Below are 54,944 nucleotides of genomic sequence, written 5' to 3'. Positions count from 1 at the left end.
AGCTTGCCGTGAGCAACGACTGGCCCCTGGGTTAAAGTTTGGAGACACCTGAATTAGAGCACAGAAGGATAATCGACTTGACATCGCATGGCAGTGGTGTACAAAGGCCCACAGCACTGTATGCCATTTGGCACCCAGGCCCATAAATTTTTGGCATTCTCTCCATGACAAAAATTTTCAGTAAGAGTCATGATATGAAATGAATAATAATAACAGCCAGAGAACAAGCACAGACAGTGAACATTTCCTTTTACTGAACTTGTATATAACACATTTCACATATGCAGTGAATATGAGAGATCATAACCCAAATCAGAACAGGGAAGGAACACCCATCAGGATAATATGCAGTGGGCTTGTGGTCTATCATACGTACAAAAGCAGTTGTGTTATAGAAGAAAGGAAAACATACGTACACTTATGAAGAATACTTTTGGTTTTCTGGAATGCTTGCAACAAGCTACGTATTCCAGTGGTAATCTCAGTGTAATCCACTTTTGTTACAGAACACACCTTTTGTTACATAAATCCCAGTGCAACCCACTTTTTGTTACATAAGGCAGTTGTGTTTTCCTTTTCCTGCTCTTTGGCTATAATATTTGATAGAATAGAGATATTTCCACACGGTTTGTTTCATTGCATTCTGCATGAAATTGCGCATGGAATGATACGCCATGATGGTATTACTTGACAATACCAAGATTTTAAGAAGTGGGAGGTGGCCTCTGTCACTCCTCTGCAGCTTGACATAAAGGGCCTACGGACCCCATTTGTACAGCACTGCAGCATGGAACGTTATCTTCTGATTTTTTTTACTGTTTGGGGCACATTGACTGCTGGTGTCTCATCTTTGCATCCTATTCAAGGCCAGATATAAAATACTGAAAATATTTCCTTTCACCTAGACCTTAGTTTCTAGTTTTGTTATCAAATAAGGTCTAGTTCAAACAAAATATTTTCAAATTTAACTTTTGACAAACTGAAGGAAGGAGGTTCCAGGGCTACTGAGGATTCTTTTGGCAAGGAACGAGACACTGTTGTAGAAGAGCTGGAAAGAATCACCAAAGGCATCTGCCAGGAGGGTCTTCTGGAGCAAAGTGGGACAAGTTGGATTTCCACAGGTAAGGTAGTGCCACCAGTAGTGGTCTAGACGTGGCAGGACCAGGAGCGTGGCCTCACTATCCCCCAGAAAGTCCTCTGAAAGAAAGGGGGGAGGGTGAAATGAAGCCTGAGAGAATCAGGAAGGGGAAAAATTCCTGTGGGAAAAAGAATGTAGGAAGTCACGACTATCCACTATACCTAGGGTTAGTGATAACTGTAGGACTAAGTGCGGAGAACAGTTAGGCAGTAGACCCCCAAAGACAGTGAAGGACCCACCTCCTCAAAAGCACCACTATTCTCACTCTATACAGAGGAGTCCTGGAGGTGAAACAAAATTTTTCACACCCTAAGAGAGCCTGCTATGAGTTCGTGACCTCAAAAGAGCTTTCAAAATCAGGGGGCTGGAAAACAAGACTAATGAGGAAAGGTTCCAAGAACTTGGTATGTTTAGCCTGGAGAAGAAAATACTGAGGAGAGACATGATAGCGCCCTTCAAATACCTGCAGGACTGTCTTGTGGAAGATTTGTTCTCTGCTGCCCCAGAGAGCAACTAGACCTAACAGTCTTAGGCTGCAGGATGGAAGATATCATGGATATTATGAACAAATTCTGAATGATAAGAGCTGTTCAACAATGCAACTGATTACCAAGGGAAATGGTGGGTTCTCCCTTGCTGGAGGTCTTCAGGTAGAGGCTTCAGGCACTTTCTGGAGCTGCTCTAGAGAGGATTTTCCTACGCCTAGCAGGGGGTTGGGCCAGATGGCTTTGAAGTCCCTGTCAACTGTATTATTTTGTGATTCTCACCTCCTGGAGTGGACAGTGGATTCGAGCAAACCACTCCTGGCTGTACAAGCAAACCTGGAATCCTTGGCCCACAAGGATGAGGGCCCAAAAGAGCACATTCCAGGCAGGGCTTGTTCTCTTATCATGGATGATAAAACCAAGGATCACTGGGGGGAGAAATGGAAAATAGGAGGAGGTTAGCTGTGTATGGTCCAGACCAGGAGTGCTCACACTTTTTTGGCTCGAGAGCTACTTTGAAACCCAGCAAGGCCCGGAGATCTACCAGAGTTTTTTTACAATGTTCACGCCATCATAACATATAACATTTATGTATAGAATGTATGTTGGTGTACCTTGCATAACCGCATGAGCCAATATTGCACAACACAACATAATTAACTATAAACATTTTTTGTAATTACTTGAGTTTACTTTGATGACTTGCACTGAAGTGAATCAGCCAAGGATGCATAGTCTGGACAGTAGCTGCTGACAGCCAGCCTCAAGCACACTTCCAAATGTTCATCAGTCATGGTGGAACTGATTAAGTACTTGGACTTAATGATCTTCATGTAGGAAAAGGCTGACTCACATAAATAAGTGGAGCCCTTCCTGCCTCAGGTGCTCTTATATCCCTGAGGGCCCTATTGCCTTCAAGTGGCTGCAGCTATGCAGCACACTCTGCTGGATGCCCAGGCCTTACCCTTAAAGGGGCCACTGCTGACACCACATCTACCTCCTCACCAGATCTTCCTCGAGTCCAATACAAGTGGTGGTGGGGGGGGGGAGCAGATCTCTATACAGACCAGTGCAAAAACAGGGGAAAGGTGTGGGAGAGGGAAGATCTCTATATAGACATCACAGCAAGACCAGTGCAAAACCCCTTGCACAAAGAACCAACAGATGGAAGTTGGGGGGGGGGCAGATCTCCATACATACCAGTGCAAAAACAGGGGAAAGGTAAGTCAGCCCCAGTAGAGTCAACGGGGCTCACTCCCAGGGATGCGTGGACAGGAGAGAAGCCTGCCAGTGGCTCCTCTCCAGGTCTACTCACGAGTCAGCCCCAGTAGAGTCAACGGCGCTCACTCCCAGGATGCGTGGACAGGAGAGAAGCCTGCCAGCAGCTCCTCTCCCAGAGACGAGCCTGCCAGGGGCTCACTCCCTGGGCTCACTCCCTGGGCTCCCAAGCCTGCCAGGGGCTCACTCCCAGGGATGTGTGGACAGGAGAGAAGCCTTGAAGATTTGGGGGGGGGTGTCTCAGGAGGAGTGGAACAAAAACTGTTGGATATGTGTTGGGGGGCTGCTAAGTGCAGGAGCCTAAATATGACCAAAATCAGAAGGCTTGCTGAAATAGAAATGTTCTTAGAGCTCACTGGAGACTTCTACCACCACTACTCTTACTTCTGTAAGAGACCACAAATCTAAAAGGCATAGCTAATTTAGAGCCCAATCCTGTGCCTGTCTACTCAGAAGTAAATCCCATTATAGTCAATGGAGCTTACTCCCAGGAAAGTGTATATACAAATTGAGAGGTGCAGGGGACTGGAGACAATCATAAGAGCCTGCAGCTTACGTTTAGGAACTGGAATAGAAAAGGGATCCATGAATTACAAATAAATGATGAGATGATGATTACTACTACAAGGCCAGGCCAGGCCTGTACTGCTCAGTACTGCTCGCCTCACATGCCTTGCCTTGCCTTATGTGCTCCCCTCTTCAGCTTCCTGCCCAGGGAACCCATCACAGCCAGCCAGCCAACTGAGAGCCCAAGCCTATGCCTGTCTACTCAGAAGTAAATCCCATTATAGTCAATAGGGCTTACTCCAGGAAAGTGTGCATAGGAATGCAGCCTTGGAGCCCAATCCTATGTGTGCCTACTTGGAAGTAAGTCCCATTATAGTTAATAGAGCTTACTCCCAGGTAAGTCTGGATAGGACTGCAGCCTTGGAGCCCAATCCTGTGCCTACCTACTCAGAAGTATGTCCCATTAGAGTCAATAGGGCTTACTCCCAGGTAAGTGTGGAAAGGCTTGTAACCCCAGTGAGCAACTTAGATTCAGCTGCAGTTGTAGGCACACAAACTGTTGCCCCCTTCCCCAGCGGATTTGTGTGTCTATCCCAGCACTGTGTATGGTTTGCTAGCTTGTCTCTGACAATGTTTGGAGGGGAGGATCTTGGCGCACAAGCCCACCAAGGCAAGAGCGCAGCCAGGAAGGCAGGGAGGAGGGAAGGTGAGGGAGCAACATGCAGTTCCATCTCAGTTGCAAACTGGGGGGGATGGGGTGACATAGCCACACACCTGCAAGCAAACCTCAGGACAATCCTATCCACGCTTGCCTGGGAGTAAACTCCATTGACTATAATGGGACTAACTTCTGAGTAGACACGCATAGGGCTGGGCTTGTACGTCTCTCCTCTGTCCTGTGTGCCTCCTTCCTGTGCGTGCCTCTGGAGGAGCTAAACTGTTTTGGGGAGGCTGCATTCATTGGATAGGGACCATTCTGGTGTCATTGGATTCCTCTCCACCTGCCCTTTCTGACTGACTAAGGCAAGTCCACCTATTCGGGAGTAAACGCGCGCTATGGCTCGGTTTCACTTTCCATAGAGCTTCGTGCATTTTTGTTGTTCCGGTTTTTTGGCCATAACTTTTGATGAAAAGGAGATTTCCTTCGAGTTTGTCGCATTGCGTTCTGCTGGAAATTATGCACCCAATGGTATATGGCATGATGGGGTTACTTGTAACCTCTGCGAAGTTAGCGATGTTTATGTCATTTGTGGTGTCACCCCTCCCAAAGCTGGTACCTGAGATGGACTGCCCCCCCACCCCTCCCTAGCTATGCCACTGCCTAGGTCCTGTCTCCTGCTTCTTCTCCAGGTGAAAGAACATGGAAAAACAAACTTTCACTGCTGGGAGAAGTGAGAGTTCTCACGGGCATGCTGTAGTAGATGGAGGGCACACCACAAATGCCAACTATTGTTTTGAGGTTTAAATGTTACAGTTGCTGCTGGGTGCAGTGGGGCATTTCTAAGTACTTTCAGTGGTATCTGCAATGTAGCCTTAATGCTTGAAGTGCCTTCCTAGTCTGGTGGTTCTGATGACTCTTAGGTAGGGTGACCAGATGCAAAGGGAGACAGAGTGACTCGACCTTTAACAATTGTATTGAAGAGGGAATGATGGCAAGTGCAGCTTGTGTCTCTGCACAAAGTCCCTTCCAAGCAATTCTAAAATTCCAGTTGTGATCAGTGGTAGTCCCATTTCACAGATTTTCTTTCATTTTCATGAGTCCTGGTAGCAAGCAAATCCAACTAAAGGTAGTTTGAAATGCCAACTTCAACCTGTGTGCTCTTTTCTCTCTTGTTCTAGTTGGATATCTTGCATTTTATTTATCATGCAATATTTCACACCCACAACATAAAAACTTTGCAGGCTTTCAGGAGAATGTCTTGGAAGTGTTTGAACTTTGGAATATGGTATCCAGTTCTTGGCTCCACAGTTTAAGAAGGCTATTAATTAAATGGAGTGGGTCTAGAGGAGAATTAGGGTTGGGGGTGTTAGACTCAAATCCCCACTCATCCACAAAGCTCCCCAGGTGGCCTTAATCACATGAAACACATTTAAAAATAAATATACAAATGAGATCAGAAGCCTTTTTACTGGGATTGACAGAGGAATGTGTGGAGAAAAAAATTGAAATTTTATTTCTATATGTAGTGTTTATGTGGAGGCGCTAGCCTTAGCCTTAGTATGTTGGCAATAAAGCAAAGCACACTTTGCACTTGCACAGAGCAAACTTGCGCGACCTTGATGACATGCTGAGTCTGAAACTCTGTAGCCTGTCAACAAGAAGATGTTATAGAGAATCATATCTAGGAATGTGGATTGCGGTTAAGCTAGAGAGCCAGCTAGTTATAGCCAGTGTGAATCTCAGCATCCTTTTGTAATTTCCCTATTACACAGACCTCTGACTCATAGTTTAGTATTGTAAACAAGATCAGAGAATGGAAAACCCCAGCCTGTTGTGTATTGTTTGAGAGGGAATAAAAGTCAGAGAAGGCTGAATCCCAGAAACTTTTCTTCTGTATCAAGCCTTCCTTCTGCATTTCGCTTCTATACATGTCTGTTGTTGTTTTCATTGCTCTAACTCTTTGCTCCTCAAGTTCTAACTTTCAAACCCTCAGAGTGCTTCTGCTTTAACACTCTCCTTCAGGCAACAAGATACAGTCTTGTGTGTCTCCCACCAAGCACCAAGGCCCCCTAAAGCCTTGAGTGCTCCCCAAAGCAGCATCTTGCGCTGCTACACTATATATGACAAGTGCAGTGAGAATACTTTCTGCACAGTGATGGAAGACAACAGAAGCACCATCGGTGGAAGAATGTTGGATCAAATTTTGGACATGGCAGAAATGGGCAAACGGACGACCTTGCTCAAAGAAAAATCAGTAACTCAATTGGAAACCACTCATTGACTTTCTGTAAACGAAGCGGGGGAAAACCTGAGACAATGATTTGTGGATTTGATGAAAAAGAGTAGCAGAAATAAACTCAGTTATAGAAAAAAAGTTTAGACATAATCACAAATGCAACTCACTCTGATAAAGATTTGCATTATGTAATCAGAAGTACATAGAGTAGGGATATAATATACTGCTTCATTCTTGCTATACTTAACCTTTAGATGAGTGGTTCTCAGACTGGCTGGTTGCAATTCACCAGCTTGTGTCAAGTTTCCCCATCCCTTTAAGGGGCGGGGAAAGGCGGGAGGTAGCAACACAGAACGTGTCAGTAATGGGGGTGAAAGGGGTCTATTTTTACTTACTGAGGGCTGCTGGCAGCTGCAGGAGTTGCGGGGAGCCCCGAGCAGCCCCCCGCAGGGCTCCCCAATGCTTAGAATGTTCACTTAGAATGTTAGAACATTGAGAAAAACTGGTCGCCAAGCAACCCGGAAGTGCTTAGTGTCCGATTTTTCTCAACATTCTAAGTCAACATTCTAAGAATTAGGGAGGTGTAGAATTCAGACAGTCTGACACGGAGGCTCAGGATCTGGTAGAGTGAAGCTCTCTACTGCCCCACCCCCTCCCCAATGTGCCCCTGTCCTCTCCCCGCCCTCCCTCACTTCCCCGCAGAATGCCACCTCCCTACCTCCCCCTACCTGCCTGGTGGTCCGTGTGACTCCAGTACTCCACTGGCACTAAGGCCAGCCATTTTCAACCACTGTGCCATGGCACATTGGTGTGCTGCGAGTGGTCCACAGGTGTGCCACAGAAATTTGTGGGAAGGTCATTTATTAGTAGGGCCAATGGGGGATGTGAGCCCCCCTCTGGTAACATGGTGTACCTTCTAAATGGTCAAAAATCTGATGGGTGTGGCTTGACAATTTTAATGCCATGAGATGAAAAAGGATGAAAATCACTGTATTAGAGGAACAAAACAAGTTCCCAGCCATTCTAGTGTCAGCTTTATATACATCAGTATTTGTTTATACAAATATTGATATGAACATAAACTAGAAGATAACCACAAATATTTAATCATGTAGATGAATAAATAATCATGTCTGATCATGTTTCTATATCAAATCAGAAGCTTTAAACCTCCCTGCTAGCCAAGCAGAAGGGAAGAGGGAGCCTCTGAGTCCAAGGTTTGCATCTAATCAAGCATATAACCATGTTTTAGCATTGTGCGTTCTATTTATGGGCTTCTGTGTTGCATCCAAATCTGTGTCACATTTTGTAATGCGAAGCCCTGCTATTAATTTGTCAGAAGGCACAGTCAAATCACATGTAATCAACATGTGTGTCATGGCATGGGAGACAAGTTCAGGCGAGGGGAAGTTATTGCTTTGTTTCATATTTATGCTCTCATTAGATACGGAGAGATACAAAGAGAATAGTGAGCCACAGGTGAACTTCAGCAAATACTTAGTTCAAGTCAGTTTGGGATTGCTTTCCAAAAAAAGATAGAAATAATTAAAAATACAATGACAGATATTTATTTAAAAGATTTAGATACCACTGTTCTCGTACTCAACATCAAAGTAAAACATGTAGAAGATAAAACATCTGAATAAAAATATTTAACAATTAAACACTTAACATTAAAAATATAAGAGTAGATTCAAATATAAAACAGCTATTTCATAATATAAAAGCAGCAACAGAAATTTGAAAAGAGGAACTCTAGATACAAGGAAACTAGTAGGCAGAGATTTAATCAGTAGGTGGAAATTAACATTTTGTGAGGAAACAAAGAACCCACACTGTAATCTTAAGTACAGGGTGGCCAACCCGCAGCACAAGATGTGCCACTTTTTATGTAGAAAATCTTGAACATGTCACTCCACTTTAATGTCTTTTTTAGTGATTATCAAGCTAACTAAATAGAGCCTCCAAGTTCAAGAGCAGTATGTCTCCAAGTACCAGATGGTACAGAGCAAAAAACATGAGAATGCTGTTGCTTATTTGGGGCTTTCCAAAGACACCTGGCTGACTGCTGATGAGGCCAGAAAGACAGCTTGCATGGACCTTTAGTCTGGCCTTGTGGAACCCATTCCGAAGTCTATATAACATGTGTTCACTCCCCTTCTGCACAGCCCAGCCCCCCTCTGCTTGCTCACTTTCTTGTTATCAAAGATGATAACTTAGCCAGGACCTCTTTGTGACTGATTTTCTCAAAGATAGTATCTCCACACAGCTGGGCCATCTGGCCTTTGCTGATCTCATTGGTCATCTCTGCGCTGTCCTGCTTGTCCCCTGCTGCCTTCCACAGCCCACCCCAAGACTTCTTGGGTAAGCAAGTGACATGCCTGTTAGTGAAATGCAGCTCTCTAGCATTTGCCCTATTGACTTTCTCTCCTATTCAAAATTCTTTTCTTACCTTACTGCCTGTTTTTCAGTCAAAGCAAGTCAAGCACAGTAGGTGTGGCCACCCTTAGTGTGCACACTGCAGCATTAGAAACTTGAAGGTTTGTTGTGTAAGAAGTAGCAAAGAAAGCAAGCAAACTGTAAACTGCAGTTTTCTTTCTTTGCTATTTTTTGTAATAATTCTTTGTTATCATTTAAAAGTTTTTCAAAAATATATGGCAACTTCATGCATGCCAATCAGAAAGAGTCAGTGTGCCACTAGTAGCATTTGTGCTGCAGGTTGGCCACCCTTGCTTTAGAACATTATTTTTTCCCACCTGGGGGTCAAATTCTAACCTGTAACTACTGCCACAATTTCCATTAGTTTCAAAGCTGAAGAAAACATCATGCATACTAAAATAATATTTATAAGGTTGAGACTACCACAATATCTGCCCCTTACAAGTAATAATAAAATATTCAGGTAAACCTGATCAACATACATTGCAATTATTTCATTTGCCTGGATAAATCTGAAGTGTTGTGATGATGGGAGGAGGGGCCACAGCTCAGCAGTACAGTACAAGGTTCATCCCTGTCCATACCAGTCAGGACTGAGAACCCTGAGGACTGAAACCCTAGAAAGCCAAAGCAAGCCACAGTGGACAATACTGGACTAATGGTCTGACTGAGTATAAGACAGTTTAATATGTTGGATGGGGACACATTATTTATTAGCTGCTGCTATTACTTTACAACACCTTGCCATTTAGTATTTTAACAGAATATTACACACCCATTTTCCAGTTATACTTAATGCTGCTTTGAACTTCAGAGCTGTCTTCACCTGTCAGTGAATAAGATGATGTAATCATGAGAGCACCTTTATGGTTAGATTTCAGTTGGGTCATGGCAATTGATGACATTTAGAAGGTGTTCCACATTCTGTGGTTTACTTTCAGACATAGGTTTCGTAACGTTTTGAAAGCGTCCTTCTTTGGAATAGCCTACAGAAAAAAAAAAAACACAAATAAGTATTTTTTTGATTTTTACATTTCAGGCAACACACTCACGTATGCACTCAAGCACAATAATTTACCTCTCCTTCAGGTTCTCTAGGTACATGTGGTTCTTCCATTGCAAATTGGTAAACCAGGTTCAAAGGTGGAAACCGTAACACGTCATCCTCCTCCTCCTCCTCATAACGCCTACATTTTTGCTTCTTCTACATAGGTGCCTGTGGTAGGCTTTGAGAATCAGTGGGACTGTCTGGGGTCTCCGGCTCATCGCAGCTCTCCATCTTGAACAGCTTGCGAATGTAGTTTTGAGAATCCGCGGGGTCTGACCGGGGTCTCCCCCCCCCTCAGAAGGCGGCACGTTCTCCTACTCTTCTTCGGTGGTCTCCATCTTGGTCAATTCCCTAGCAGGGGATTCGCACTCCAACTGGGGAGTCTTGGTCCCAGAAGGCAAAGCGGGTGAGCTTTTCAGAGGGGAGGCCATGGCTGCATCAGGCTGATCGGCTTTCTCCCTCCCCCCGAAGGCCAGGGCCTTAAAATACAGAGGGCATGCCCAGGCCTGTTCCCATTTCCTATTGGTCCTGTTCCCATTTCCTATTGGAACGAGATGTTTGAGGGGTCACATGAATCCCTTTCCAACACTTTATTGGGGGGCTCCTTTTCCCACAAAACCAAATGTCGGGGTGCTACAAAACCCCTCTCCAGTGGTCGGTGGTAATGTGGCGAGTTGTTTGAGGGGTCACATGAACCCCTTTCCAAAACTTTATTGGGGGGCTCCCGTTCCCACCATACCAAATGTCGGGGTGCTACAAAACCCTTCCCTAGTGGTCGGTGGTAATGGGTTGAGTTGTTTGAGGGGTCACATGAAACCCCTTTCCCACATTTCATTGTGGGGCTCCTTTTCCCACCAAACCAAACGTCGGGGTGCTACAAAACCCCTCTCTAGTGGTCGAGGGGAATGGGAGAGGTTGATTGAGGGGTCACATGAACCCCTTTCCAACACTTTTTGGGGGGCTCCTTTTCGCACCAAACCAAACGTCGGGGTGCTACAAAACCCCTCCCTAGTGGTCGACGGTCTTGGGGAGAGTTGTTTGAGGGGTCACTTGAACCCCCTTAGGGCGTGGGATTTCCAGTAAAAAGGGGCGGGACCAGCTGTCAAAGATAGTTTTGACATAAGGTATGTACTTCCTACTACTACTGTTGGGATCAAGGACTTGATGGCTCTGTGGATCCTGAACATAGACTGCAGCAACCTGAGATCCTTTGCTTTTGTAATATTAAAATAACACAACTTTTACAAATATTTTAATTTTTTATATTAAAAAATCTAGCTCTTGTTATGGTTACAAAGGCAGATTTGGGTGTACCTGAAAGGGCCTGGCATGCTTGAAACCAGAAAGGAACTAAGTCGGATTTTCAGGAGTCAGTGCCTAGGCTCTAATGTCTCTCAACTTGACAATCAGTGGAAGACCAAATTGGTAAAATGAGCAAATGTAAACAAACACACAGAATTAACATACATCATGCAGGTTGCAGACTTACACTTTTCTTGGTGCAGAATTTGGGTTACTCTGACAGGAAGTTTTATTTTGTTTTTGAAGCATAATACACAGCCATGACTAGACTCCTCAATTAAGAGTGTGAGCATGCGCTATGCAAATTTCAGAGAAGGGAATCAAATATCAAGGAATAAGTATTGTCTTCTTGCTTTGTGGAGGACAGCTAATTGGCCTCTGCTGAAAACTGTTGAACTAGAGCAGGTGTCTCCAAATGTTTTGGACAGAGGGCCACATCCAATATCTGACACCGTGTCAAGGGTTGGAAAAATTAATAAAGTTTAAATATAAAATTTAAATAAATAGATTAGAGATGGAACTTAGATGAATGAATAAGTGAAAGAATGGACTCCGTTCCAGGATTTCTCCAAGCACCACCAAAGAAATAAAGCACTCACTCAAATAGACTCCCCAGCCCACAAGCAGGTTACTTACATGTACAGGAGTAAATACCTCAGAATCAGCACATCACAGAAAACATCTAAAGCTCTTCTGAGGGCCGGGGAGGCCTCCCCAAACCTCAGAAAGCCTTCTAAGGCCTCCAGAGGGACCAAAAGCACCGGAAAAGCTTTTTCAGAATAGCCAGGAAGAGATATTTTTATGCATTCTGAGTGCTGGACAGGCTGCACACATCCTCCCCAGCCCACAGAACACCCCTGATTGCATTCCTTTGAGAAGACCAGAGGCCCACAGGAGACAAGAGTCTTGCTACGGCCGGAGAGAAGATTGCCGTGTGCAGCGTCTGGCCCCTGGGCTACAGTTTGGAGACACCTGAACACAGGTGGATAATTTGGATAACACAGGAGGATAATTGACACCGCATGGCAGTGGTGAACAAAGACTCACATACACCATTTGGCACCCGGGGCCCATAAATTTTTGGCAATCTCCCCATGACAAAATTATTTTTCGTAAGAGTCATGATATGAAATGAATAATAATAACAGCCAGAGAACAAGCACAGACAGTGAACACTTCCTTTTATTGAACTCATATATAACACATTTACATATGCAATGAATATGAGAGATCATAACCCAAATCAGAACAGGGAAGGAACACCCATCAGGATAATATGCAGTGGGCTTGTGGTCTATCATACGTACAAAAGCAGTTGTGTTATAGAAGAAAGGAAAACATACGTACATTTATGAAGAATACTTTTTGTTTTCTGGAATGCTTGTAACAAGCTACGTATTCTAGTGGTAATCTCAGTGTAATCCACTTTTGTTACAGAACACACCTATTGTTACATAAATCCCAGTGCAACCCACTTTTTGTTACATAAGGCAGTCAGTCAACAGTCAACAAAACCTTTATTACGCATAACCATTTGATAGGTGAGGACTCTGTACAGAAATCGTAGAGAGTATAAATCAAAGTAGTACACAAATATATGCATATGTGCACATCTATGTGTACACACAGATACAACGTACATTACATTTTACAAACAAACATGAATTATTTAAAAGACAGAAACAATCAGTTACTCTGCGGATCTTGCCAGAACGTAGCCTACTCAGTGATTACAGAAAGCTTGGCTCGATTCAGAATACTCAAATTTAGGAACTGTGTGACTGAGAGGGTTGTATGTTCTACATCACCTGCAAGAAGAAATTGAATTATATCTTTCTCAGAATGCCCTGTTTTAGAATGGAGCAAAGGAGAGAGAAATTGCTGCCTTAGTACTTGATATTTGGGACAGTGCAACATGATGTGTGTGTATGACTCTACTTCGCCTAAATTGCAGCTACATAAACGATCTTCCCTGGCATACATAAGGCAGTTGTGTTTTATCTTTCCTGCTTTTTGGCTGTAACATTTGATAGAATAGAGATATTTCCACACGGTTTGTTTCATTGCATTCTGCATGAAATTGCGCATGGAATGATATACTACGATGGTATCAAAAATACCAAGATTTTAAGAAGTGGGAGGTGGCCTCTGTCACCCCTCTGCAGCTTGGCTCCCAGGGCCTACGGCCTCCCATTTGTACACCACTGCAACATGGAACGTTATCTTCTGATTTTTTTTACTCTTTCAGGCACACTGACTGCCTGTTTCTCATCTTTGCATCCTATTCAAGGCCAGATATAAAAACTGAAAATATTTCCTTTCAGCTAGTTTCTGGTTTGTTATAAAATAAGGTCTAGCTCAAAGAAAATATTTTCAAGTGTGGCTTTTGACAAACTGAAGGGAGGAGGTTCCAGGGCCACTGAGGATTCTTTTGACAAGGAATGAGACACTGTTGTAGAAGAGCTGGAAAGAATCACCAAAGGCATCTGCTAAGAAGGTCCTTTGGAGCAAAGTGGGACTAGTTGGATTTCCAAAGGTAATTAGTGCCAGCAGTGGTGGTCTAGGTGTGGCAGGACCAGAATTGTGGGGTCACTATCCCCCAGAAAGTCCTCTGAAAGAAAAGGGGAAGCGGGTTAAATGAAACCAGAGAGAATCAGTGAGGGGAAAAATTCCTGTGGGTCAAGGGCTGTAGGAAGTCATGCTTATCCAATGTCCCTTGGGTTAGAGATAACCTAAGAATTGGGTCCAGAGAACAGCTAGGCAGTAGGCCCCCCAAAACAGTGAAGGGCCCACCTCCTCAAAAGCACCACCATCCTCACCCTATACAGAGAGGAGTCCTGAAGGTCAAACACAATGCGAGTGAATTTCGGTTTGCACACCCAGCCTCAGTCAGGTTAAGAGAGCCTGCTGTGAGTGTCTGACCGCAAAAGGGCTTTCAAAACCAGGGGGCTGGAAAACAAGTCCAATGAGTAAACGTTGAGAGAACTTGGTGTGTTTAGCCTGGAAATGAAAATACTGAAGGGGGACATGCCTTTAAATACCTGCAGGGCTGTCAGGTGGAAGAGGGCAAAAATTTGTTCTGTTGTCCCAGAGAGCAGCTTGACCTAATAGGCTTAGGCTGAAGGGGAGATTTAAGTTGAATATCATGAACAAATCCTGAATGGTAAGAGCAGTTCAGCAATGCAACTTCTTACCAAGGGAACTGGTGGGTTTTCCTTTGCTGGAAGTCTTCAGGTGGAGGCTTGACAGGCACTTTTTGGAGTTGCTCTACAGGGAATTTTCCTGCACCTGGCAGGGGGTTAGCCCCTTCCCATCCCAATTGCTTGGACCCCTCCCCAAGAGCAGGCACAAACCTTGCAAGCTGCAGCCCAGGCAGCCAGCAGAGCCAGGGCCACTGCCTTCCAATGTGGGGTGTGCAGCATCTCACTTGCAGCCAACAGGCACACCCCTCCTTTGAGCCGCCTGCATGTGGCAAGAAGGGAGGGAGAGCCTGGTCTGCCAGCAGGCACTGTTGGGTAACCAAGCCATTGCTTCACTCAGGCGACTGCTGGGTAGCCCCACACTCAGTGCAGGAGGGAACAGCCCGTGGCCACCTGCAGAGGAAGAGCAGCAGCAACATTACCTGCCTTTTGAAGACACACCCAGGCCCATCCTAGGTCTGTCTACTCAGAAGTAAGTTCCATCAGAGTCAATGAAACTTACTCCCAGGAAAGTGAGGGTGGGATTGCAGCCTTAGGGTCCAATCCTATCCCTCTTTTCAACAGCGATGTAGCCATGCTAATGGGATATGTGCTGCATCCTGTGGTGGGGGAGCAGTCACAGAGGCCTCCTCAAGGTAAGGGAGCATGTATTCTCTTACCTTGCGGCTGCATTGTGGTTGTATTGATGCTGAAAAATTGGATAGGATTGGACCCTTAATCCCTTACTCTTTTGTCCTAGTGATCAGCCAGTTAAGCACACTGTGTTCCCTGGTTGTATTCTGGATGTGCCATGGAAAAGCAGGTATCATGCAAGCAGTGATACCGCCTTGGGGGAGTTCTGTCCCTCATATGAGGGCAAATTCACTGTGTTAGGATGTCTGCCGTGTTCATGCAGTGTTTCTGAATGAAAGTACTGTGGACTGATGGCACAACTCCAGGCTTTCAGCCAAAAACACATGCCAGGGAGCTGCAGCCAGTTGCCACTGCCTGGAGTGTTCCTGCTGTTTATCAGTGAGCAAGTGAAGATGCGTGACTCCTTGTAGCACTTCATGTTTTTTCTGCAGGAAACACCTGTGTATATGCTGCCAAGACAACTGCGTCCATAAAATGGGAATCAGCCGTTAGGGTCCAGATGCTGGAACTATTAAGTAAAGTGTGTCTATGTGGGTGGGGAGGAGCATGCAAATTAGGAGCATGCAAATTAGCCCTCAGGCTTGATAAACACCTACCATACTTGCATATATAAAAATGTGTGAGCCTCTCTGCTGACTGAGGGCCAAACTGGGCCTGACATAGGAAGTCCATGATTGGATCTTCCAACATCTTTTCATTTTGTGATCTGGGATGTGGGGTGTGTGTGAGTGGAGCGGTGTCTAGCCCATTCACTCTGTTCTGTAGTGGCTTTATGCACTGTAAACAGTGACAATTCTAATTATGCTCTGCCTGGTTTCCGTAGAGTTACTTGAGGGTGCTGTAAGTCTTCCACACAGGAACTGAACCAGTGATGGTAACGCCAGGAAATGGCATCTTCATGAGTCCTGGTAGCAAGCAAATCCAACTAAGGTAGTTTGAAATGCCAGCTTCAACCTGTGTGTGCTTGTTTCTCGCTTACGTTTTAGAGATTATCTGGCTTCGTGAGGTCTTGCATTTTATTCATCATGCAATATCTCACACCCACAACATGAAGACTTTGCAGGCTTTCAGGAGAATGTCTTGGACGTGTTTGAACTTTGGAATTCTGTGTCCAGTTCTGGGCTCCACAGTTTAAGAAGGCTATTGACAAACTGGGGTGGGTCCAGAGGAGAGTTACTCGAACCATGACAGAGCTGGAGACCATCAGCCCAATCCAGTTTACCGATGGCGCGCACTGTCGCAAACGTGCCATAAGGCACATTGGCAGGCCCTAGTGCTGGGCGAGTGCTGGTGGTATCCCAGCAGTGGCTGGTGCTAGGCTACTGCCGGGCAGCCTCTGGCGCTCCACTGCTCAGTAGTTGCGGGGAGTGCTGGGAAGTGGAGAGGTAGGTGGGGGAGGTGTTCTGGGGAGGGGGTGGTTAATGGAGGGCAGAGGCATTGGGGGAGGGGGCTGGGAGGAGGCGTTCCAGGGGGAGGTAGGGAGGCGGGACCGGCAGAGCAAAGCTCTACCAAATCCAGAGCCTCCGTGTTGGGCTCACTGCCTGACACGGAGGCTCTTGATTCATTGCCAACCTTTGGGTTCGCGGTGAATTGAGTAGCCCCATTGCGGGGCTACTCTCTTTACCCGGGAAAAGGGACATAAGTCCCCTTCTCCTGAGGAGCCGCCAGCAGCAGCCATTTTCGGCTCCACTGCAGCCCCGCGTCCTGGGTAGCTCAGGATTGGGTGCATGTCCTTTGAGGGAGATCTGAAGGAGTAGGGACATGATAACTATCTAAAAGTATCTGAGGGACTGATGTGGAAGATGGAGTGGATTTGTCCTCAGTTTTTCTAGAGCAGTGGTTTCCAACATTTAGGAACTCGTGGACCACTGAGGCAAAAATTGCGATGGGCATGGACCACATGTGGCACACACTGCCTAATTCCCAACTGCCTAATTCCCAACAATCCATTCCCCTTGTAGTTTCAGTCCCAAAGTCTGCTCTGACACTTGACTGATACTGGTCTCCTTTCAGAGATGCTGAAGCTGAGTCACCACTGCCTGATCACCACCTTCTCCAGAAATGGCAAATTTGATGTGGGCAGCAGGGCGCCAAAGAACCCCTAGTTTTTATTTCCTAGATTCTAGTCCCAGGCCCTCCCAAGACACTGACTGCAGACACCTGTGGGCTTCAGTCCCCACAAAGAAATTTTGAACTTTTTTTCTTTTTTTCAGTGGACACATCACAATATCACATCACAAACTGCTTTTGAAACTTCCCTCAGTTTTGGGGTGTATTTCAACAAACATAAGATTAAAGTCTTAGGGCCCAATCCTATGCATGACTACTCAGGAGTAAGTCCCATTGCATTCAATAGGACCTACTCCCAGGAAAGTGTGCATAGGATTACAGCCTGAGGGCCCAATCCTATCCCATTTTCCAGCACTGGTGCAGCTGCAGTGCAGCCCCAAGGTAAGTGAACAAATGTTCCCCTGTCTTGTGAATGCTGCCCCACCACAGGATGCAGTGCATGCCCCATTGGCATGGCTGCACCTGCACTGGAAAATTGAATAGGACTGGGCCCTGAGTTGGGTTCAAGGACTTGATGGCTCTTTGGATCCTAAATACAGATGCTTCACTTTTGTAATATTTTTTTTAAAAAACACCTTTTACAACGATTAATTTTTTAATATAAAAAAATCAAGTTTCTAGTCCTTGTGGGTGTGTCTCAATATTACATTAAGCACAGATTGAGACATAACTTTATCAGAGGCAAGGCGAAACCTAGAATGTTTAGGAATTTGAGTTGCCAGAGACAGCATGGATCTGATGGCTACACTCTCCCACCTCCTCCAGCACATAATGTACAGATTGAGACATCACTTTGTCAGATCTGGGTAAGGGGGTGGAAATAATGTCCAGAAAAAAGCCCCAAAACACAAGGAGGTAAGTGGGGGAAATTCCCAATTATTTTTACATTTTGGAATGCCCAAAAATTAGAAGGGCTTTTTCTATGGCCCGTTGCAACTCTATTTCATCCGCTGTTCTTTGGGGTAGATTTCAAGGTATTCCTCTTCAGGAAAGAATCTGTCCTTGCCCCCAGCGAGTTGCAGAAACGTTAGATCACCTCCTTTTTCATTGCCCGCTCCATAGTGTGGCTAGGAGAAAATGCTTAGTTCTCCAATCTTATCTTAACTCCTCTTTTGAGGTCTCTGTTATATTGCAATCTTTATTAGCCTCCACTGATCCTAACATCATTTTCCAGATAGCTACATTTATTTCACAAATAGTGGCGTCCAACTTGAAGCGTGTCCCTACTCCCTGAAGTCTGTGTTTTATAATTGTCAATTTTAGTTTGGTATGCTATGGTTCTCTAGTCAGTTCTTTCAAGTTTTGTTTGTTTGTGTTTTTTTTTTGTATATGTAAGTGTGTTTGTATTGTAACTGTATGCCAATAAAGGTACTGAAACTTCAAACTTCACAAGGAGGTATAAATTGGCACAATCAGCGATGTGCTTTCATCATGCTTACTTCCTTCCCCTCCACCCCATGAAAGAAAACCAAGCAAAGGAACCAAGCACCCAAACAGCTGCTGCAACCAATGAATTCTGTTCCCTTGCTCTGAGCTCGAAGTCACCCAGCGCTCCAGAAGCTAACATGCCTCCTCTCCAGCCCATCCCTCCTCCTTCCAACTTCACTCTGGAGCATAGTTTGAACCCCACTTATCTTCCTGCCCTCCCACACACACCCTCCAAACTCCCTCAAGCAATGCTGATGTTTTGGTTTTTTGAAACTTAAAGTTACGCAGCGAACCTCCTCTCCGACCTTCCAACCACCCCTATTTGAAGCCTGTGCTGGCTGCTGAACCTCTGCTCATCTAGCTGCCCTCTGACTCCTGGCTGCCACAAGGTCGAGGGCCAGGGCCAGTGCAAAGATATAGTGGAGATGGAAAAGGTGTAAAAGAGAGCAACCAAAATGATTACTGGGCTGGGGCACCTTCGCTATGAGGAAAGGCTACGGCATTTGGGCCTCTTCAGTCTAGAAAAGAGACGCCAGAGGGGGGACATGATTGAGACTTACAAAGTCATGCAGAGGATGGACAGAGTGGATAGAGAGATGCTCTTGTCTCTCTCACATAACACCAGAAGCAGCGGACATCCACGAAAGGTGAGTGTTGGGAGAGTTAGGACAGAAAGAATATTTCTATACCCAGCGTGTAATTAGTTTGTGGAACTCCTTGCCACATGATGTAGTGATGGCATCTTGCCTGGCTGCCTTTAAGAGGGGATTGGGCAAATTTCTGGAGGAAAAGTTCATGATGGGTTACAAGTCATGGTAGTTATGTGCTAGGTAGAAGTAGGCTGCCTCTGATTGCCAGATGCAGGGGAGGGCACCAGGACGCAGGTTGTATCTGTTGTCTTTTGTGCTCCCTGGCGCATTTAGTGGGCCACTGTGAGATACAGGAAGCTGGACTAGATGGGCCCTTGGCCTGATCCAGCAGGGCTCTTCTTATGTTCTTAAACCAGGCAGCCTGCTCTCAGCCATGCTCAGCACATGCTTCTAGTGCTGCAGTGAGACTCTGACTCCAGGTGGTACTCTGCTCGCTCGCTCCAGAGAGCCCATGCTCTGACAGCTGCTGCAGGGAGCTCCATTGTCCAGGCAACTAAAGAGCAATGAAGAAATAGCAGGCCTCCTGTTTGCACAAGGCCTTTTATAGGCCTTGCTCTAACTCAGCCCACAGCTCATGTCTGGTGGTCGTGACCAGCAGTCATGTTCTAGTGTGGGTCCAACAGTCTCCAATGAGCTTGAGGCTTGGAGACAAGGGCTGCAAATGGCCTGCGGGCCACGGTTTGGGCAACCCTGAACTAGAGCATAAAGGGAAAATTGACTTGACACAGCACAGTAATGGCATACGAAGATCATAAGGCACCCAGGCCCATAAATTTTTGGCACCCACCCCATGACAAAATTATTTTCAGTAATAGTCATGATATGAAATGAGTAGTAATAACGGCCAGAGAAGAAGCACAGAGGGCGAGCCTTTTCTTTTATTGAACTTATGTATAATAGGGTTCACATATGTAGTGAATATGAGAGATCATAATCCGGATCGGAAAAGGGAAGGAACGCCCATCAAGATAATACGCAGTCACCCCCCTGCAGCTTAGCACTTAGCGCCTGCATGCCTCAGCCCCCCCCCCCCCATTTGTACGGCACGGCCGCAAATAACTTCATCTAATTTTTTACTCTTTCAGACACATTGACTGACGGTGTCTTATCTTTGCTTCCTACACAAGGCCAGATATTTTATAACAAACTAGAAATTAAGGTTTAAAGGAAATATTTGCAAATTTGGCTTTTCACAAACTGAATGGAGGAAGTTCCAGAGCAACAGAGGCTTCTATTCGCAAGGAACGGGACAGTGCTATAGAAGAACCGGAAGGAATCACCAAAGGCATCTGCCAGGAGCATCTTCTGGAGCAAAGTGAGAGAAGTAGGATTTCCAAAGGTGCCAGCAGTAGTGGTCTAGGTGTGACAGGACCAGGAGCGTGGAGTCACTATTCCCCAGAAAGTCCTCTGAAAGAAAAGGGGAGGGGAAAAATAAAGCCAGAGAGAATCAGTGAGGGAAAAATTTCTGTGGGCCAAAGGCTGTAGGAAGTCATGACTATTCACTGTCCCTCAGGGTAGAGATAAACCAAGGACTAGGTCCACAGAACGGTTAGGCAGCAGGCTGCTGTGAGTGCCTGATCTCAAAACAGCTTTTAAAATCAGGCAGATGGAACACAAGTCTAATGAGGAAAGGTTGAGAGAACTTGGTAGGTTTAGCCTGGAGAAGAAAATGCGGAGGGGTGACATGACAGCACCCTTCAAATACCTGCAGGGCTGTCACGTGGAAGAGGGCAAAAACTTGTTGAGAGAGCAGAGAGCAGCTTGACCTAAGAGGCTTAGGCTGAAGGGGAGATTTAAGTTGGATGTCATGAACAAATCCTGAATGGTAAGAGCAGTTCAGCGATGCAGCTTCTTACCAAGGGAACTGGTGGGTTTTCCTTTGCTGGAAGTCTTCAGGTGGAGGCTTGACAGGCCTCCACTTTTTGGAGCTGCTCTAGGGGGGCTTTTCCTGTGCCTAGCAGGGGGTTGGGCCAGATGGCTTTGAAGGCCCCTTCAATTGTATTATTTTATGATTCTCACCTCCTGGAGTGGACAGTGGACTTGAGCATACCACTCTTGGCAGTACAAGCAAAGCTGAACTCCATGGCCCATAAAGAAGAGTGCCCAAAACAGCACATTCCAGGCTGGGTTTGTTCTCTTACCACGAATGATGACAGTAAGGATCACTGGGGGACAAATTGAAAATAGGAAGAGATTAGCTGTGTATGGTCTAGATCAGGGGTCTCTAAACTTTCTGGCTGAAGGGCTGCATCAAATATCTGACACAGTGTTGAGGGCCAGAAGAAAAAGTGAAGCATAAAATTTAAATAAATACATTAGAGATGAAACGTAATGAATAAATGAATGAATGAATGAACGGGCTCAAATTTCCAGCATTTCTCCAAGCACCAACACAGCCCAAGATATAAAGCATACACTTAAATGGACCCCCATTCCCCCACCCCATAAGCACAACTCTGGTTGTTTTTGGTCAGCTGGGCCAGAGGCTCTCAGGAGATCAGAGGCTGGCCATGGGCCAGATAAAGGCTCTTCGCGGGCCACATCTGGCCCCTGGGCCGGGGTTTGGAGACCCCTGGTCTAAACCCTGCTGAACCAAAAGAAGTTATCCATTTCCAAGAGCCTGCCTTCCAGAGCAGCAACCCAGTCCACCTTCTTTCCTTGAGGAACAGCAGATTCCATTTCATTTCATTCAAGAAGTAATTTCTACTCTCACAGAGAACTAATTCATGGGTTCCTTCCCATCACAAAAACTGGTGGGTGAGGAAAGAAAACACAGATCAGGTTTATGTACATAGGACTGTACATATGTAGTGCTCATGTTGCATGTTGTTTGTGGGGTGTACACTCACTCTGCCACAAGGTCTGTTGTTTTATGGCTGAGCCAAGAGGCATATTACAGGTCAGAGCCAAGAAGGTCACAACAGAGCAAGCAGAGATTCCATTGCCCAGGCAAAGTCCCAATGGAAACATACCCCTCATGCTAGTTAATGACCAGTCTGGGTGGGTGTGGGTGGTGGTGCTCCAGTGCTTGGGAACCCTGATTCACATGGAAAGGGGCATAGAAGTGGGGTGTGTGAAAGAACAACACTGTGCCCATTCTCTCTAGTTTGATCCTGTAAATGGTGAATGAGCAAAATGGAAAGGGACATATAACCTGACAAGAGTAAATAGTTTGTTGGCTTGCAAGCAGAATCTGCTGATTACATGGCACAGAGGAAGCAATCAAATGCCTTTTTATTTGAACATCAATCATATAACGTCATCCCTGAAGGTATACTTTAAAGTTCTCCATCAATTGCCTTGAGACATGATTCAACCTGTAGCCTTCATGTCTCATCACATTGGGCAACTATAATATTAAAAAGGTGGCAGAGCAACTTTGCTCCCTGGGGGAAAGCTGGCAGGAGCTGAGGGGCATCTGGTTCAGGACTTTTCATCCCTATGGAATGAGGATATAGAGACTAGAGAAGAACAAGGCAGAGACAGAGTAGGAGTTGGGACTGGAAGCATGATGGGATATGATAGCCCATCCATCAAAATGAGGGACTGCAGGGATAAATAAGCAGCCTATCTTGGGGGATTTCATGTAGAAGTGCTTTTATGCAAATGCCCAGTCTCCGAGCGAAGAACTGGAATGTTTGGTGACTAGAGAAAACATTGCTATAGTGGGCATAAAAGAAACCTGGTGGAATATGGAGAATCAGTGGGATGCTGCAATTCCAGGCTATAAACTCTATAGGAGGCTAGAGATGTAAAATTTCCGGAAATTTTCCTTTTTTTCCTGGAAAAAACCGGAAATTTTCTGAAATATTGAAAAAAATGCTACATTAGCACTTTTTTTTTCTTTTCCAGATTGAAAGTCATTCTGTTACTTTAGGAACATAAAATATGACTAGGGACAATTTGACTTGGCATAAAATTATCACAACTAGCATATTAAAAATATAGTGTATCCAAACAATTATTACAAACAGAATTTACTTTTATTTATAATATTTATTTGTAATTGTCACAAATGGAGCAAAAATCTCCTGAACTGTTTACTAGTCTATGTGGAACAGATAAAAAACCTCCAAAAACAATTTTTAAAAATCCAGAAGTAACAATTATTCATATTTCCTATCCACAGCATTAAATAAAAAATAAAAAACCCATTCTCATAAAAAGAATTGAAGAGGGGGGAAGTGTATAGAAGGGAGTGGGACTAAGTTTCAATGAACGGACATGAAATTTAATCAGAATCATTTTCTGATCTGTAATTATCAGTATCAGTTTCAGTCTCTGCTTCTGCAGCTACCCTGTTGTGTCTGTCATTATCATAGTTATTATGGACTTCTAAAAACTGAAGGTTTGTCCGGATTGAAACAAGCTTCTGTACTCTTTCACATGTCAATTTATTTCTTGATTTAGTGTGAGTGTTTCCAAACATAGACCAGATTCTTTCACATGCTGCAGAAGATGGAGAAGGCGAGAAGCAAGAGGAGTCAGAGGCTGTGTTCTGCAAAGATGTTGCCACCATGTTGCAGGAGGAATATGTTTGGCAGAATCCCAGATTGCAGTCCTGGACCAAATCCCTGAAGGTGTTCTATATTCTGCAACATTTGAAAGTACCTTCCCAACATCAAGTCTTAAATGTGATGCTTGTTTTGTAATCCAGTCAAATGTAGTAACAGTGCTGTCATCACTTCTATTTCCACCTTTGAATCTTGGATCCAGCAGATTTGCAGCACCATGAATTGGATGGCAACAAAATCTTTCACTTTACTTTCTTCTATAGTGAAGCTATACAGAGATTTTCAAAAACCATTGTTTTTATCTTGGTCATTAAATAAGGAAATTCTGACAAAAGTGCACTATCTGATTCAGATGCAGTGATTGCTGCAGCAATTGGCTTTAGAATCTTCATGGAATTTTGCAGCTGAACCCAGAAGACCTCCTGATCAAGAACAGTGTTTCTCACACTCCTGGGTACTTTTCAACTATTACTGTTTCTTGAAGAGCTTCTTTGTTTTTTAGTAAACTTTCAAAGGAGATCACCACTCCAGCCCACCGAGTTTTACTACAGAGCTTCAGTGTCACTATTTTATTCTTTGCATTTTTTCTATTTGCTTCTTCTTGAAAACTGCAGTTACAATATGAGTACCTTTTACATGTTTTATAACTTCTTTTGCTCATCTATAGATCATTTGAAGGATGTCCAGTTTCATAATATCATTAAGAAGCAAGTTGAGCCCATGAGATGAACCAGGGTGGTGTAGTGGTTAGGGAGGTGGACTTAGACCTGGAAGACCCAGGTTCAAATCTCCCCCCAGCCATGAAGCTTCCTGGGTGACCTTGGGCCAGTCACTTTTTCTCAGCCTCACCTACTTCACAGGGTTGTTGTGAAGACAAAAGGAGAGGAGCAGCTGTGTGCACAGCCCCTGAGCTCTTTGGAGGAAGGGTGATATAAAAATGTGATTAATAATTAATTGATTGAATTGCAGAAATATGTGGATATTTCTCCATTATGCATTCCCATGTTGCTTTCATATTGCTGGCATATTGCAAGACTTGATGTTGGGAAGGCATTGTCATTGCAAAGCAAATACTTTACCACTCCCAATTTTCTGTAGGACTTCACATATTTTACAGCTGATATACTCTGCAGTATGTCTGTTCTCTCCTGTTTCAATGCTATTGTAAAAAAAATTGGTTGAGGTGTTGTTATAACAAAATTTATAATTCCTTCTCCTCTCACATTTGTCCATCCATCTGTAAGTAGTGCAAGACACAATGCTTCATTAATTTTTCCTTGCACAGATTCCATTACATGTTCATATTCTGACTCCAAAAGAGGCTTGCTCAAAGAATATTTGCTGGGCAAATGGTATGATGGTCTTAGTAATGTCAAAGCTTCCTGCCAGTATGTATTTTCAGTTATTGAGAATGGTGTTCCAGAAGAATATATTGCTCTTGCAAGAGCTTGATCAATTTTTTCCTGATCTTCAGGTGTCATCTTATCTACAAATGAAGCTATTGAATTATTTTTGGATGCAGCTGTCTTCAGTATCTGTTTACTTGAAGATGCTGCTGATGGGACAACAGCACTTGGTGTTGCTGCTGATGTTACAGATGGAGTAGAAAGAGGACTTCTTGAATGAAAAGAAATGATGAGAAAAACGATGTGCATTTTCATCATTGTGGTCCTCTTCACTTAGATCCATGAAGGATTTTTTAATATCTACAGGACACTTGTTACATACAAGAATGTGTTTTGTCATCCTGGCAGCATTTGGAAATGCGTATTTCATCTGACAATATTTGCAAACCACATTTTTCTTCTCAGAAGAACTTGCAATGTGAAAATGCCTCCATATGCTCGATGTTGGTCTCACCATTTTCCTGAGGGGAGCAGGAAAGAAAAATAATTTAATGGCTCGTTTGCAAGAAGACACTAATCTATGGTTGTGGGCGGGGGAAGTAAAGAACCAGATTAGGAGTAATTAAATTATTATTTACACAAAGGTTATAAAGATAAACTAATGTAGCTGAATGGTTCCATTTTCTGGAATCAGATAAATGTAAACTCTTACCTTTTTAAATTAAGTATATACTTTCAAGTCCTTTTTGTTGCTCTGTATTTTCTTCCAATGCTTTGAGGCCTTGTGAAGAGGACAGAACAGAACCAAACATACCCACCCACATGCAAAAACAAAACTGAAACCTTTTTCTTTTCTTGTGACAATGGCAGCACCTCCTAAAGGAAGAAATGCAGCTTGTTCTTGCTTTGGAGAGTTCGGTTTGTAACCTCGGACTTGCTTGTCCTCAGTGCACAGAAATTAGAATAATCTGATACCATACATATTTTTTAGAAATGATTTGGAAAGTATTTGAACAGCTTGTCTTAAAATATTTTATTCATCATGTTAAAATAAAACATTCCATAATCAATTTTTTTTCTTTTTTCAATTTTTCCAATTTGGGGGGGGGGGGGGGAAACAAAAAAAGCTTCAGGAAAAAACAAAAAAACACCAATTTTTAGGTTGGTGCTAGTAGCAGACAGTGCCACCACCACTACCCTCCTCACCCGTGGTGGTCTGGCCATGCTGGTGGCAGGCAGGCAGGCAAGGAAGCAAGTTCTCTGCCTTGTGCTGCTGCTGACTGTGGGGCTGGGGTGCAGCTGTTTTACTTAAAAGACAGCTATAAGTGAGCTACGGCATCTGATCTGGCTTGAATCCATTTTCATCACACATTGTAACATCACAGGTTTACAGTCCCCTGGTGAACATAATGAGTAATCAAGAAGTTGTGCCTTCTGTACAGCTCAGACCCCCCCCCCCCTTCTTCTGGAAACATGCCTGCAAAGAAACTGGCTGCCAAACACTGTGTGTCTGAGCAGCATGTCGCTCTCTCCCCAGGCACCTGGATTGATTGTGCCTGTGCCATGGCCAAGCTGACAGGGGCTTACCTGTGGGCTTTCATCAGACCTGTCCCACTCTCTCCCACCTTGCTGTGCCTGGGGGAAGGGGGTGGGTTTTTCACAGTTGAGTCGGGGTCTCGGAACAGATGAAGGGGTCAGGTGGGCATGTTCCACACTGCTCCCTGACAGGTGGGATGGAGGTGGGCACAGCGGGGGCAGCGGGGTGACATGTATCACCCACACATTTGCCCAAGCCTGTCTGGGCAGTTTCCCTGTCGTCGTCCTGCTGGATTTTCAGTTGCATTTTCTTTTGCAGAAGGGGTGGGTGCATTCTGCACTGCTGCCTGACAGCTGGGGTGGGAGGACAGTGGGGGAATGTTTAAAGGGAACACTGAGACATGCCTACAGCCCGGCACAGCCCCATTTTCCTCAGCCAAGCCGTGGCGGGCTTTTCCTTGCTTGCTTGTTCACTCTGCTCTCGCTGCCCCCACCCTGAACCCTCCTGCTTGGCCAAACCAGGATGCACCCTCGCTTTGCCATGCCCGTGGAGTTGGGAGTGGGGTTTCTGTCATCACAGCCAGGGCAGGATCATGCGGGGGAAGGGACGAAGTAGGCATGTGCCACACTGCTGCCAGGCATTGGTTTGAGAGTTGAAAGGAAACCCCAAAGCGCACACACTACCCAGCAGCAGCCCCTTTTTTCCACGGAGCCGCGGTGGGCTTTTTAAAGGGGGAGCGATTCGAATTCATTAAGAGTCACTAAAGGGTGACTTGGTGACTTGGAAAGTGCCCCAGTTACGACTTGTTTTCGAGTAAAGTCACAGGGGGACAGTGACCCGGTGACTCAACTTGAGTCAAACACTGCTGGTGTTTCCCAACACTGACAAATATCAACCCCACAGCACTGACCTCCAAGGATGGCAAAGAGTGTGAAACAGACATGGAGCGAGTGTGGGCCATATTGGAAAGATTGCCAATGAAGATGGACCATCCATGTAACAATGCAATGAATATCAACTCCACAGCACTGACCTCCAAAGATGGCAAAGAGCGTGAAACAGACTGGATAGAAGAAGCCGAAGCTCATGGAGTAGACATACTCATGGAGAACAGCAGAAATGAAGAAGACAGACAGTATAGCTGCAACCTGGGTCATCCCTGGGAGGAGCTGGAAGGCAAAGAGCACAGGTGAGTTCAGTGGCGTAGCTCAGTCATTTGCCATCCCCAATATAGTACAATTGATTATATTTTTAAAAGCATGTAATGTAAAAATGCAGCGCAAAAAAATCACCACAGACACTCGCCCATAAGTCGATCCCACAGATAAGTCGAGGGCAGGATTTGAGCCAACAATCATGGAATTTTCTATGACCCTCGGATAAGTCGGGGGTTAAACTTAGGGGGGTGTCTGACTATAGTTTTGTCTGATTTTACTCCAGAGGCCAGATCCTGAAAAAATAACCTACCACCAGTGTTACCTAAGAACTGTAGTCTCTAATTTATTAAAAACATAGTAAAAGATCATAAGATACATTTTTATTCTTTTTAAATTCTGGTCTTCCTCACCTTTTTGTAAGCACTATCAGAGTAAGTGCACTGTAAACAACATACCAGTAAAACAGTGGTTCCCAACCTGGTATTCATGTACTCCCAGGGACACTCAACAGGACCTTTAGGGGTACTTGAAAAAGAATGGAATAATGGTAGAAAAAGGCAGGTCATGCTCCAGAATGCCTTCCAAGACAGGAATGCCTTTCAAGGACAAGTAAGGTAGGAAGGGAGGTAGCTAGTTGGCTGTGAAAACCCCACCAATAGCTAGTTTTTGGTCATCAATTCATGTATGAACCAGTGATTGAAAACCGGCACAGTAAAAAAGCTGAAACATGATATGGAAAGTGATCAATCACCCAGAATTTCTCAGCACACTTCTGGTGCAAAACAGTGCAAAGGCAGAGTCTTTTGATCTTCAAACAGATGAAAAGAGAAAATATATGATGAATACATGAAGTCTGGGCTTTCATATGGAGGAGATGAGAGCTTGTCCTACTAATTACAAACATTTTGCTAATAGGAAGAGTACAATTTATGGAAATGGGCTGCCAAGGGATATGCCAGTGAAAAAGGTTGGGAACCACTGCAGGAGATCCAGGAATCAAATCCACCTTTAAGGTGCCTGGTGTGTTAAGCCAGAAGCTCTACATACAGCATATAACACATAACTGGGAATGTGCAATTCAATTCACAGCAGAGAGATGCAGCTGCATATATTTGCAACCCTTTTTACTGAGAAGTAGATCCACTGCTTTCCATGGGTATTATTCTTAAGTAAAGGTGCATTGAATTGTAGCCTACTTCAAATGGAAAGGAGGATTCCCATCCTGGTGTTTAAAAAAAAACAGATCTGCTTTGCAAGCATTTGCAAAGCAGAACCAGGCTGCAGCAGAAGGAAGGAGAACAAAAGGTTAGCAAATTGCTTCTAAGGAGCTGTGCCTGCCTGCTGCTTGAGAAACTTGGCGCCTATCTGCCGCTTGAGAAAGGAAGCTTTTCAGAGTTGAAAGGCTTTGTCCTGATTGACCTGGAGATAACGCAGTGAGAATTTGAGCTTGATTACTTGGCAAAAATTTCACGTACTATTGGCGAGTATCTACGGTAAATTAAAAAATTAATCACTGTACATTTTTATACCACCCTTCCTCTAAGGAGCTCAAGGTGGTGTGCATGGTTCCTTATTTTCTCCTTACAACAACCCTGTGAGGTAGGTGAGACTTAGTAATAGTCATGACATGAAATTAATAGTAATAATGGCCAGAAAATAAATGCAGAAAATAAACATATTCGCACAAGCAATAGATGAAATTCTGCATCAAATGGAAATGGAAATAAAATTAAGTATCAAATAACATGATAGTATTAATCCTAAAAGCCATGATTTCCACAATTTTGGTCACTAGGGTGTCACCCCTGAGGATGTCTCAGTGGTCTGTTTTGAGTTAAGACAGCTATTCTCAAACTTTTAACACAGGGACCCACTTTTTAGAATGACAGTCTGTCTGGGACTCACCAGAAGTGATGTCATGGCTGGAAGTGACATCAAGCAAATTAAAATAAATAATTATAAATAATTAAAGAAAAACAAATAAAGGGAAGCTAGGCCTGTTCCACCCAGTGGATTTTCTCTGTAGCCTGCCTGCAATAACACTGCCCCCCACAAAAAAAATCAGCAAGATCTTCAGCCTTACCCGGTGCCCAATTCAATTTAAGTTCTTATATTTAAATCATATCACTGTCAAAAACCACCTGGCTTTACAAGTCTAAAAAAGAAAAAAATTCACATTACAAGCTCAAATCTGTTTTATTCTTTTTATGGGGGGGAGGCTGCCTTCCAGAGCATTTGTTGAGTTCCATGTTCATCAGATTAGGACCATTCTAGTAGCTTCGCATTCTTCTTTGCTTCACCTGAGCAGGAACCAAGGCACACTTGCTTACTTGCGAGTAGATGCGACTGTGTGGCTTACAGTGCAATTCAAAGCTGCACTCGTAAAGCACATTTGTGCATCCTCAAAAGCAAGCTGAATCCAGCTGGGCTGATGCAAGGCTCTGGGGTGGGTGGGGAGGAGGTGGAAGGGAGGCGTTCCTGAGCAGGGGGAGGGCAGGCGGTGGGTAACCCTGGGGGTGGGCAGGCAGGGAGCAGGAGGCGGCAGTTATGCCAGATCCCAATCCCTGTTCCCCGGAAGTTCAGAGCGGCTTGAAGCCACTCCACTCTCCTCAGCCCTACGCCACCTCAGGAGGTGGCACAGGTCAGAGGAAACCCACTGGGGCCAGGGCACCTTGCCCAGGGGTAAGGGAAAAAGTTTCCCCTTGCCTTTGGCTGAGCCAATTCTGGCCCCTATCCTGTGCTGGATACAGCGCAAGACTCTTGGCTTGCCTGTTCCAGCACAGGATAGAATTGCACCCTTAGTTTCTCTTTCCATAGAGCTCAATACATTTGTCAGCTTGGAGAAAGACCATCCTGGTGTCGTTGGATTCCTCTCAGCCTGCTCTTTCTGATGGACTAAGGCATGTTTGCCTACTCACGAGTAAACGAGCAATATGGCTCAGTTTCACTTTCCATAGAGCTCCATGCATTTTTGTTTTCTGGTTTTCCAGTCGTAACTTTGGATAGAATGGAGATATTTCACTCTGGTTTTTTCCATTGCATTCTGCTGTAAAGGCCTCATTGAATAGTATATGACATGAGGGTGTTACAGGTGTGCACCACTTAACAATATGTTCTCTGATCCTGTTGTTATGTGACCAGGTCATTAAGCAAACATCCAGCCCAATCAAGTGCATTTGTTGTGTAAATAGACACTACCTGCTAGGCACTAGATGGCTGCACAGGCTACTGGAGATAGAGGGCCTCTACGCTGCATTAAGAGCCTCTTTGTTGTGTAAACAGGCACTCTGCTGCAGGCTATGGGAGACCTGACTGCCTCTTTAGGAGCTTCTTTGTTGCACTTTGATCACCATCATATATGTGGTCCGTTGTTCAGCAGAAAGTTGTTAAGCAGCGCATGCCTGTATTCTTAAAAACCACAATTTTAGCTATTTTGGTCACTTGTGGTGTCACCCTCCCCAAGGTTGGAACTTGAGGCAGACCACCCCCCACTAGCTACGCCACTGGGTGAGTTTCAGGCTTTGTACCCAAATACCTGTCCACTCTAGTTTTTAAAGAGTGTTTAAGTGTTTAGTGTTTAAAGAGGGTTCACAATGGGGTCTTCAGGCTTAGCCCCACGGTGACAGCTTGCATTTTGAACCTATTGATCCAAATGTTGGATCAGGTTGAGCTCTTGTCCCACCTCTCCCTGGTCAGATGAGAAACACAATGGTTTGATATTGCTGTTTAGCATATTTATAGTCTGATTTTCCACAGCAAGGTTCACAAAGCAGTTTATCCCAGAAACCCAAATAACAAAATGGCTCCCTGCCCTAGATGGGCTCACAATTTAAAAAGATGAACACAAGTAACAGCCATTAGAAAAGACACTATGCTGGGCTTATATGTCAGTCCTTCACTTTCGCTGTCCACTATATTAAAAAAAATTTTTAACCCTACAAAAACAACCCCAAACACCCACTATTTTTAAAATTGCAAAATTTCTGGCAGTTGTCACAGGCACTACACATTAAAGATAAAGTCAGGATTGATATGAAAGAGGAAGTGAGAGGGGCATTCCTGGGAGTTTCAGACACTGTGGTTATGACCAGCAATTAATTTGCATTGGGTCATATTGACCAGGGTTGCAGGATCCTTGGACACTCTTGTGCTGGCAGGGACATGACAAAAGAACTCCTTCAGATATCTCCCGTCTGCCCCAGTGTGAACAGCCAAAGCCTCTGCTGCCATTAAGGGAAAGGAGTAATGCAGAGCTTATGTCTGGTGTTACATGAGAAAACAGTCAAAATATAAAGGCGTGCCCCAGTATCTACAGGGTTCCATTCCAGGGACACCCCCCCTCCCGCAGATATTTGAAACTATGGATATCACAGACACCTGCCCCCCCCCCGTGATTAAAACCTTTTTTTGGGGGGAAGGGCAAGTCTTCCTTTAAACTAGGTCACTATGGGCTTAGGAGCTTGTAGAGATCTCCAGGGCTTCCTTAAGGGCTTCCTGTTAACCTCTATCTAGTTTTAATTTTTTCTTAAAGGACCAGGCTGCCAGGAACTTGGGCTTTGGTAAGACTTTAAACAACCTAGTCACCTCCACAATTCCCCCCCCCCCATGATCCCATTAGGTTTCTTAAAGTTTTACCCCAGCTAAAAAGATTTTTTTTTAAGCAGAAGATTACTAGGATCTGAGAGATCCTCCCAGCACTCTGGTCCTTTACAGAAAAAAACTAGGCAGAGGCTAACAGAAAACAGTAAAAGTCTGCTTCCTGTTAACCTCTAGTCCAGGGTTTCTCAAACTATGGGTCGCGACCCACCAAGTTGAGACGCCATCTTGGAACCTGGCAATTTAAGGCATGCACTCTGTGTTCTTTGCTCTCCCCCCCCCTTAATTACTCAGGGCAGCCCAGCAAGACCTCTCTGGTTCCTCTCACCTCCCTGCTTCCTTTTTAGGGCTTCTTTTATTACTTGCAGCAATCCTTGGGAGGGGGCAGCAGAGCCCTTCTCTTTTTTTGAATGGCTAATCCCCTCCCTTAATTATTCTGCCCTCCCTCCTTTCACCTTCCAAGGCAGTGCAGAGAAGCAATGAATCCCACTTTGAGGCAGCAGGGAGTCACCCTGCCTACCTTTGTTACTTGCAGCCTCCAAGTGTTCTCCTTGGTCATTGCAGGGGTGAGGTGGGGTGGGGGTCTCTTTGGCAAACATAGCTATTTCTCTGCTTGTTGGAACAACAAAGGGAGGCCCCACTGATAGAGGCTAGTGAAAGCCACATGTCATAATGTCATGTAAGCCACTTGTGCTAAATGTTTACTCATGTTTACTTATGCTGAAACTAATCATTTATGCAAATGCTTGTTCATGCAATGTTATGGGTAAATTAGCCAGGTTTATATATGTTCCCATAGACAAACTTGCAAGGATTCATTTCTGCCCTCTCTCAGTTTGAAACAGCCTGGTATGTAGGCCAAAGGTACAACCAGCCATAAATCAGTCCACTTAAAGTGTTATTTGACAGCCAGCAGATGTTCTTTTGAAGGAGTTAGAGAGTCAAACAGGACCGCAGCTAAATACAGAAAAATTCCCTTTTTTAAATAAGTGACTCATGGAGAAGAAAAGGTTTTAAATGAAATTCAGTTAGGCTTATCTGGGACCAAGATACACCAATGGATTAATTATTGGTAATATGATAGAACCTGAATGATTAAAAAAATCAAATGCTAGGTCCCAGCTTCAAGCAGGCACCGAATGAGCCTAAGGAATGTCCAGTTTTAAGGAATGTCCAGGCAAACTGCCAAAAGAAGCTGAGATGTCCAATTGCTAATTAACATGGTATATGGAAACAGCTAAACAGATGAAATCCATGGCAAGAATAGGCTAATTAGAAACCTGTTAATTCCCTTAAAACCAAAATATGCATCTGTTAAAAGCTATGTTACACCAAAGCTTCATGTTAAAAGAATTATTTAAAATGTAATTCAACAAGTTTTCCCATTTGAGCCAAATGTTTATGAGTGTTTGTGGCTAAAAAATAAGAAATATAAAGAAAGGCGTTTCTCTGATCTTAGTCTAATGTAGGAAGTTTTCACTGAGATGGCAGAGGAATGTGCCACTGGCAACCTGCCAGAAAGGGAGAACACACATCCTGCTGCTAAGCCTCTATGTGAAAATAAAGAATTGGCTTTTAGAAATGCCAATAGCTATAATAATTATTAAAATTATTCTTTAAAGTGTAGCTGATGCTAGTATGGTAGTTTAAGTAAATATTTAATAGGTTAATTATAAGGATACACAGAAGTGAGAATTGACTTAAAAGCCACAAGTAGCAGCCAGAAGCAACCCTGAAAAGGCTAAAGTTAGTTAGTTGGAGTACATTCCAATTCTGTAAGATTCAAAGTCTTGTTTGATGTTTAAATTGAAACATAACTCATAGGGAGATTTGAAAATAATGAGAAGTCAAAGATGCACCTGCAAGAGACTAGAGAGTGCCAGAGGAAATGAGATAATTAAAAAGAACTTATCTCTTAGCACCAAGAAGCGTAAAATAAAGAGACATAACTTAAATCATTTTAAGAAAGTCTGAGCTAAGCAGCCATTAATCTTGTCTAACAAGAAGAGTTCATGTACTGAACATAGACACTTTAATGAGGACACTTGTAAATCAAGTTCAACTAACTAACATTGAGTCCCTAAGATAAAAGAAACACCTGCATAAGAACAAAATAATGAGGTAATAAATTGTCTATGAAGTTGTCTAATTGGCAAACAGTCCTGAAAGTCCACTGGTCAGCAACACATTAATGAAGCCTCTAAAAGCTGACAGAAAAGGTTGAATTTAATTAAAATAAATAGGAAAGGCGTTCTAAAAAGAAAATCTTTATTTAAAAGTTAGTTTCCCTGTACAGAATAAATATATGTTTACTACTATACCTTACTAACATCTCCTAAAGTACAGATATAAGAGAAAACTTAGTTTAAACAATGCTGGCACACAGCCCCATGAAGCCTGGTACAAAGAATGTTAAAGAGATGAAGTCAAGGTCAGGCCAATAGAAGAATAGGCAGAGATAGGCAAAGACAGTAATAATTGGGTGAACAGTGCCACCATGACATGTTTCAATGCAAATTTCTGTTTTCTTATTGGTCAGTTAAACCTAGCCAACCAGATGTCTGTAAAATGATCTATCTCTGATGTCATAATTTCAGCCAATGAGAGTGTGAGATTTTCAGACAAAGAAGCCAAAATACAATTTAAACAATGGACACCTATTGAAAGGCTGCTATTCTCTGGGACACTGAGAGACCATAGCTCTCTGTGTTCCCCATTTTGAACCACCGAGAGAAGCCCATTGCTAGCAATGAATAAATGTTTGCTCATTTCACCAGGCTTGCTTACCGAGTCTATTTTGAGTTTGTTTTCAACTTTGCTTTTCAAGCTCATGTTTGAGCTTGCTTGAACTTTTGCTGCAGACACAATGTGAACGCCCTGCAACAAATTCACTATAGCAGGGCTTACTTCTGAGTAGACATGCGTAGAATCGGGCTTTTGGTCGCACTCTTTTTTCTTAAATACAGGAGCAGGCAATTGGCACTTCTCCCCATTCCACTCCCTCCCAAAGGCACATTCTCCCCCCCCCCCCAAATCTCATCATCGAAGTTAAAGCTCATCATCGCATCACCTCTCTTACTGTCCATCCCTTCACTCCTCCATATCTTTCCAAGGTCCAGAATCACTTTCCTCACATTCTCCCCCCCCCCACTCCAGCTGAATCCTGCACTTCTTTCAATCATTGCCCCTCACCCCACATCTCTTTCACTACGTGCTCAGTCTGACCTCTTTGCCAGCACTTTCTGGCATTACACTTTAACAACAACATTTTTCCTCCTTTCCAGAATCACATATACTCCAAACTTCATACTCTCCAAACTTCTTGTGAGTCTGGCTGCAGTCCTAACCACACTTTCCTGAGAGTAAGCCCCATTGAACAAAATAGGACTTACTTCTGAGTAGACCTGGTTAGGATTGTGCCCTTTGTCATGTATTATTATTATTATTATACTTTATTTTTACCCCGCCTTTCTCCCCGAAGGGACTCAAGGTGGCTTACAAAACAAGGTTAAAACAAATTAAAAACATAGTTTAAAACAGATAAAAAAATAACATATTGTAAAAACAGTAATCAGATAAAAACTAGTCAGATAATAGCATAGCGCAGCAAATTAAAAAAGGATCAGGCCTGTAAACAGATGTTAAAAAATATTAAGAGATGTTAAAAAGGCCAGGAACTCAGAAGGCTTGTCTAAACAGAAGGGTCTTCCGGCCTCGCAGAAAAGTTTCAAGAGAGGGAGCAGTTCTTAAGTCAAGGGGAAGGGAATTCCATAGTGTTGGTGCCACTACTGAGAAGGCCCTATTTCTTGCCGCTGCCCCATGTACCTCCCTAGGCTGTGGCACTTGTAAAAAGGCCTTCTCTGTTGACCTAAGAGGACGGGCCGGATTGTATGGGAGTAGGCGGTCTCTGAGATACCCTGGCCCAGAGCAGTATAGGGCTTTAAAGGTCAAAACCAGCACCTTGAATTGGGCCTGGAAACAAATGGGCAGCTAGTGCAGCTGCTGGAGAAGCAGACTGACAGAGTCAAACCGCCTACCTCCAGTAACTACACGGGCTGCCACATTCTGCACTAGTTGCAGTTTCCAAACCGTCTTCAAGGGCAGCCCCACATAGAGCACGTTACAATAATCTAGCCTCGATGTCACCGTGGCATGGATCACCGTGGCCAGGTCTGCACGATCCAAGTACGGCTGCAGCTGGCGCACCAGCCGAAGCTGAGTGAAGGTCTCCCTAGCCACAGCCGCCACCAGGGAATCCAGGAGCAGTTGTGAGTCCAGGTGGACCCCCATGTAATGATTTAATTGTATTAATTATATTAATTAAAAATTAGTGTAGTAATTAATGTAGTATTATTGTAAAAAGTATTAGTGTAAATTAATGTAGTAATTTAATGTAAGTAAAAATGTACCCAAGCCTTACCCACAGGTCCTGATACACATAGTAGTAGAACCATTCATGTACAGCCACATTCCATGTCCGGAAGAACGTAGAGAATGACTTGGAATTCCACCAGTCCTAGAGCAAGAAGAGGGAGACACAGTGATGAGCACGGACAGGGGAGGAACCACACTTGAGCAAAGCACCAGGCCCATCTTGCTGCCTGCTTGGGACCTTCTAACATGCAAGAGAGGCTCTTTACAGTGTGCTGTATGGCCAGTTTCTTCTGCCACCAGTCCTCTCAGCCCAGTACCAATAGCCAGTTCCATCAGAGCATAGTTTGTGCCAAGGGGAAACCACTTTTGACACCTGGAAGGAATTCTGCAGTGGGCTTAAGACCTGTCAACCTCATCTTTTTGGGGGGGCTGAAATCAAGAGCTGCATCCCCTGGCGCCGTGTTCATTCTCTGCAACTCAACGTCTCTTTGCAAAAACCTTTAGTGGTACATCTGCCTAGACCCCCCACAGCTATAGTTCTTCCCAGTACTTTGACCCAGACCAGCAGTCTTTTGTACCAAGAGAGTTCAAATTGTCTTCTGCAAAGTGTTTACTTGACGTGGCATTCATTGGCAGAACATGCAGAATTGAATGGGGCTGCATGCATTAGTAGAGCACCAGTTTTGCATGCTGCAGGTTCCAATTTCCTTCTCTGACATTCCAGGGAGGTGAAAGACCCCTGCCTGAAACTCTGGACAACAGCTGCCACTCAGTTCAGACAATATGGAGCGAAATGGACCAAGGATGACACAACATGTTGATATGTCTGCAACAAGAATGTCTTCACTCAAGAGAAAAGACAACCATCTCTATACATTTGCATAATTAATAGCTGCAGATGTTTCCTTAATACCCCACCACCACTTAGTCACACACTCCACCTTTAATCTGAGAGCCTTCTGAAGTCATGGCTCTTGTGAGTTCAAAGGTGTTCTTTGCAGAAAGGCTACAAACTTCTTTGAAACATTTGAAAGCTGACACAGGAAGCCATATATCCTACCAGGTCTGCCTAGATTAAACAGCATAGAGACAACCCCATCCTTTCCCTGTCCTCTCCCCAGCCCCACACATCACCTTGTAGAAGCCACGGTCGGCAAAATGCAGCATCTCGGCAAAAGCATTAAGCCAGCAGTGCTGGAAGGCAAAAAAACACAGCAGCAGCAAAAATGTCCCTGGATGGGGGTAGATAGAGATGATTAATGATGGGGAAACATCAAATCTGCCAAGAACTTGCTATGGTGCAATGTTGGGAGACTCTAGTTTGGCAGATACCTGGGCTCATCGCCAAGCTACACACAAAGTTAAATGGATCAAGTGCCCATGGGGTGTTAGCCACTGAAATGGGTATAAAATCTGGCAAAGGGAGAGAGTAGGGAGACTGTAGTGTAGTATTTTGTCCCTGACCTGGTTTGGATGCTGATTGCAGGCTCACCACCTTCACTCTTGTTAGTGAAAAAACACCTCCTATTGTCTGGAAACAGAATACTGAACTGCAGTATGCGAATCAGGAGTTGGACAGCCCAATTCTAAAGGCGGTGCAACCACTGGGTGCAACGGTGTTGCCTTGTGCAGTGGTGCCAAAGCAGCTACCGCAGCATCCTGCTGCCCTATGACAGGCGCCAGAGGTCTGCTTCCCAGGGAATGCCCCAAGCCCCGCAATGGGGCTTCTCAAGTCTCCACCAGAAAGATTGCCGGCGCAGACTTGCAAGACTGTGCCAGGCCTTCCAGCCTGCCAAGGAGTTCAGGAACAGATGGAATAGAGCTCCACCACTCCCACCCCCTCTTGCCTCAGTTCCTCCCCCCACCATGGAATGCCTCCCACCCACTGTGAGGACCTCACTGCAGCTCAGAGTTCTTACCTAGGCTCAGAACTTACCTAGTTCTTGCTAGGCTCAGCGCCAACTCGCACTGGCATGGACTTGGTGCAGGGTGTCATGGAGTGCCTTTCGGCACATTTGTGATATCCAGCATCGGTGGTACACTCGTACTGCTGGCACTGAGGAGTTCAGCATTGGGCTCTGACTCAGTAAGAAAGTTCTTATTTCATTATGCCATTTCAGGGTTGGAGGGAGATTTTCTCTCAGGTCATATAGCCATTGGTTCCAGAGATTTCTTGCCTGTGTTGTTATGTGGCTTGACTTACATGCTTGAGTTAACTGGGGATACTTGTTCGGCAAGCACCTTTACTGTGGTGTGCCAGCTTTTATGGAGTGCTATAGCTTGGATTTTCTAGGTTGATCTGCAGGAGATCGGGTCCTCTTGCCTTGGAGGGCAGGAGTAGACCAATATGGCCTTTTGGTCCTTTTCCACCTCAAAGGACGAAAAGGGACCATAGCTGGGATTCAGTGAGGGCCTAGCTGGGAACTAGAGGCAGATAATTTCTTTTCTTGCAAGTAAAATTGAAACTCTGCAATACATTGCTGCTCTTTTCACAGACAGGTGAAGAGCTGCAGTCAGATACACAATAACACAACACAATTGAATAGGTTGTATACAGAGCACAGTTGTGTGAACTCCATCCTAATAATAAATGAATCAGAATCCTGTGCCAACAAAGTCCTAAATCCTGTGACCATAAACATTATGAAAAAAAATTGTAAAGATTTCTCTCATTTTGCATATTTTTTTTTTTTAATTTTCAGTTATCTACAACATTCAATAGAAAAAGGAGCAGATACTGGGGGGGGTCATTGAGGAGAATTAAGGGGCTGAAGATATGGCATATCTTTGGAGATATGGGTGGTGGGGCCTCTGGAATGCCCCACCCAACAATGAACCTTAATGGATTTACTGTTCCCTTTATTGCATCTCATAATTCATTTCACTATGCAAACTAGGCCACTCTGCCCATATACCTGGCAATGTGGCAATGAAGATGGAGAGCACCATGGTTTTCAGGTTGAAAGGCTGCTTGCTCATATTCTTGGTGAAGGGAATGCAGAGACGCTCCAGGAGGAAGTTCATGTACAACACACAGCCAAGGAACTGCAAAATAGAGAGGGGGAAAATAAACTTCCCATGCAATATAATGGGTGTGTCGTAGGCTCATTGGCCAGTGGCGTCGCTAGGGGAATGCAGGGGTGTGTGTGGCCCGCACCAGGTGATGCGTATGGGGGGGTGACACTGCTAGTGATCAAAATAGCTAAGATTGCAGTTAGTAGGAATAATACCACCATGTTATATACCATTTGATGCATAATTTACAGCAGATTGAAAAGAAAAAAAAATGGGAAGGAATATCTCCATTCTATGAAAAGTAATAGCCAAAAAACCAGAAAACAAAAATGCAACACTTACGTAACAAAAAATGCAATTTCTTTAACTCAAAACGGACGAATGAGAGTGAATGTTCGAAGAGACAATGAGCTGTTATTATGACACAGCATGGAACCAATACGTTCTTAGTGATACCCTCGGGGGGTGGGGGTGACACCATTAGAGACCAAAATGGTTAAATCATAGTTTGTAGGAACAATAGCATCGTGTTATATACTATACAAAGCATAATTATACAAAGCATAATTGACAACAGAATGCAATGAAGCAAACAACTATCCTATCAAAAGGTATGGCAAAAAACCAGTGGGGGCAGGGCAATGGTACACCACCATGTCCACCACCCAGGTAGTTGCCCCACACACTGCATGGGAGGAGGTTCACCATGGGGGTAACACACTGGCCTCCAGCACCAGGTGACTCAAACCCTAGTGACGCCACTGCATTGGTTCATCCCTTAGTATCTTCCTCATCCATAGAGGGGCCAGGCATGACTTATCAACCTCCTAAAACACCACTCTGCATCTCTCACCTGAGCAAAGTTCTTGATGACATACCTCCAGCGCACATAGGGTGTTCTGCAAGGAAAGAAGCAGCCATTGGGTGGGTGCACAGGATGGATTCTTACATTGTGGGCGCAATCCTAACCGGCAGTTATAGGTGGCCCTGGAGGGTCGCAAACATGCCGTAAAGCACATTTGCACCTCCTTAGGCAGGAGCTGCGTCGGCGCATTCAGATATAAGTGGCAAAGGTAGGCATGGGGGAGTGTGGGGAGGGGGTTATTGGGCGGGGGAAGGGCGGGTCCAGGGGCAGGCGCACAGGGAGCCAGGGCGGGGCTGGAACCCGGCGGTTATGCCAGATCCCAACCCCCGTCCTTGGGGCAAGTGGAGCAGCTTCAAGTTGCTCCACTCTCCTCGGACCTTCACCACCTGCAGAGGTGGTGCAGGTCCGAGGAGACCCATAGGGGCGCGCAGCTCTTACCCACGGGTAAGGGGAAGAGCTTCCCCTTGCCCGTGGCTGAGCCGCTGCTCGCTGCAATCCCACGTTAGATGCAGCACAAGCCTCCTGGCTTGCCTGCTCCAGGGCGGGTTAGGATTGCGCCCTGTATCTATTTGGGATTCCTGTGGACCCACATCTTAATTTTATGCCCTTTTCCTGTCCTACAGGATAATTGCACTAGAGTGGGCGATCAAAGAGGTCTCCAAAGAACCAACGGGTATAGAGAAGACCCACCTTGGGTAACTCTCACTGTAGATCAGTGTGGGGCAGAAGAGAAAATGCAGGTAAGTTGAGAATTCAGGTGGATGCACCTTCCCTGGAAGAAAAAAAATCGAAGAAGCAACAGAAAGCACTGAGGGAGAAGCAGAGAGACACGAGTTTGTGCTGCACGCTGAGAAAGAGATTCACTGGATATGAGCACATGTGTAGGTTCAGGCAGCACCCTACACCCTGGCAGTTGTATAGTTGTATAGTTTCACCAAAAAATATCCACGCTTTGCGTATGCTGTGAGCTATGTAGAACAGGGATGGAAATAAAGTTTGTCATGCTATGGCCTAATCCATGCTGAACACACCTCCCCAAGACATGTTGGCTGCTAGTAGGTAGGAAAAAAAAATCACCAAAACATGCCATGTTTGATATGCTTGATGTAATATGTAGTTTGACCCCAAGAGAAATAATGCACTTACTGGAAAAAACAGAGTGCAACAAATCAGTATGTACTGAAAAATGTGACCTTTTCTTGTGCTTTGCACAAGATTGGAAAGCGGAGGAGGCATTTGTTTCTGATGGCCATTCACAGGGTGGGCCATCCATGAGACTGACTGAGAGCCCAATCCTATGCCTGTCTACTTAGAAGTAAGTCCCGTTAGAGTCAGTGGAGTTTGTGAGAGAAAGTTAAAAACTTTCCTCAGGGTTCTTTTCCAGCAAAGTGAAGACTCATCAGGCTAGGCTGCATTTGTTTCAGGAGTTTCTTATGTTATTAAAACAGCTGCTTTGTTGCCAGTTACTCAACATGTCTGACTCACCTACACAGGAGCAAGCCCTACTGATCATGATAGAACTTATCTCTGAGTAGACACAGACAGAACTGTGCTTTGAGCCAGGGATGGAGAGAACAGGTGTCCATAAAAAAGAGAATTCAAACTTTTTATAGTTCATTCACACCCATTTTTTACATATGCATTGCTTCACGTCAAATAAGGTAAGGTTCTACATTTGGACCAATCAGAACTTAAAACAATACACTGCTTCTCTGAGTAGATATACATATTCAACCAATAATCTATGCATATTCAAGAAAATAGCATCCTCAAGTCATAGCATCCCCTTCCATTCCCTCAGAATTCACTGCTGCATTCCTGAGAAAAGGGCCCTCCTCCTGAGTTATGCACAAGATATGCCTCCTCTTTTGCTCAACATTTCTTTTGGAATGTAGGAAGGCAAGATTTTCAGTTTCTCCTGGGAATGCTTTTTTTTCCAGTTCTAGCAAACTAAACCAATAGCCTATGAAAGTAAAATTGATCATACAATCCAGCTTAATAACTAACTAAATAAAACGATTAAAAATAAGTATGACCAACAAATCGTGACTCTGCATTTCCTCAACTCCTCTTAGGAAAGTGTGGATAGGACTGGGCTGTGAGGCACTTAGTTCATGCAACCTGTTGGGGGGGGGGGAATACCCACCTCTGTCCACCCATGCCCTGGATTGAGAAATGAAGAGTCTCCAATGCTCTAGTCCACTGGCTCTCAAACTGGGGCGTCATGACGCCCCAGCCTGAGAGCCCTGGGCCCTGCACCATTAAGGGGTGGGGGGAAAGCAGTGACGCAATCCCCAGGATCATACCACTGTGGGCGCAGAAGGGGTTTTCCCTCACAAGCCTTACCTGCTGCCAGGATCCCGGAGGCCCCACAGGGGTCTCTGCAGGGCTACCCGCAGCTTGGAAACATTGAAAAACGCAATCGTGACCTACTTCCAGGTTGTAAACATGAAACCGGAAGTGGGTCACGATTGCATTTTTCCACTGTTCCCAAGCTGCAAGGAGCCCTGCAGAGACCCCCATGGGGCTCCCCAGACCCCTTGATCCTGGCAGCAGGTAAGGCCTGCGAGGGAAAGCCCCCTTTGCTCCCTCAGCAGCGCAATCCTGGGGATGGCATCGCTGCCTTCCCCCCGCCCCACCAAGATTTACAGCAGCTCAAACTCTCCCTGAGAACTGCTGCTCTAGTTCATCATTTTTCTTTCCTCCCTATTTCCTGTTCAGCTCCATCCTTCTTTTCCATATTCATTTCAGAGAGTGGGAAATGCTGGCACAACACCTTGTAAGCAGGGGCAGCTTTCGGCACTTGCCTCGTGCATTGGGAAGTCTTAAGCCAGCTCTGGGTATTGGAGGACCAGTAAAGTGTTGGAAGCAGGATCTGTAAGCACTGGAAATTGGATGATAGAGAACTGCACCAATGCTGAGAATCATGGAAAGAGCCATGTAGAAAGGTCCAGAATGAAACTCACCATCTTTTGACTTGGCATATAGGATAGGAGGCACTGACTCCCGCAGAAATGAGTGGCATTTCATCAGGAAACGGATCTAAAAGGAGAAGGAAAACAAGAATTGATGCAAGGTCAAATTAAGACTTCTTATTCGGTTTCTGTGATGTTGAACTGGGATTCGAGCAGAGGAAGCCAAATATCCCTCTCTATCATGGTCCTTGCCACTTGAGGGAGTTCCTGGCCTGTGTTTTTCTGCAAATGACCAGAGGGTGGTATTGCAGCTACCAGTAGTAGAATAGCAAGTGGGGGGGGGCGTCACAGCACTAAATTCTGCAGGCATCTAAACATGCCATGCAGGATGTCTCTCCTCCTCCTCTTCAGAGCCATTCCAGGCGGCTAGAGCAAAACGGAGCAGATGTCCTAATTTTGCTCTAGCCACGTGGAATGGCTTCAAAGGGGAGGGGCCACTGGCATGGCACATTCAGGTGCCTGCAAAACAGAGCACTGTGACCTCCTCAGGAGCCTCAAAGATTTCACCTGGTATATAAAGTTGCTTTCTGGCTTCCCAGCAACTGCTTGCTCAGGTTGGACTGAGCTGCTCCCAAAATATCAGTCTCCGCTAAGGCATTTGCCAGCTGCCCATCTGATTGACTACTTGCCCACTTTCTAGCTTGACCTCATTGGCACCTAGATGCTTCCAGGCTAGGACACCTTCCAACAATCCAAACATCTGGGCTCATGGCAGTGCTGGAACAGCAAAGACAACTCATCAATGCAGTCTGGGAAACCTCTGTTTTCACTCTTAATTCCAGCTGCCATAGTACTACCAGCATGGAGCACACACAGAACAAAAGACTGTGCCCACTGCCATGCTGCAAGAGACTGGATCCTGTTTAGGTCCCCTGATTATGCATGTGTGCTTCCCCAGCAGGAGGAATGGCAATATTATGATCATCAATCAGCAGGAGAATGGCAATATTATGGAGTTTTGCTTAACACACAAAATACATTCTGATTGAAGAATTTGGGCCTCCTTAGTGCTGAATCTGGATTTTGTTTTGCTAGATCTCTAAGGCTGCACTCCTGTCAACATTTTCCCGAGAGTAAGCCCTATTGAACACAATGGGACTTACTTTTGAGTAGACATGGATAGGATTGTTCCCCAGGTAAAGTATAGCTGGATATACCATGTCAAAAGAATATTCTACAGAACTGATTTGGTTCTCCCTTAAGATCATGCCCCTCCCCCACCCAAACTGCTTAGGAACTTCTTTCCCACACAGTGATCGTCATGGCACTGCACCTGTTCAATGAGGACAATGAAACAGGAGGCAGGCCCCAGGTGGTAGAAGACAACAGCATAGACAGGGTAGAAGCCCAGTACAGCAGCGTGGCAGATCAGCAGGACCACTGTTGTGGTGGCTGTGAAGAGCCTAGGGTGTTTTGCAGTCCTCAAAGCACTGGCCCACAGCTGCAGGAACTTGTAAGGCACAAGTAAGGTATAGAGGCACATGCAGAGCCAGACAAAGAGTGCCCTGGGCAGATTCCCAAAAGCAACGATGAAGAGCTTGAAGTCCAGGACAAGCCTGTGAAGAAATAAAAACAGCCATGAAGAAAAATAGACAATATCAGCATCATCGAAGCAAGGGGACATCCATGGACCATCAACAGGGGACTAAAATTCTGGGGGAGGAGCTACAGCCCAGGCAACAAGACGTAGCTTTTAGGAGCTCCGTCGGTCCTTCTGTTTTTGAATACTCCTCCAAGGATTTGGAGGGGCTTTTTTGGCTAGGAGAAGCCAGGAAAGTGCTTGAGACTTGAGGCTAGCTAACTCTTGGGGAAAGCAACCCCTGGAATTGGGAAAAACCTGTCTTTACAGCAAGAAACGAAGGAACTCTGCCATATCTGGCAGAGACAGCCTGGATTCCTCCCCTCCCCTCCCCCTATCGCTTGAACTGCAGCTCTAAAGGAAAGAAAACGCTTGGGGCCGGTTCTCTAATCTTCCGCCAAAGAGTGAGTAAGCTTCCAACTTGATATCTTTGAATGAGACAGCGATTAGAAGGCAAAGTTGCTTAAAGAGTGAGGGAATTCTTTTTTGACGGCGAGAGAAGGAAGTGAAGAGGTCTTTGGTTCAGCGTTCCCTCAGAAACTCACTTCAAAGACGGCATGATTTACAATTAGACTAAAAACAAGGCAGGAGGTCTGGTCTAGAGGGTAGAGCCTCTGTCTGCCTGAAGATAACAACCACAAGGTCGCCAGTTCGAGGCCACCGGCACCGTGCGACCTTGAAGCAGCTGACAAGCTGAAGCCGAGCTATTCCATCTGCTCTGAGCGTGGGAGGATGGAGGCCAGAATGTGAAGCCAGATCAGAATGAAACACCTTGAATGTAGTGGTTCTTGAAAGAAAGAACCTTCTTTGAAATTGTAAAAATCCCTATTTAATAAGGGATTTAAATAAAGCCTGCCTATGTAAACCACCTTGAATAAAGTCTTGAATAAAGACCAAGAAAGGCGGTATATAAATACTTGTTGTTGTTGTTGTTGTTGTTGTTGTTAATTAAGATAATAATAACTTCGGGGGGAAAAGAGTGACTGGCTGAGATATTCCAGCTGTCTATACTACAAGGAAGAAAAATCTACAAGGAAGAATAATCTACAGACTGTAAGGGACATTTCAAATACCTGATAAGAGGAGAGAATGTGAGATATAGATGGTTACTCCCAGAAGGCTTAGTCTTTACATATCAACTGAAAAGATATAACATAACCTCAATAATGAAAATGAGAAACTTCTTGGAGACTTTGCAAAGAGATCAAGAGGAACAAGAACCACCAAAAGATGTAAGTAAAGATAACCATGATCGAGGGAAAAATAAAGCGACTCTAGAGGACAGAACATCCTTAGAGAAAGAATCAGAAGTAGGATTGGGTCAAAGTTCAGAAGATGAAGAAGGAGGAAGAAGAAGAAGTGGAAGAGGAGCAGGATGATGATTTTGAAAAGAAAAAAATTATTAAAACTAAACAACAAAGATGCCAACCAAGAAGAGAAGTGAAAATAAAAAAGAAAAATATAGAATGATGACATCAGATATGCAACTTGATTTGTTATCCATAAACATTAATGGGTTAAGCTCACCACAAAAGAGAAAGAGGATTTTCCATCAATTAGAAAAAGAGAACAAAGACTTGATAGCAATTCAAGAAACACATATATTGAAAAAAGATTGGAAATTTCTACAAAACAAAAAATTAGGTGAACTTTTTTATATGGCAGAAACAAAAAAGAAGAAAAAAGGCTTAGCCTTATATGTTAAACCTTGGTTGAGTCCAAAATTGATTTATACAGATGAAGATGCCAGAATACTGGTAGTAGAAATTACATATGCGGAAAAGAAATTATTAGTGGTAAATATATATGCGCCTAATGACTCACGTGAAAAATTCTTTACAAAATTACGTAGAAAATTGGCTCCCCTGAATGAATTTGATCTGATTCTGCTAGGTGATTTTAATTCAACATTTGACATAATTTAGATAGATCAGTTAAGAGGAAAAAGAAAGGAGGTAACCTACCTAAATCTTTCTTACAGTTGGCAGAAGAATTCAACTTGATTGACACATGGAGAGCCCAAAACCCAGGAAAAAGACAATATACTTATTTTTCAACACGACATAAAGTATGGTCAAGAATAGATATGTGTTGGATTACAGCAACAACAGATATATTTGAAGCAGAAATACTACCAAACACCTTCGCGGATCATAGTCCAATCAGTGTAAAATTCAATAGATTTCGGAGGAAAGGGCTCTGGAGACTGAACATTACTGATATGAAAAATAAGGATTTTGTGAATTTAGCTAAAGAGGAAATGAGTTGGTTTTTTAAAATAAATAATCACCCGGAAATGAAATCACAGATTATTTGGGATACAAGTAAAGCGTATTTTAGAGGAATTATGATGAAATTTTCAGCAAGAAAAAAAAGGAAGGATAACCAACTTATTAAAGAGCTAACTTTAAAATTGAAGAAGAAAGAGCAGGAGTTCCAAGAGAATCCATCTAGAGAAGAATTAATTGCAAAAATACAGAAACTGCAACATGAGATCAGAATTAAACAAACGGAGGAAATTGAGAGAAAACTAAAATTAATTAAACAGAAGTATTTTGAAAATGCAAATAAACCTGGAAGATGGCTGGCACATAGACTGAAAAAAGAACAACAGAGGAACTTTATAAATAGTTTGATAGATGAAAATGGAATTGAGAAACATAAATCTCCAGAAGTTAAACTTATAATTGAAAATTTTTATCAGCAATTATATAAGAAATATAATGTAGATCCGGATTTGCAAATGGATTACCTATTAAAAAATAATATGCTAAAATTGACATCAGAACAGAAACTAATTTTAGATCAGAAAATTTCCATGCAAGAATTATCAGAAGCAATCAAAAGACAGAAAAATCAGAAATCCCCTGGACCAGACGCAATTCCGGCGGAATATTATATTTGAAGAGACGATACAATTACCGTTCAAGAATTTGGTTAATGATATCTGGGAAACGGGAAATATACCTGACTCATGGAAAGAAGCTTTAATTACGTTAATACATAAACAAAGCACAGAAAAGAAAGAAATTAGAAATTATAGGCCAATTTCTCTTTTGAATATGGACTATAAGGTTTTTGCATCAATATTGGCCGGAAGATTAAAGAGAGTTCTATTGCAAATAATACATCAAGATCAAACGGGCTTTTTACCAAAACGACATCTAAAAGATAGTGTGAGAGTTATTATTAATATAATAGAATATTTTGAGGCACATCCAGAGAAAAATTAGGATTAAACTTCGTAGATGCACATAAAGCATTTGATAGAGTAAATTGGAACTTTATGATACAACTAATGCAGCAGATGGATTTTGGGCCAAAGTTTATAAAGGTAATAGAGAAGATATATACAAAACAGACCACAAGAATAAAGATAAATGGTGATACAACAAGAAAGATAGAAATTCAACAGGGAACAAGACAAGGATGTCCTTTATCTCCATTACTGTTTATTTTAACTTTGGAAATATTGAATAATATAGTAAGAAGAGATGAAAGAATTGTTGGAGTGAAGGTCCAAAGTGAAGAATTTAAGATTCAGGCATATGCAGATGATCTTACTTTTATTTTAGAGGATCCAAACCAGTCTTTAATATATCTGATAGAAAATTTGACAGAGTATGGAGAAATGGCAGGACTGAAGATAAACTATGATAAAACAAAAATATTAGTGAAAAATATGAGAAAACAAGAAAAATAGCAAATACAGGAATTTGGTATTAATATTACAAACAAGATTAAATATCTGGGGATCACTTTAACAGATAAATGTAGTGAATTGATGGAAAATAATTATCTAAAGTTAATGATGGAGATTAAGAAAGATTTAAAAAGATGGAATGGATTAAACTTATCATTGTTGGGGAGAATAGCAACAATTAAGTCAAATGTGCTGCCGAGAATATTGTTTTTATTTCAGACAATACCAGTCCTATTAAAAAAGGCATTTTTTCAGGATTTAAATAAAGTGATGGCTAATTTCATTTGGCAAGGGAAAAAAGCTAGAATAAAGATGAAACTATTACAAGATGTTAAAGAACGAGCCGGTTTTGGAATGCCAAATTGGGAAATTTATTATTACGTGGCAGCAATGAATTGGATAAAGGATTGGGTAGAAGCGGAAAAATCTAGAGAGTTAAAATTAGCATTATATGATCTGCAGATTGATCCTCATGCTTTTATGATATATGATAAAGCCAAATATCATAGCTATTTTAAACAACATCTGATAAGAAGGGCACTGTTATTTGCCTGGGAACAAATAAGGTATAAAGTTTACGAGAAAATTCCAAGATGGGTTAAACCATTGGAAATTAGTACAAGGCCAATATGGTTGAGAGGTTCATGGAATAAGAGATATGATGAATTATTAGATGAAAAAGCAGATCTTTACTCAAAAGAAATATTGTGGGATAAAGGGATTAAACTGGATTGGTTGACGGAACTACAAATTAAAACAAGATGGATGAAAGATAAAAAAGAAGGAATCTATCTAGAGGAAATGGAATTTGATAAAATATTTCTATCAAATGAGAAACATTATATTAAGAGGATGTATCAATATTTGTTAAGTATGGAAATGGAAGATGAATCGGTAAAAGAGGTGATGATTATATGGGCAAAGAATATTGGACACAACATAATAATGAATAATTGGGATCAGCTATGGAAAAGAAATATGAGGATGATTAAAGCAGCAACAATGAAAGAAAACATATATAAAAATTTTTATAGATGGTACCTATCTCCAGATAGGTTGGCAAAAATGTATCCCAGCACAAGTAACAAATGTTGGAAATGTAAAGAGGTGAAAGGATCTTTTTACCACATGTGGTGGCTTTGCCCTAAGGCAAAAGAGTTTTGGAAAAAAATTCATCTAAATATTCAAGTTATTTTCAATTGTGTAATACTCTTACAACCAGAATTGTTTCTATTGAATATCTTCCCTGAAGGATATAACAATGATTTCAAACACATTTTGTTATACGTGATCATTGCAGCAAGATTGGTCTATGCCAGGTTATGGAAGAATTCAGAAATTCCTGGTGTAGGGATGTGGATTGAGAAACTATACGAGATTGTCGAAATGGACGTGTTGACGGAAAGATTGAGGGATGGCGAGATGGAGAGAATACAGAGATTGTGGAACCCATTATATGAATGGTTAGATAAACGATTATGAAATATTGATTGAAGAGATGATAATTATAGAAATAAGACAGTATTGGCTGCAGTTCTGTGATTCCCTAGTGTTTTCCCTTTGTATTACCCTGAATATATATGTGATTTTCCCTGTACCCATGCCTTAAATCAAATAAAATATTAAAAAAAAAACAAAAAAAAAAACACACACACATTTGGAGGTGATACTCATATGGTGATTTCCATGCCCCTTAGTGCTTAAAAAGAAACAACCCAGTCCCTAACTTCTCCTTAATGTTGCAAGTCTACATCTGTCTGCCACCCAAGACGGAAAGTTTCCCAGCCCTCAGCTCCACATCTGAACCATACCGTCCTTCATCAATGGAATCCACCATGATTGTGCTGAGAGCAGATAAACAGAGAAAGGCAACAAACATGTGGTAGATGGAGCGGAAATGTTTGACTTCCAGCAGTTCACTGAAAGAAAAAGAGCAGGGTTGACATCAGGTAAGCTGTAACACAGGGGTGGACAGTAAACTGGATCTGGTCACAGAGCAATTGTATGTGAACCCCTAGAAGCCACTGCATGTTCTCATCAATATCTGGGGGGAGGGGTGGGGGGAAATCTCTTAATGAAATAAAGATATCCTATGCTTCATTACAATCAGATTTTTAAAAAGATAATTTTTAATGTGCAAACTGTAAATGTGCACATTGAACACAATGAACCGCATGTATATTTTATGTTACTACGTGGTACTAACATTATTGTAAAACACGACTTTGGGAAAGGGATTTGGTTTGGGTGGCAAAATACAAAATCTAAATAAATTATAGATTATTCCCCCCCCCCGCCCCCCAGAATGCAGAATTGTTGCCAGAAGTAGCAGGGTTGTGGGCCATAGTGTGCGGTGTTAGGGGTCTTGAACCAGGGAGTGATTCTGGTAGCAGAACTCATGTCTTACCGTCTGCAGTACCAGGAGAGCACAGAGGTAGCAGGAGTGGCGGACTTTAGTTTTGCTATGCCACAGGACACTCACCTCACACCACTATTTCACCAGTGATAGGAAGAGAAACTGCAGCCATCCACCCCAAAAAAAACCAGAAGACAAAGGAGCTAATAGGGTACCTGCCAGCTCTATTTAAGAATTCACCTGGGCTCAGCTCCCTAACCTAAGTTACCTGCCTCTGAGAGAAGATGCTGAACAGCCTCATCTGTTTAACAGGCACATCACATGTCAGGAATGAGAAGAAAATTCATCCTAGAAGACCCTGTAATGATCTGGGTGCAGAGACAGCCCATTCATGAGGCCAACTGAAGTGGTTGCCTCAGGCTGCCTCAGTCAGCAGACTGGTGGAGGTGCCCATCTCTGTCCACCTGCTTGCCTCCACTGCTCCTCCTCCTCCTTCCATTTCCTGGACTGGAAAGGAAGAGGGGGTCAGAGAGGAAATGTGGACAGGAGGAGAGTGCTGTGCTAGAACATCAGAGAAAAGGAGGAATGGAGGTTTGCACATCACCAGGTAAGGAGGGAGCAGCATTTGTCAAGCCACCTCATGTGTCAGGAAGTCTTGGGATGGCCCTGCCTGGGTGAGCAGCAATCTGCACTGTCATATCACTAAATATACTTACATAGGGTGTACTTTTGACATCACTGTGTACCGTTTCCCACCTTGTCTCTCTTAGCATCCACCTTTCCTGTCACAACTGGCAAGATGGCACAAGAAATACTCACTCAAGCAAAGACTGTTGGGCAATGAACACTTTCTTCTGCCTGTCCTGCAAAGGGCCTTTTTCTCTGCAAGGATCCAAAGAAGGTGATGATTAGTGTTAATTCTTAGACCTGATTTGCTTCTGGGCAAGGGGTGAGCAGGAGCCAGAAAAAGAGCATCACAGAGATGCTGCAGCAACTCATCCCCTATGGAATGAGAAGATCAATCAAGTTAGGAGCAACGTGCAATCCCAGCCGGAATGTGTCATGTGTTTCAAAAGCCTACCTGTCCTTAAAATTCATGGTAGGTAATCATATTTCCCTATCTTGTTCACTCAACAGTTGTAACAGTGAGGAAGGTTGAAATTATTGTTGTTGTTTTTACTGCCTCTGCTCCAGTGCCTTTCACTAGTGGCATAGCTAAGGCATATGCTACCTGTAGCCCTCCCCCAAGATGAAATTTATTATGTAAATACAAAGTTTTCCAGTTAACTGGGCTTATCTTTTGAAAGAATCAGATATTCCAATGCCGTTTGTTTCACTGCATTCTGCATTAAATTACCTTTCCAATGATGTATAACAGGATGGTATTATTCATACATACATAGGTTTTCATAATTTTGGCCACTAGTGTCAAACTCCACTTGTTGCCCCCCCCCCCGAAGCTTGTTGTCTGGTGCAATTGCACAGACAAGGTCCAACAAGTCCATCATTCCAATTCAAACAATGGCCACCCAGGTCCCTCCAGGAAACCCACAAACAGAGTATTGAGGAAACAGGCCCTTTCCACTCTTGCTGTCCATGAACTGGTATGCAGAGGTGCAGAGTCTTGAAAGATAGGGTTCCATTTAGCCTTCATGACTGATACATTCATGGACGATAAGCTGATCCTCCATGAATTTAACTCTCTTTTAAAACCATCTGAGTCAGTGGCCATTCATCACATATCATGACACAAATTCCAGAAAAATTTACAATGCTTGTGTGACAAAGTTCTCTCTCTTGGTGCATCCAGAAACTTCTGCCAATTAGGGCACAATCCTATCCAACTTTCCAGCACTGATACAGTTGAAGTGCAGTCCCGAGATAAGGGAAAAAATGTTAGCATGGCTGCAGTGGCGTCACTAGGGGGGTGCGGGGGTGCACACCGGGTGACACGCACGGGGGTGTGAAACACTAAAATCACGGTGGTTAGGAGTAATACCATCATGTTATATATTGTTAGATGTGGAATTGCCAGCAGAATGCAATGCAAAAAACCAGAGTGAAATATCTCCTTTCTGTCAAAAGGTATGGCCAAAAAACCAGAGAACAAAAAATGCATGAAGCCCTATGGAAAGTGAAACTGAGCTGTATCATGCGTTTACTCATGAGTAGGTGACCTTGCCTTAGTCCGTCGGAAAGGGCAGGCTGAGCAGAATCCAACAACACCAGAATGGTCCTGATCCAATGAATGCAGCCCCCAAAAACATGCAGCCCCTTCCTGAGAAGGAAGTCCCTCCCTCCAAGTAGATGAATGTATGGAGCCCAAGGAAAGCAAAACTGAGCCTCACAGTCACGTTTTCTCGCAAGTAAGCAAACGTGCCTTGGCTGGTGGTCAGGCCAGGCTAAGGGGAACATGAGGACACCGGAATGGTCCCGATCCAATGGAGCTGGAGTGCAACAAATGCTCTAGAAGGCAGCCTCCACTCCCACTAAAAAGGACATAACAAGAGGCTTGAACTGGTAAGGGGAAGTTTTCTATTTTGCACTTGCAAAGCCAGGTGGGTCTTTATATGGATATGCTTGAAATAGAAGAACTTTAAACTGGGCACTGGGATGGCTGGAAATCTCTCTGATTTTTTTGGGGAGGGGCGGGGGGGTATTATGGCAGGCAGACTACAGAGTAAGCTCCATTGACCATTATGGGACTTACTTTGGAGTAGACATGCATAGGATTGGGCTCACAGGCTGCAATTCTACCCACACTTTCCTGAGAGTAAGCCCCACTGACCACTATCAGACTTACTTCAGAGTAGACATGCATAGGATTGGGCTCACAGGCTGCAATCCTACCCACACTTTCCTGAGATTAAGCTCCATTGACCACTATGGGACTTACTTCAGAGTAGACATGCATAGGATTGGGCTCACAGGCTGTAATCCTACCCACACTTTCCTGAGAGGAAGCCCCATTGACCACAATAGGACTTACTTCAGAGTAGATTTACTTGGTGGACTGGCTCCCCCTTATTTAGTTATTTTATTTTAATTTAATTATTTATAATTATTTATTTTAATTTGCTTGATGATGTCACTTCTGGCCGTGACATCACTTCCAATGAGTCCTGGAAAGATTGTCATTCTAAAAAGTGGGTCCCTGTGCTAAAAGTTTGAGAACTGCTGCAATAAGGTGTTAGTAAGTTGACATGGTGTGTGTGTGTGTGTGTGTGTGTGTGTGTGACTCTACAAGTTTTCAAAATCACTAAAATCAGAATTTGAAGGAATAAGTCTATCATGTTATATGTCAATCAATGCGTAATTTCATGCAGAATGCAATGAAACAAACTACATTGAAATATCTGTATTCTAACAAAAGGTACAGCCAAAAAAATGGTGGGGCGGGGCAATGGTACATCACCATGCCCACCTGGGGCATTGCCCCGCCCACTACATGGGGTGACACACAGGTGTCCCACACCCAGTGACGCGAATCCTAGTGACGCCACTGCTCTTTAGTTCTACTGTTCGGAGAGGCAGGGAGAAAAATTCTCTCTCTCTCTCTCTCTTCCCCCCCACTTTCTCCACTCCATGCAGAATTTTATAATCATCTTTATGCCTCAACCCTTCATCTGCTTTTCTTTCAACTTAAAGGACCCTCCCTTGCAAAATGCTCCAGTCTCCTGATCACTTTGGTTGCTTCCCTCCTTTTGCATCTATTCCAGCTCTATGATATACTTTAAAAAAAATTATTATTTTTATTTAATTTAAGATATGGGTACAGGGAAAATCAAAAATACATATGTTAGAGGTAATACAAAGGGAAAAACACTAGGGAATCGCAGAACAGTAGCTAAT

At 43.7% G+C, this 54,944-nt stretch overlaps 1 protein-coding gene across 1 annotated transcript; it reads right to left on the bottom strand.

Annotated features, from left to right (window-relative positions):
• Positions 1–10,106: 10,106 nt before the first annotated feature.
• On the bottom strand, positions 10,107–52,190 carry LOC136638777 (sterol O-acyltransferase 2-like). Its single transcript, XM_066612807.1, has 13 exons — positions 52,174–52,190; positions 51,912–51,974; positions 50,548–50,655; positions 44,728–45,010; positions 43,446–43,521; positions 41,170–41,251; positions 40,468–40,513; positions 39,515–39,644; positions 37,734–37,831; positions 36,646–36,741; positions 27,506–27,641; positions 21,095–21,240; positions 10,107–10,271 (listed from the first exon to the last, which is right to left on the bottom strand). The coding sequence occupies exons 1-13, from the start codon at positions 52,188–52,190 to the stop codon at positions 10,107–10,109; spliced, it is 1,446 nt and encodes a 481-aa protein (XP_066468904.1).
• Between the last annotated feature and the right edge of the window lie 2,754 nt (positions 52,191–54,944).

The sequence above is a fragment of the Tiliqua scincoides genome, chromosome 2, assembly GCF_035046505.1.
Source record: "Tiliqua scincoides isolate rTilSci1 chromosome 2, rTilSci1.hap2, whole genome shotgun sequence".
Lineage (NCBI taxonomy): Eukaryota > Metazoa > Chordata > Lepidosauria > Squamata > Scincidae > Tiliqua > Tiliqua scincoides.
The sequence above is the reverse complement of the archived record's forward strand: the minus strand, read 5'-3'. Positions and strand labels throughout refer to the sequence as shown.

What these genes read in the sequence shown, in the direction of transcription:
- LOC136638777 (XM_066612807.1), bottom strand. An exon ending in CCGACCGTGGCTTCTACAAG is followed by an intron (nt 36,742 to 37,733) that starts GTGATGTGTGGG and finishes TTCTTGCTCTAG; the next exon opens with GACTGGTGGAATTCCAAGTC. An exon ending in GCTCTTTGCCATCTTTGGAG is followed by an intron (nt 21,241 to 27,505) that starts GTCAGTGCTGTG and finishes TTTGTCCCCCAG; the next exon opens with TGATCCTTACTGTCATCATT.